Raw genomic sequence first — 72,089 nt, forward strand, 5'->3', positions numbered from 1 at the left:
AAAAGGGGCGGAGCAAAGAAGGGAGCCGTTTTCTCTCTGTTTCAGTTTTTATCTGCAGAGCGTTTGAAACATGAAACCAACAATGTCATGAATCTCTCATCAGATGATGAACTTAAGGGGAAGCGGTTGCCATAACTCCCCACCACTCATGCCCTTATGGCGGATTATGTAATGCGCTCTTGCTATTCAAGAGATGAATCTGACTCTAACCTGCACATTATCCCTATCATAACAAATGATGTAATTCATCACAATTATGGAGGAAATGGAAGAGAATAGGCTCAACCCTGCCTCCGCCTCCACGCTCTTCTGACCGCCTCGCTAGCATCAGAGCTCAGCTTCGGTTTCCAGCTCCAGATGCATTCACACACACACACACACACACACACACACACACACACACACACACACACACACACACACACACACACACACACACACACACACACACTCTCCTCATCATCACCCATCTAGACTCGGATTCAAGTAAACAAACACAAACGACACACTCGGCTCTTTACAGCCAGCGGACTCATTTCTCCACCCATCTGCCAAACATGATGAATCTGTTTTGAAACCAAGAAGCGCGGCTAAATGTCCGACGGACCGGACTTCTTGTTAAGACCGGACAAATCGGCTTCTTCATGTCCAATGGTGTATGGGGACGGATGACGGACGAAGGACGAAGGACCGGGTGATTGAGAAAGTCCATGAAGCAATCTGCCACTGAGTAAAGATGGAGGGAGAGCGGAGGGGAAGAAGACAGTAACCTAGGAAAACATCAATATATATATATATATATATATATATATATATATATATATATCTCTGAAGGGACATTACAAACCGGGAGTTTGGGTTTACAGCAGGACATGCTGTCTTTTGAAAGCTGTAGAATCTCGTTAATTATTATTATTTATTTTAACCCCCCCCCTTATGACATGATACGTCTCCAGTCTGTGTCTCAGTCGCTGTAGCAGTCGTTCAGTATGATGTTGTGTTTGCTGTTGCAGGAAACCTTGACGACTAAGTTTGAGATGTCCAAGATGGAGTAAGAGCAGAAGAGGACGGACGGACGGACGGAGAGGAGGTGTCTGGAGAACAGACGGGTGTATGATGCAGATTAATGTTGGTGTACGAGGCGGATTACAAGAGAAGGATGCTGTGTTTACCGGACGCATGTGCAGAGGGACATACGATAGTGATGGATGAGAAGGAGCGTCTGCGTGTGATTTAACCCCCGACTTTATGAGCTTTGTAAGCCTTGATTGTTTCCACACTGGGAGTAAAATCGGTCACAGCAGTGCAGAGATTCTTTTTATTTTCATTGTATTTATATTTCGATGTGTTACTTCACTCATGAGGTTCTCTGCTGCAGAGTGGCTCGTTTGCCTTTTCACATTGTCTCTTATGTCGAGTGTCTGAGTTCTGTCTGTCAGCGCCGATGAGGAAGAGAAGAAGAAAACGACGTAAACTAAATCTCTGAATTGCTTTCGGTCCCTTTGGTTTTGGATTCCAGTGTATTTGTATTTGAACCATTAAAACTGTTCACATTTGGATCATTTTATGACAGTTATCATCTTTTCTTGTTTTACTTTTTCTTCACTGCAGTATCTCAACAACTGGAGCATCGTTACATTATGTAGACATTCATGTTCCCCACAGGATGAACCCTGCTGACTCGTAGGCCACTGGCAAGTTGACAAATTGGAGCTTTTACTAAAATACAAATAACTACTCGATGGATTTCCGTGAAATTCGTTCTCAGCTATTCATGGTGTCCAGAGGATGAACCCTAGTGACTTTGATCATATCCTGCCTTTGTCGGTTCGTGGTTTTAAATGAAATGTCTGAACGACTATTGGATGGTAGCCATGGAAACCCGTACACACTCATGTGCTCCTCAGGATTAGCTTCAGCTAACGTCCTCATCGGGTCAACATTTAACGATGCAGCTATTAGAGAGGGCCGTGTCAAATCTAGTTTAATATGAATAAACTTTGAACAATGAGTGAAAGCGCTCCGTGCAGTTGCAGATCGAGCACGTCATCCACAGCTGGCCATGTTGCTGCTGGAGATGCTAACGTCACCAACAGTCAATGAGGACCAAGCAGCTGGAGATGCTAACGTCACCTACAGTCAATGAGGACCAAGCAGCTGGAGATGCTAACGTCACCAACAGTCAATGAGGACCAAGCAACCGGCTTGACGGAAGGGCTCGACACTACTTTTGTTAAAATACTTGTAAAACTCGTGTCCTTTCCCTCGGCCTCAGCTGTGGTTTGTGTGAGAAGCTAATGTTAGCATGCTAACACTCTGAAGATATGTTCTCGTTCATCTGTTAAGCCCGACGGACCCAAATTCGGGTTCGCTGTAGCATTTACCGTCGAAAAAAGTCCATTTATGCATGTGTACAATTTATGAATATGAATGTTATATACCAAAAAAAATAAAAAATCTGGGTAAAACAAACAAACAATCTAAGACATTTTTACAAACTCCAAACACCATTCTACACAACTATTATACGCAACTAAAAGATTGATCACAATATCACGTATCTCTAGCCATAACTCGCCCTTCTCCGAGTTAGCATAACAAAGCTAACGGTTAGCATAGGCAACCGAGATAGCACAAAGCACGAGCATTCGACACAGATTCCAGAACTACTGTCAGATCGTCTCTCTGGTAAACCCTCACAAGGCTGTGAGCAAACAAACACCAGAAACACAATGCGTAATATCCTACAAACACACCAAAAGCTCCTTACCTTTTCGTTGTTCTGCTGTAAATCTCCGCTTAATTCCATCAACAATATTTCTACGTGTTTCCGGTGCGTCTCTGAAATATCCCCGTGTAGAAACAAGGGTCTAAACTATTAAAATACACCTTATATTTAGACGAAATACACACTCTAGACTATGGGTATGCAATTTTCGAGGAGAGGCCTACAAATAGGCTTAGGGCTTAGGAGCGCTGCTGTGTCTACATACAGAGCTGCTGATATCCGTCCTCAAAACTATTCACTCCATCCTATTTATTTTGCTTTGATCACACAAACATGTCCGCTTACAGTGTCTGCTACATGGGCAACGTTTGCTATGACTGCAGCCATTATGGCTGTGTGTGTGTGTGTGTGTGTGTGTGTGTGTGTGTGTGTGTGTGTGTGTGTGTGTGTGTGTTTGTTGACAGTGACTTGTCTGAATGGACTGAACGCTCCATACATCATCCAGCTCAGGCGCAGAGAGGAGTCCACTCTCCCTGTCTGCTGTCGGCTCCATCAGGCTCCATCAGGCTCCGTCAGCTCACAGTCTGCTCGCTGTTATCAGGAACGTCACGCTTTTCTTTTCAGGTTTATGAAATAGATCGGTTTTATTTCACACGATCCTGATCTGAATATATTTAACGATTCCTTATTTATGTTTTCTTATGAACTAGATTTACATGAGAAATGTTCGACAGCTGCTAATGGTTCCTTTTAAATCCAATGTGCAGGAGCACAGGGTCTCCGTCTGTGTGCCGGATGTTGTGCTATGAAAACCAAAGTTATGCGAGTGTTCAAAACTCATTACACCAACATATCTGCCACAGTGTGAGACCTCCGAGTATTTGTAAGAAAGAAAAGTGATGGAAATGGTTTTAGGAAGTAAACATCTGTTCCTTCTGAAATGTGGAGGCAGGCGTCGCTTTAACCAATTAACCTTATTTGAAAGCCTTTTTATTAATCTGAAGAGACGTTGGTATCGACGGTCGATGTCTCATTTTGGAGAGAAACTCTTCAGTTTGATGTCTCATATTACACAGCAGCATCTGCTTGTGGTCCACAGACACTGTGATTATGTTGTGTGCTGTTTGTTAATAAATCAAAAGTCGATAACAACAATTTGACAAAGTCAAATATTAGTGTCTGGTGTTTTTAAAAAGAGAAAACCGTAACATCATATTTGTAGCCTTGCAGTGATCTATTTTCTCCTGACTTAAACATATGGTGCAGATGATCAGTCTGAATTCTGGCAGCAGGCCCATGAAGTCCTTTTATTAAAACGTGTGTATGTCATATTTCACCAACAGAGTCACTAATGTGACCTAATGACAGCAGCGAGCCTAAACGCCTGAGTCAGTACTTTACTAATCACGTCACATATTTAGATCTGCTATTTTAATCTGATCATACAGACAGAACGCCGGTCTGTCAGCCCGGTGCACACACTGTAGGTGTGCTTTTAGCAGCTGGTGTCTTTATGTTGTAATCCTGACATGTAATCCATCTGTTGTGCCTCTCTTTGACCTCGACCCTAACCCAAAGAACGACACATCTGAAGACGAGTGGAACCGCTAAGACATCAGCAGCAGCGACACGTTCTCCATCTGCTAGTCAAAGCTGCTCCAGTGACAGAGGAGGAGTCTGGATCTCATCGCTGCTCATTAACGCTCCCACACGTTGTCAAAACTGACACCATTATTATCTCCCCACTTTGTCCATTACATCGTTTTTAAACCACAAAGCATCAGTTTTCCTGAGGTAGTTTTAGTGCGTGTGTGTGTGTGTGTGTGTGTGCAGCTACTGTACTCTGGCATTACGGCTGTAATAACATAATCCCAGAGATTTGGCCTGACAGCAAGACAGTATGCTGCCGATTTCAACTGACAGTAGGGAATTATTGTCTCCACGCACTTCACAGACGGCTAGACGTGTGCTAGACATGTGTTAGATGTGTGTTAGATGTGTGCTAGGCGTGTGTTAGGCGTGTGTTAGGCGTGTGCTAGACGTGTGTTAGACGTGTGCTAGACGTGTGCTAGATGTGTGTTAGGCGTGTGTTAGGCGTGTGTTAGACGTGTGTTAGACGTGTGCTAGACGTGTGTTAGGCGTGTGCTAGACGTGTGCTAGACGTGTGTTAGACGTGTTAGGCGTGTGTTAGGCGTGTGCTAGATGTGTGCTAGACGTGTGTTAGACGTGTGTTAGACGTGTTAGGCGTGTGTTAGGCGTGTGCTAGACGTGTGTTAGACGTGTGTTATACGTGTGCTAGACGTGTGTTAGGCGTGTGCTAGACGTGTGCTAGACGTGTGTTAGACGTGTGTTAGGCGTGTGTTAGGCGTGTGCTAGATGTGTGCTAGACGTGTGTTAGACGTATGTTAGACGTGTTAGGCGTGTGTTAGGCGTGTGCTAGACGTGTGTTAGACGTGTGTTAGGTGTGTGCTAGACGTGTGCTAGACGTGTGTTAGACGTGTGTTAGGCGTGTGTTAGGCGTGTGCTAGATGTGTGCTAGACGTATGTTAGACGTGTTAGGCGTGTGTTAGGCGTGTGCTAGACGTGTGTTAGACGTGTGTTAGGCGTGTGCTAGACGTGTGTTAGGCGTGTGCTAGACGTGTGCTAGACGTGTGTTAGACGTGTGTTAGGCGTGTGTTAGACGTGTGCTAGATGTGTGTTAGGCGTGTGTTAGACGTGTTAGACGTGTGCTAGACGTGTGTTAGGCGTGTGCTAGACGTGTGCTAGACGTGTGTTAGACGTGTTAGACGTGTGTTAGACGTGTGCTAGACGTGTGTTAGACGTGTGCTAGACGTGTGTTAGACGTGTGTTAGACATGTGTTAGGCGTGTGTTAGACGTGTGCTAGACGTGTGTTAGACGTGTTAGACGTGTGCTAGACGTGTGCTAGGCGTGTGTTAGACGTGTGTTAGACGTGTGTTAGACGTGTGCTAGACGTGTGTTACCATTGCTGCTGTGAGTCTCAACGTGTGGCCCTCGGCCCTTAATGTTGTGTAATTCCAGTTATGTCTCCCAGAGACGTTTCAACATTCTGTAGTGTGTGGAAAGCAATTCTCTTCAGTGGCCTGCAGCACGATTCTTCCTTCTGTTAACTTTTCTTCATCACTACTATGTAGCCTTAGGAAACACACACACACACACACAAACACACACACACACACACACACACACACACACACACACACACACACACACACACACACAACAATATGGTTTGATGTCCCTGTTGTTTCATAAATGTAATGTATGATGCTATTAGATTGGTGCCAGACCACCCAGTTAATACAGAGAGCAAACTGGTGTTTTGGCTGCAGTGAAAATGTTGTTTTTGAAAAAGGCCGATGGTAATGATTACATCTAACGCTCTGGAGTTATTCCTTGGAAATGTTTGGGTCACACGAGTCGGAAGCAACGCAGCCGCCATTGAAATGTTGTCCACGGTGGAGGAGAGTCGAGGGTCTCCACCTCGGGTCTCGTGGTGGAGATGTTTGACCCTCCCTCGTTGCACATGTGTCTCACCCTGAAAAAGGATTCTAATTGACTTGTTTTTTGTGACAAGCAACAAATGGAAAATTTGAGTGCAGATTCTGCCACAAACACCTTTCAAATCCTAAACATCGTTCTCCATCTTGCTGACCATCTAGCGACCTTTGGGATGTCCTGGTTGGTCAATGGATGGCCTCCTCTTACATATCACGTCATGCTGCAACATGATGATTCAGATCTACTTTAATACAAAGAACTGTCGTATTATTACGTAACCGGATGAGCTTATCGATACACAGATTAATGAACGTCCTCCTCCGACCCTCCGCCCGTCTGCACACAGCACTCCACTGATCCAGATAAGAGTAGAAAAGCCCACAATGACTTGCAGTTTAGTTGTTAGATTTTAGTCTTTATTGTACTATTTTTTTTTCTTGACAATTTGCTAGCGGACATGTGAAAACTTTTGACCAACAAAACAGCATCATTATTATTATCTTTTCTTTTTAATTACAGCATATCGCCAGACTGCGGTAACAGTGAGAAGATGTGTTTTTAAAAAATAAAACAAGAAAGAATAAAGAGAATGCAAACCAAACAGGAAGAAAAACAAACATTTTGACTTTAATATTTGATGGTGTGTGTTTTTTTTTTTTTTGTTCTTTTCTTTTTTTAAATTCATGTACACAATTTAACAGTCTAAAAACATTGAACACAGAGCTGGAGACATTGCAGTGTTGGTTGGGGAGTGGCAGTCCTCAGGGCAGTTTATATACTGAAGCAACACGGTCCTGCTGCTCTGTCAGATATCTACTGGGGGAGGGGGGGGGGGGGGGTTTGACTGGGGACTACAAACCAAAATGGCCGTCAATACAAAACTAACAGTCTTCTTTTTTTCTTTTTTTTTTCTTTAAATCCACCAATCAGGAGTCGGTAGAGACAGAGAGCAGAGTTAAGTAGCTTGAAGAGTTGGAAAATAGGGCAGCAGGGGGGTGGGGGGGGTGGGGGTCTCGATTTTCTTTTTTTTTTTTTTTTTACATTTCAGCTTTTTTTCTTTTCTCTCGTAGACAATATAAAATCTCACAGACAAGCAAAGAAAAGAATAAAAACACTGGATGTACATGTGTGTGTATGTGTGTGTTTGCATGTATCGGACGGAGGGGATGTATGAATGGATGGATGGAGGGATAAAAAGAAGGGCTTGAATTATTGCTTTCTGAGTAATTATTATTTTCACTTGTCATCTACATGAATTGCATCTTTCTCACTCTCTCACTCTCTCACTCTCTCTCTCTCTCTCTCTTTCTCACCATGGCGTTCTGTTAACACGTGATTACTCTGTTTATTTGGGAGGAAGGAGGAGGGATGAAGGGAGAGAGGAGGAGGAGGAAGGAAGGAAGGAGGAGGGGTGAGGGTGAGGGTGAGGGTTGGGGGGGGGGGGGCTCAGAGCTCCTTGCTCAGCGAATCCCGGGCAGTTCTAATCCTCTTTGTGTGGCCTCACACGTTTCCCGCCTTTTTGTCTGGTAAATGATAACAGAAGAGATTGAAAAATGTATTAAAAAATAGGTCTTGAAAAAAGGATAATAATAATAATAAACAGTCATAAAAAGGGTTATATGTTGTATGTGCGTTTAGTGGTTTAGTACAGATGTTGGTCTAGTGTTGGGTTAGTTTAAGTTCTTTTTTGTTAAGGACGTACACAAAGCAAACAACAACAACAAACAGTTTCATGTGAAAAGTGTTAAAACATAATGGAGGATCAAGACGTCCGGTCTGCTCGTTTCTCTTTTCCCTCACAGACTCTTGACCAGGAGGAGAAGATTTTAAATAACCTGACCACCGTCTGTCTACAGTCACGTCGTTCTGTTTGCTTCCCCCCAGAGAGCGGCGGCTAGTTAATCTGGCTTGTTGAAGAGGCTCCGTGACACTTTGATTTTGCCCACTAATCCGTTGATGGACTCAACTCTATTGATGTCTGCTAAACCAGCTTTTCGCTTCCACGGCAAACAGAGAGCTAACTACCTAAGCTACCGCTAGTTAGAGCTAGCGGCCAGCTGCCGATCAGCTGGAAGGAGAAGGGAGGCCGGAGCACAAAGGTCGAGAGTCTGCAACGAACCTGTTGGTGGTTTATCACACACTCGATGTGGACAGATAGCTAGCTTATCTTGCTAAACATTTCCTGAGACAATTATCATTTTGGTGTCACTGTAGCCTGGGCTCATTCAGCGTTAGCATGGAAGACGAAAAGAAAGAACGACAACTTTCACAGTCTACTGCTTCTGCAAGGACTTCCAGCGTTGGCTGGAGGACTTTGGTTACGTAGAAAGGAAAATAAAATAATGAAATCAATGTCGTAATTTCTTATTGTTCAATCGTTTCCATCCAGAATGGATGGTGCATCCAATAAGCTCGTTTCTGACGTATGGGAGAATAGCTGCATATGTAAAGAAAGTAGTTTGAGATGACAAACCTTTAACTTAATTGATTTATAAAACTCTATTATAAAGAACATTAATAATACAAATGTGCCGGAAAAATCAAACAAAAATTGCTGCTTTTCATCAGCCGAAGTCCGTCGTTCAAGAAGATCTAACTCTAGTAGAATGGAGAAATAGCGCTAACTTGTGATCCCACAGTTTAGACTAACTCAAAGACTAACTCGTTAACTAACCGCTCTGAGTAGCCCCATGACCCTTGGACATTGTAAATGGGAAGCTTGTTCCCAAAGCTAGAACCCCACATGACGGTCACTTATAGTTCAGGTCTATAAAACTACATTTACAAAAGATACATCTGAAACCAACCCGATCTCACGGGAAGACATGTAAGTAGCTCGTCATTTACTGATCTTTCCTTCCGTCATTAGAATGAATTTTAGGCTCTTAGCATGTCACTTAATGCTACGTTGTGACAGTGAAATGGTTGCGGTTATATTTAGGCAACAAAACAATATCAGGAAGGAAAACATGTCACTAATGTAGCTTGAAACTGATCTTGCGCTACATGCTGCTGTAATCCTGTAGATGTCCCCACTGCGGGACTGATAACAGGTTATCTTATGTTATCTTATGAGCGGCCTCTTGACAGTGTCGTTACATGGATGCGTTGGTATTGCATGACTACATGGTGGTCAAACGGCACGCTAAAAGCAAGCAACATACGCCAAGAGTAAGCTCCCAATATCACAAATTACCCAATATCACAGATCAATTATAGTCCAGAGCCAAATGCTCGGAGTTAAATGGAGTTAAATTTTAGCAAAAGAGTTTGAGCTTCAAAGAGGCTTCTAGTGAAAGGCAGTGCAGCAGCAGGAGATGCGCTGCGCTGCACAAACATCTGCTGGGCTGCATGAGATCAAAGCGAGGCGGGTCGCCGGACACGGAGCCTCACACTGGAGAGGCAGGCTGGGACCGATAAATAATGGAGGAGGGAGCAGAGCACCTCCTGGTTCACAGGCAGCTCACCTCCTCACCTCCTCAGTGTCCAGCAGCTTTCCAGCTCGGGCTCCCAGGTGGGAACGTGTAAAACGGTACAAAGAGGAGCGAAGCGTTGCTGGAAAACCGCTTAGAAACAAAATGGCCAAAAGCTGGACATGTCAGGAGATGTAAAATTGCATCTCCGTCCTTGTATTTCCTCACATCAATGCTAAATCCAATTCATGTCTTCAGGTCACGACTGCACCGAAACACAAGAATCAAAGCCGTTACTGCTCTGGGGTGAGTGTGTGGTGGGCGCTGTAGTCAGCCTGCATGGTGACAGGGTGAAGTTCATGAACAGTCAGCCTCTAACCATAGCTGCCCTGTGAATCTGCACTCACCATCTGAGTCCTTGTAATAAGTTGAACAGTTGAGATTGTTGGTGAACTTGACATGATAATGAAATCAGCTGTCACTGACGTAAAAGGGATGCTTCTCTCTCCTCCTCTCGTCTATCGAACACAGGCTGCATATCTAACACTGGACAAACAACAACTACAATTTCATTAAAACAAATTCAGGAAGAACTGCTGACATGCCTATGTGGTTCTACTTATGTGTGGATAAAATATATATATCTATCTATATATTTATATATATATAGATCATATTCATCATGTCGGGAAATGCGCCTCTTCAATTTGAATCCTGTGTATGTTAAGTATGGAGCTGCAGTCGGGACGTGGTTAGCCTAGCTTAGCACAAAGAATCAGCTAGCCCGGATCTATCCAAAGTTAAAAAAATAATAACACCTAAAGCTCACTAAGACACGTTTCCTCCTAGAAGTTCCTGTTCGTTGAAGGAACTAAAAGGTTGCTTCAGCTCATTGTTGTTTGAGTTTCCACAGCGGACTTAAGACCTGCGACTATTAGGCAAACAACATCCCGCCGCAGAGGTCAACACACGCTGCAGCCTGGAGTCCAGTGTGTCTGCTGCATACTATTTACTGATGCATGTTGAATGTCCGTCTCCCCACAGAATCGCTGTGTGAGCGTTTGATAGTTATCGAGTTGTGCTTTAGAGCGTACTTCCCTCTCATTTGCGGCATCTCTTTCTCTTCTTCTCTGTTTCAATGCTTTCAAACAAAGAGGAATGCCCTCCCCTCCTAAAATGGTCCTTCATCCGTTCTAGAGCTCTTCCTCGTTTCTATGAATGACGCAGTAGACGAGTTGAAGCAGAGACGCTGTGTGTGTGACAGAAAGTACTACCCCCCCCAACCAGGGCCTTTTTGAGGATAATATAGACCCTCGACCTGTTAGAGTTCCTCAAACAGCTCCTAGTCACTGGGGAAGGTTTTAGCATTTGTAAAGGGGCTTTAGTGAACTCACGAGATGCTGGTAGGTGTATCTCTCTTCTACTTTGGACAGAGCCAAAAGGTAGATGGTTCCCCTGCCTCCAGTCTCTGTGCTAAGCTAGGTGTACCACAGCCTGACTCCAGCTCTTCTGTTGAACCACAGACATCCTAACGCGTGTTTGAATGTGTATAGCCTGTGCTAACGTGTGTGATTGTATTACGTATTAACGTGAACAGTGTGTTTCCACATACGTGGGTTAACCTGTGCAGAAATGTGTGTTGGTGTTACGACGTGTTTGTAGGATCAGATGTCGGCGTCGTAACACCCGTTTAGACCGTTGTCGACGCACAGCTCCCTCTCTAATTGGTCAGCTGCGGCCGATACCACGTTCTGAACAATGGCCACCGCTGCCTCTCGAAGATCCCTCTTCCTCATCTCCTCCTCCTCCTCCTCATCTTCCTCCTCCCCCTCCCTCTCTCCCTGGTCACATGACTCTGCACCGTCGTGAAAACCTCCGTTTTGTGGAGACTCCGCCTCCCTTCCTTCCCCCTCCTCCTCCCTGCTAACGGCTAGTGCTAGCTCAGGTTCTTGACGGCTGGTTTTAGTTTGTTTACTGCTACCGTTTATTATAGCTGGCGCTTGTTGTTGTTGTTGTCTGTTGTTAGTATCTCCTTCTTTGCTGCTGGTGCTGTTTTGTGTCTCATCAGAGTCCCGGTCGGCGTGCTCTAACTCACCGCTGTTCACGGCTGTGGCATTGATGATCTTGGCGTTGCTCTCCTCTTTCGCTCCTCCTGCCTCTTTGCTCTTCTTCACGGGGCTGCCCCCCGTCGTCTTCTTCTCCTCCTCCTCCTCCTCCTGGTGATTATGTTCGGCGTTCTCTTCCCCCGTGCCGTTGGAGCAGCCGTTCTCCCCGTTGGTCACGGGAGCTTCAACCGGCGTCTTCTCCACCTCCTTTGCCGCCTCCCCTCCGGTCTCCGCCGCCGCCGCTGCCACCACCGCCACTGCCGCCGCCGCCGCCGCCGCCGGCGTCTTCTCCTCCTCCGCTGCATCTTTGTCATTGGTCTCCTTGGCCGCTGTGTCAACTTCGCCATCAGCAGCTCCTTCCTCCACTGCCTCTTCTCCCTCTCCTCCCTCCGCGGCCTCCTCCTCCTCCTCCTCCTTGGCTCCCTCGCCCATGTCCACACTAGTGGACTTGCCCTTTCGCAGGATGAAGTTCTTCAGAGACACTGCTCGGCCAAAATGTGTGCGCTTGGCCTTGGCTGACTTGCCGTCTTTGCCTTCCTCTGCTGCTCCGTCCTCACCTGCAGGGAAGAACAGAGTTCAGGGTCATTGATTACCTCTGAAACATCTGCTGGCTGATCGATCACAAAGGATTCAAATTAATTCATTGATAGGTGAGTTAATAATTAATATACCGGTAACTAAATCTAAGGCTTTTTGGCCACTAGGAGGCCTACTTTTACTCTACTTTTAGCTCCTTTTTGGTCTCAATGTAGCAACTCTGCTGGCTCTTTAGCTGCTAAAGGCTCAACTGTCCTCATTAGCCAAATTGGATTTAAAAAAACTAAAATCGATGATTTGCAATTTAATAACGCCGGTGCACAGCAAGCACCTCGTTTGCCCAGGGTTCTGTATTTCTGTACCATTTTCTGTCTGCAGCCAGAGAGCAGAGAGGCAGCTAAATTTAGTCTTTGCTGTTGACTGAAGCCACAGTGTGACCAGAATTTCACATCAGATGTTGAATATTTTATTTGGGACAATGTTCAATTACATTACCTCCCCCAGAGTTAGCAAGGCACTCGGTCCTGTCTGTGCTCCCAGGACAGACACGGACACGACATGTGTGTGAACACGGTGTCAGACTTTGCATGTTTGAATGGTGTCCGTGGTAAACTCTGTGTCTGGCCTTCTCTACAAGGGTCACGAGATAAATCTGGAGGTGGGTCATGAGATAATTAATGGTGTAAAGTTTCGCTACACTCTGATCTGTGGATTTATTTGAGAAAAATTGGATAATTTAACCTTTTTGGGAACAGAAATCGGAGATGTTTCCCCAAAACAGATGCTGTGTTTTGGTACAAAGTTATCTAACCTGTGGCGGCAGCTGTAGTTGCATCCTCCTCCCCACTGGGGGCGCACTCTGTGTTGGCGCGTTTGGACTTAGGGATGACGCGCTTCTTGAAGGAGGTCCAGATCTCGTTGGCGTGTTGCGTCACCGTCACACCTCCCGCCGTTGCTGCCTTCTCCTCCTCCCCTCCTTCAGCCTTTTCCTGCCCTTCCTCCGTCTTAACCTCCTCTGCTCCTCCCTCTGCCTTAGCCTCCTCTCCTCCCTCATCTCCTCCTGCCGCTGCCGCCTCCTCTGGCTTTGCGTTGTCAGCAGAGTCTTTGTCAGAACCCTTGGCCTTACCGCTGATGCCGACCATGGACGGGTCCCTCTTCAGGCCCTGGAAGGTCCAGGAGCGTTTCAGCTTCCACCTCTTCTGCCCCGACTCCTTGGAGTCCAGCGTGGAGGAGTCTCCGCCTCCTTCTCCTCCTTCAGCTCCGTCCTCCTTAAGGTCTTCTACTCCTCCTCCTCCTCCTCCTCCGCTCTTCTTGTGAGCCTTCTGAGCCATGAGCTTCTTGAAGGAGTGCCAGCGTTTCATGTGCTTGGTGGCTGCCGAGGAGGACGATGCTTTCTGTTCTCCCTCTGCGCCTCCCTCTGCGCCTCCCTCTGCACTTCCCTCTGCGCCTCCCTCTGCTCCTCCTGCTGCTGCACCCTCCTCTACGGTGGAGTCTGCGGTGGTGTTAAGTGCTTCGGGATCTTCCATCCGGTCCAAGGACTTGGATCGGACCTTTACTTGTTTCTGGGGTTCTGCGGCGGCGCCGTCCTTCTTCTCGGTGCTGCGATGGGAGAAGATCCTCGCCACCGGCTTCCTAATTAAATCTCGAACTGTGGATTTAGCCTCGGCCGGTTTGCCCTTCTCTGCTTTCTTCTCCTCCTCCTTCTCTCCATTTTCTGGAGCCTTCTCTATCGCTGCATCTCCCTCTGCACCTCCCTCTGCTCCGCCCTCAGCTGCCGCACCCTCCTCACCTCCTTTCTCTCCCTCTTTCTCCCCTCCTTCAGTGGCATTCTCTTCTCCTCCTGCAGTGGCTGTGCTCTGCTCTTTCTTCTTCCTCCCTCCCATCACCTTCCCCAGGCCGCTCTTGTTGAGGAAGGAGTCCAAGAACGAGGTCTTGGGCTCAGTAGAGGAGGCGTTTTCCGAACTCTGAGGAGGAGCTGCCTCCCCAGTCGCTGCTGCTTCTCCCTCCTCGGCTCCTGTCACCGCCGCTGTGTCGTTGTTCACTGTCTCTTTGTTATCAACAACCTCGCTGTTGACAGCGGTGCCATCTTTATCGACGACTTCGCTGTTGACAGTCTCTGACTTTGCGTTGGCGTCTTTAGCCTGGTGCTCGGCCTCCGCCGGCTTGCTCTCCGGGGTTTTCCCGTCTTCCTGGACCACCGGCGCCGCGCTGGCCTCCGTCGCCGCCATTTCGGAAAGGGAAAACAAACAACAACAAAATAAAAAGCGTGTTCTTTCCTTCCTTCCCTGGCCTTCTGCCCTCCTCTTCCTCTCTCTTTCTGTTTTTGTGTTCCTCCCGCTGTGGTGGCGCTCTCAGGTCATGGAGAGCAGGGTGGAGAACAGTGATGAGGAGGAAAGACACTCAGCATCCTACTAGTCCTCCAAACTCCTGCAGAGACAAGAGGGATGAGAAGAGGGGCAGAGAGAGGAAGAAGCGCAGATGGTTAATAGCCTGAATCAACACCATAGACTCTCAATTAGTCGAGTCTAGACTGTGCATTGAATGGGGAATGAAGTGTAACAGAATAGAGAATCTCAGAGGGAAATGCAATGCAATTATGATGTTTCCTAATCAGTCACACGTCCAAAATTCACACCCTGTGTGATCTGCTGTGGGACACACACACACACACACACACACACACACACACACACACACACACACACACTCCTACTTTGACTTTTTGAAATGACACGGCTCAAGAGGTTTCTGGAGAAACCACACAGCAGCAATAAAAAAGGCCTCGCTTCCTAAAAGCCCCATCATTATTCTGTTCAGAGTTTGACGCTTAACTTTCATCAGCTGGCGTTTCAAAAACCAGAGATGGACGGTCCTGAGCTGGTATGTGTCCAGATATTTAACATCCAGCTCAGACACAGATATTTAAGGAACGTGGCGAGTCATGGGTTGAATGTTCATTCACGGCCATTAAGTTGACTTACTGATAGAATTAAAAACAGAAGAGTTTTTGTCACTAGTACGGGTAAAACTCTAAAAATATTGGATGCTATGTCCTTTAGACTCTCCATTAGACAGCCACATCTCTCAAGGGTTCATCCCATCATCAGGCTTGATTGACAAAGATCCTCTAAAGCACCAGGAGACATTGTAGTTCCAAAGGTTTGATTTTCATGGGATTTGTTGACAATGAGAAGAACATACCAGACTTCTCCTTTAAAACACTGCTGCTCGGTTGTAACACCGTTGGAGAATTTAATGAATGAATCAGCAGATCATTGAATTAGTGAGTCACACGCTGATGCTTTTCAGTTGTGTGAAAACTGTGGAGAGTCCAGACGTTTAGTGAACACAGTCGCACACACCCTCCGAGGAGAAGGTGAGTGAGTCAGACTGCAGGAGGCAGAGAGATGCAGAAAGAGAGGCACTCGGGTGGAGAAACAATCACACAGGGGAGATGGAGGAGAACACAGACAGACAGAGAGAGAGAGAGAGAGAGAGAGAGAGAGAGAGAGAGAGAGAGGTGTAAACACATACATCACATGCTCCAGATAATCTCACTATGTTGTTGCCACAACTGACTGACTGACTGACCAGGATGGCTCACCGGTCGACCGAATGCCACATTGGCTCGCTTGCTACACTGGCCGCCTTGTTAGATTCACTGGCTGGCTGGTTAGTTTACTAGAGTTACCACCTCCACCAACCGGTCAACTTGTAGTGAACGCCCACGTCTGTCCAAATCGTTTCATGTCTTACTCAAACCAGCCTTCGTGAAACAACACCGCCAACCACCACACCGACGCGTTGTTCAAGCACAGAGCTGCTGATGGGTGAAACTGGACGACGGCCTCCTGAGCTCTCTGGCAGATTGTCCTGCTGTTCAGAGGGTCAGCTGGCTGGCCTGAGGCGGCGACAGACTCGCCGCTATAAGCAGCGGTCCTGCAAGTAAACATGACCCGACGAGTTCGCCAACCGCCATGTTGGATGAATGGTGAGCGGCTCCCTCCTCCTGGCTTAAGGTCTCTTGTTTACTACTCTGAGCTGTTAGCCTGTAAGCTCTGACGTACACAACTCATTACTATACCTGCTAGTAGCCTTAGAATAGAAATGCACACCTCAACCTCTGCACACAGGAATAGCTACACACTCTTATTACCAGGCAGTATTAGAATCAAAGTGGTCTTCAGGTGCAGAGAAATGTGCACATATTAGTCTCAGTGACACCGACGCAAAGGCTAATGACAACACCAAAAGCAGCATTTATTTCAGCTACCTGCCGTTTTTATTCTTTTTATTTTGCTGGAAGTGAACGATGAGTTCATTGAACTGGAGCAGCGAGTCATTTATCACTGCTGGAGCTGCTAAATGCATCTCAGGTCTTCAGGTTTGGGGTTTTGAAATCACAACGGACGATTGAAAAAGCTTTCGTTCATTCAGCGACGCGTTTGCTCAGACTGTTCGTACGTGCAAGTCACATTAGCGGCTGAATGTGCACAAGAAATTATGAAGCATTAGGTCTGATATTCTGCTAATCAATAATTCAGCCTTTGATTCCTGGATTTGTTGAAATACTTCACATGCAATTGTAGAATCTCCACTGCCGGAGTTCTGGCTTTATTGACCTTCAGCATTCCTTTTTTCTTTCATTCAAACCTCTGCAGGACCTTAACATATCTTAACATATCAGGAATTATACATTTTTTGTTTTGTCCAATTGTGTCCCTGCATGTTTCTTTCTCCAAGTATTAAGACTCTGTTATTGAAGATGCTCTGTGGATCGTGTTAGTCTTGATAAACTTGACAGATTTCAAAGTTGATATCAAAGAAGTGAGCTAGTCGGACATTGTGCGACATTCTGCTGCTCATTGGCACTAAAAGTCTATCTTTAGATATCTAGAATATGAATTAGACCAGTCGTGATGAGACTATCAGCCTCGAATGGCTTTGTAAAGAGGTACATCTCTTGAAAACTGATGGAACTGTTCTTCCAGAGCAAACTGAGCCCGTGGTTGGATCCAGTGAACTACCTTCTGGACTTGACTTAGGCCTCATAGACGTCGGTAGCGTGACGCGTCTGAGGTGCTTTCTGTCGGCTCTTCAGGGGGATAAAGTGAGCAAGATCTTCAAACTTCAGTTGTCTCCATTAGTCTGAAGGCAAGTTCTTAAATCCATCCAAGCCAACTCTTTGGAAAGTCTTACCAACACATCCTCAAAGACTGCCCCTCGTTTACTTACCCAACAAAACCTAGGGCCATTTCCACATGAACTGAAGGCTGCTGAGGTTATTCCATTATTAAAGAAGATCAAAACAACAACAAACCAGAGCCAGCTTCATGTATCGTATCTAGAAAAACAGAGAAGACTTGCTGCTAGGCAACTACATTCTCACCAGATAAGGAACATCTTAAACCCTCTTCACTAAGCACACCTCCGAGGTGGGGACTGGGCGGGAGGCCTCCACAACTTCTGTGACTTTCAGACACACCATCCATGATTAGCCAGGTGTGTGGAGGCGAGATGTTAGGCTGGGTTTAAAGTTCTCTCTCAAGCTACCGTTTTCCTTCTTTCAGAATTTCTACAGCAAATACTTGTGTGAAAGGGTGTGTGGCTTCTCTGTCACCGTATGAACCCTTTTGCCTGTCAGTGTAGTCAGATGACACGTTGTGTGAACTAGTTATCATCAAACACACCCCAGCATTTAAATCAAAGGTTCTACACAGAGAGGAAGACTGGACAAGCCAAAGCTTGTGTCACAAAGTGTCATTTAAGGATTAATTGAACAGCAACACACAGGAATAACAATCTGAACTTATCGTATTAATACATGTGAGTTTCTCCTGGATTCTAAGCAGCTTTGAGACACGTTCAGCCACACGAGACGCAGCTCCACCGCGGTCCTCTCTTGTTTTGGTTTCTCTTCATTTTGGGTTGATTATATTTGTTCTTGGTGGGTGATTACGCCGCTGCAGCAGCAGAGGAGCATTAGCGTGTTGGATGGTGGATGTGAGGCTGAAGCCCTGAGGTGTTGGAACGGCATCAGACAGAGGAGGACGACAAAATGGAGGGATGGGATGAGATGGGGGGGGGGGGGAGAAGAGGAGGGGGTGCAGGATGGGAGGAGGAAGAGGAGGAGTGGTGCAGACATGGGCTCATTGTGAATCGTCTGTTTCAATTCGTCTGTCTCTCTGTCTTTCATTCTTCACCTCCGTCTGTCTCTCACTGTCTCCATCTTTTTCTTGCTTTTGCTCGTCTTTAGTGTCTGTCTCTGTCTCTGTCTCAGTTCTGTCTTTTCTTCCATCGCTGCTGAGTCTCTCTTTCTTTTCTTTACTCTTTGTCTTTCTGTCTCTGGCTTTCCTCTCATTCCATCTCTTGTCTTCTTACTCTCTCTTCCTTTTCGTTATCATCCTCTCGCCATCTTTTTTTTCTCCCTCATTTGTTGTCTTAATCACCAATACGTCCTCTATCCATGTTTCTGCACCTCGCTCTATTTGCGTCTCTCGGTTTCTTCCCTGCTGTCAGTCTTTATCTCTCATGTTGTACTTTCAGTCTGTCTGTTATGACCTTTCTGTCTGACTATCTTCTGTCCAAAATTCATCATCTTTAACTGATCATAGCGGAGAGCAAAGGCCGTGCAAATGTTCCCATAACCCTATCATACGTACAGAAGTCACATTTAAAAAAGACGATCAAGGACACACTGTGTCATTCAAGTTCAACAGGTTGAAACCAGGTTCTAAGCTGTGCCGCCACCTTTTGGCAAGCAAAGTGAAAGCTGCTGCAGTTTAACCAGGCACTGAGCTGTGTGTGTTTATATTTCACTAGTCATACGTTCTGCTACAGTAAAGAGAATCTGCATCTGTTGCATGTCTGAAATAAGGTCTGTGCTCAGAACAAGCTTTCAGCCTTCAGCTTAGTGTGGTGATGTGACGTCACGCAACCGCGGCGTTCTACCTTTATAGCTTACATCGGCTTTTTGCTTCGAAAATCATTAATAAATTGTAATATTCCTGAACAAAACACGTAGGTATTATAAAGTGATTGTTTAAAGATCCTGCTGCTGTTCTTGAATGCACTCTTTGTGGAATAAGTAATTGCTGCTAGTGACATTGGGATCTTAAAATTGTTTACGCAGATTAAACGGTGGATTTGTGTTTTCAACCGGCGCAGCTTGTCAAGGTTAAGCGAGATTCAAGCGGATGCCCCGGAGAACACCGTGAACCCTATTCCAACCCGCTGCCGACTTAAATGAAGCTTCTTTCACTGATGTTTAGAAATAGTAACACAAAAGCCAACATGTGGTGTGTTCACACACGCGATTACAACGGGACAAGAAGCTTTCTGTGGAGGACTGATGCTCAAGGAGGCAGCACAGCGACCGTCCAATCAGGACTGCATATACCAACGATGATGTCAGTGCTCCTATGACAAGACACTGTCTGCCCCTCAACACTGTCTGCTGTTTACAGCCAGAAGTTGATTTGTATTTCTATTGTATTTCTATGTATTTCTAGTGAATTTTAGCTTACAGGCGGCGCGCGGCGTAAACGCAAAACCTCAATACCAGAATCTACGAGTATCAAACTGTCTGCAGGCCACCCGGTCAGCACAAATCCAGCCGTGGTTTGCAGAAACGTGCGACGCTGAGCTGCTGCAGGTGACGTCAGAACGAGACTCAGAACATCAAAGTGTCCACTGCTGAATGCGTTCTGTGGTCAGCGCAGGTTTGCATGCGACGAGCTTGCCTCTGATGGGAAAACCTGCAGCTTGACAAGCGTATCCGTACGATAGAGAGGAACAGGATGAACCTCTACGGTGTCAACAGCTCACTGCATTAAACCAGGAACCGTGTAAACAGATGCACTCTGTTTATATTAGAACGGTTCAAAGTTCTGGAGGCAAAAAGCTGCTGCTGCTGCAGATGACTTTGTTATTACGTGAGGTCCTTCAATGCCTCATGGGTGCATTTCCAGCTGCATTGGGTTTTCACTCCCCGATGGCAATCCAATCCTCCAGTTAATGCGGCTATAATGGGGGTCAATGGGGAGGTGGCTGAGTGGCCAATCACAGTTTCCCTCTTCACACTTTGATAATGGCCCTCATCTTCACACCTTCCTCTCATCAGCACGCTCTACGCTGTGCAGTCACACACAAACACACAGCTTTGGCTCTTCACTTTAACCTTTTAGGGGTATGCAAAGTTCGAGGAGGTTCCATTATCACCGCGTTAATGTGATGAGACACACAAACAGCTGCAGGCAGACTATATCATGCACTCAGTAGTTTAAGTTGCACCCTCGAATTACTTCCATGGATATTTTGAATTAAGTTCTAAATCAAAGAGAAGAAAGCCATGGTATATGTAAAGACCACTGAAGGTGACGTTTCAGGTGATGTATGGAGTTGTACTTGTGAAATATGGAGCTGGGAGCATCAAGTGTCTGCAGCATTTTGTAGTAAAACACCATCAGTCAATTTGAACGAAGTCAGGCCTGCAGGAAAAGCGCTCCGCTCCGGTCCCAGCGTTCACACTTCACGGAGCTGTCGGAGTTTCACTGATAAAGAGCCGGTGGACATTCAGCCTCTCGCTCCACAGTAGCTGCTGTGGGAATTGAACCTGCGACCTGTCAGACAGAAGCCCCACGCGGAACGCAAAACTGTGTCCGGACGGAGACGAGAGCGGGTCGCATTCGTTTGTGCGGTTTATAAAGTGACCAGCATTAAATCAGGTCTGTCACAGAGATCCTGTGACCAGATGAAAGACCGCAACAGAGAGGCGGTCTGAGGGAAGACGTGGGACTACGTTTCCCACAACTACGGCATATAATTAGCATGACTCTAATTGGAGGAAAATGTACAAATGAATGTGCTTCATCTGTACAGACAAAATGCATTTAAACCCAATTAAAAGTGTATTACCAATATTTGTTAAAGATCTGACACAATCTGACAGACGACTGCATCATTTTGGAATCCATGCGAGTTATTTATTTGCCTAAATGTAACCATATCTTAAAGGCATCAGTGTGCTTCAAACGGGCCGTAGGAGTAAGAAAGCCAGAGAGAGAAGTTGAAGCCTCAGCTGCTTTCTCTTCCACACACCTGACCGGTCTGCCTAAAGGGGCTGCCGGTTCCCCCCACAAAGACAGGGGGGTACGGGGGTTCAATGAGCTGACGAGCCTTTTATTTAAAACCTTAACAGCAAGCGAGGCAATGTTCTCAGATCGCCTGACACGGGCCAAGAGTGCGAAGGTGTAGAATGAATCTCAGCCTCTCTTTCTTCGCGCTGCATCTTCGAGGAGAGACCGTTGGAAAGTGTGCTCCATTATCCCCATTTGTATCGTACTTTAAAGACAAGATTCCTGCAGAGGGGAGGAGGATACGACTGCAGTCTGACTGGTCCGTCTCGGTCACACTGGAGGAACATAACACGTCCTACATGTAGAGCACAAGAGGCCCAAGACTGAGGAGCAGCAGAGATATCACAAGCTGATTGCTGAGTAAAGATCCAGCTTACTGTTGCACCCAGAACACGCATTACTTCTATTTAGGATGAATTAAATCTATTGATGCTGAAAACATCCCCGCAGGAATTTAAACCAAAGCCTCCTTTACTTTCACAGCTACACAACAAAATCCCAGAAACAAATCACTGTAAAAAAAAAAAAAAATCGAATCAATTGTTCGTTGGCTCGAGGCCAAACCGTCAACTGCCAAATTTCACGGAGAGCTGCTCAAAAGGTTTTAGAGAAATCCTGCTCTCAGACAGACAAACTGATCTTGCAGCAGCTCCTGCTGATTCGGAGGATTGAATGGTACATGCAGGGTAATACTCCTACAGCAGCTGCCTGCGTAATGATATCGCTAACAATGCTTTCTGCACTGTTGCCTCGAAGCGGCAACGGCATCTCATCTCTGCTGTTGCTGCTTTAACCGCAAACTGTTCTGTAACAACCGTGTTCTTCCCCAACGAGTTGACCCAGAAATGGTCATGGTTATTAGGAAACATGAGGAATTATCAACAGATCTCATCGAATCATTGCTTTGGGAGTTCATTTGGCCTCCAGCACAGCATTTTGCATTGTGAGGTGTTCCTCGGCGCACATAGTCCGACTGTGAGCCAGTCAAATCAGAAACAAAGGCTCCTGACTGGATGTTCTGCACAAAGCTGAGAGATTTGATCCAGACCCTGACAGTTTTCAAACAATGATGATGTACCACGAAACACCTGCAGTTTGGCTACGGAGGTAGGGTGGAGTGCAATAGCTTGTCGAGCTACGCGACGGCATTAACCACCAAAAATGGCGAAAGCAACCTAAACAAAAACCTAAACCTGTGCTTTTAGTGAGGGTGTAGAACACACTAGAAAGTAGCCCTGGATATATATATACCAGAGAGAAAGTCACTGGATGCTCACATCTACGTCATGGTCATGTACTCACCATGACGTAGACTCAGAGGTCTGAGTTTGAGTTTTAAAATGGCCGCTACAAACACAAGGTCCAGCGGTAGTCGACGCGCATTGCAGCCGTAGAAGCCAGCGGTGATTCGGTGACGGTGTGAACTGAAAACGTCTAACATATACTCATCTGTGTTTATTATATACGGCAACCACTTATGTGAGTTACTGCGAGCAACTACAGAAGCATTCAGCTGAAAGTCACCAGTCAACACAGTCACTCTTTAACCTGAAACACCTGTTGCTCTGAATCGGTTTGAGAGTCTGTCGGGTTTCTGTTGGAATATAGATTGTGAAAAACGAACATGCAACAACCAACAACATTGTGATTGTGGTAACAGTTTTATAAACTTCCTAATTCATCTGGCCGACTGGAGCAACGTTGCCAACATGTGTGAGTATATTGTTGATGGTGTTGGCTGTGAAAGGGTCCATAAAATGAAGCCTGGGACCCAAACGGATGGTGGCCGATACACAATAGAACAGAGAAGAAAGCTTTTGTTTATGGTCCTTTGTTAAAGAGGACTCCTTCAGTGAAACAGATCAATCATCCCTGTGTTCCATGATCGTGTGTCCGCTAGTGAGCCTTTCGGCAAGAGCAATATGCACATTTGCAGCTTTTCTGTTTCACATCATTGCAGACTGAGTAGTGTTGGGTTTTGGACTATATATATATATATATATATATATATATATATATATATATATATATATATATATATATATATATATATATATCAGGGAATCGTTGAACCACATCCATGATGAGATCCCAGAGCCCAAGCTGACATCTTGAGATATCTGGCTTTGTCCGACCAATAGTCCAAAACCCCAAAATATTCTGTTTACAAAGACATAAAGCAAAGAAAAAGAGCACATTTTCACATCAGGCAATCTGGAAGCAGAACAAGTTTGACATTTTTGCTTCATAAGCAAATAATCTGTTATCAAAAATGTTGTTCGTTGAATCGAGTAAAGTCTTCTTGGCGGTCCCTTCTGTCCTGCTGCTGTTACAGACCTCGAAATCATTTCACAAGCTGCTTCTTCTTTGGCCCAAACAAAGATGGCTGCCAGAAATGGAAGCTGCTTCCATTGGTCTGGTTGCTCGTCTTTTTCATGTGCCGATTTAATCAGATCTGAGGCATCCAAAATGGACTACAAAATGTTGACACGGAGCGTGAATGAGCGAGCCTGAGCGTGGTGTGATCTGCCCCGCCGAGCTTTAGCCAGATAAACGGTTGTTGTTGTTGTTGTTGCTGCTGTGGATTAAAGCCTGGTGTGTTCCTGCAGCAGATTGCCCTCGGAGAGAAGGGACAGGCCTTTTAGTGTAAAGGTATTAAGCCCAGGTCTAATCCAGAGCTAGGAGAGCAGCCAATTTAAACTGGATTCAGCCCACGGGACGACACATCACTCATCTGTCCCTCTCTAGTCTCTGGGGTCTACTTTACAGTCTGTTGTTCTCTGAGTCTGTCCCTCCAGTATGTCTTTGATATGCTCTCATGTCCACCACCACCCTTTATCTTCACACATGATATTCAGTGACCCGGTGATGTTTTCAGTTTTTTCTTATTGTCCATACTTCTTCCATTACAAAGGCATCAATGAGCCACACTGTTGCACCGGTTAACCATGAACTCACACGCTGCTGTAGTTTGTTTTGACTTAATCCCGCATACACCTTCCTGCTGCCACCAATACCGAAGCACCAAATGTGGATTGATCCGCTGCTGGAAATAGTCCCTCAAAGCAAATGTACTATTTCTTCCTGAAAACTACAGTGATGAGCAGTTTTAGGAGATTACTGATGAAACTATGCATTTGTGTTTTAAATGTGTGTTTCTAATAGACTGATCGATTCATCAATAACCCGAGAGAACAACCAGGAGGTTGATCTGGACTCTAAACATGCAGCTCTAAACATCTACATTGTTCTCTGTGGTCTTCTGTAATACGTTGCTCTGTTCTGTTATTCCTGCAGATGTCCTGGCCCTGTGAACATTTAACTGTGTGTGTGTGTGTGTGTGTGTGTGTGTGTGTGTGTGAGATCTGTTTTTAATCCACAGTAATACATTTCTTTTTCTCAATATCTGCCTTGAAGCCATTCGTCTTCTTTGCAGCTCTCCAGCAGTTTGAGCTGAACTGAAGGTTTCTTTTGTTCGGCTGTACGCCCTCATTACCATGCAGACCTATATTTTCAAAATACAATTCACTGATCATCCCTGCTGTCGTAGTTTTTATGGGTTTTTATGGGCAGAGTGCTCGTGCATTATTACTCTGGGAAAGACAAATTCAACTTTAGGGAGGATTGTTAAAGAATTTGTGTTGTGATTTAAAGAGAGCACATATAAAGATGAATAAAATGCCAGCTCGTTAGATACTGGATCGTAGGCCAAAAGGGAAACAGGCTAATACATTATTTGCTCAAGCTTCTAACGGCCCAATCTCTATGTTGTCCTGCCCTTTAGGTTGCAGGTGCATTCACATATTCTATATAATTTAACAGTTTTGACCTATAGATGGAAAAGACACGGCTCGATGGAAATGTCGGTCCATCGCTTTGGTCCAGACTGAAACATTTCAACATCAATACATAGATTGCCATGAAACTTGCTGCAGACATTGAAGGTCTCTGGAGGAGAACGTCCAATGACTTTAGTGACGCTCTGATGTTTCCTCTTTCTAACAGTTCAAGGTTTTCATATATTTCGTGAAACATCTCAAGCTCTATACCTGGACTGGCACAACATGTTATATTGATAGTCAGAGGGCCAAAAATTTAAAATGTTCCAGTGCTTTGATTTATGACCAAACACCATCAGCCTCAGCTGTTGCTAAGTAGAATATTTGATTGAGTTAACATACTAAAGTAAGATGGTGAACATTATAGCTGCTGTACATCAGCGTGTTCGCATTGTGATGCATATTAGCATGCTGAGATCAGCATTTAGCATGTGTACAGCGCCACAGAGCCTTATGTCATATTGCATTTATATTATCTTTCATCAAACGTCACCAGAGTGCAGAAAAAGTGTCAGAAACTCAGATTCGAGTCCTGTGTTTTGTGTTATTTAAAGCGCAGATTGTGTCTTTAACACGCTGGCAGGGCTGCAGGATGATGTAACAAACACCTGCCGACGTGTCCTTGAGCAAAACCTTAAACCTGCAGACTGTAGTCCTCCTTCTTTTCTCTGTAACTGACCCTCACCTCTGACCTCTGACAGTCAAGGGTCAAGAGAAAATAGGATTTCCCTGCAGGCGGCAATGAAGTTTCAAATTACACGGCACTTGATTTAAGCCTGTTAAATCCATCAGAGGGATCAGAAGAGGCTGCACGCAAAGCGCTCACACAGGTTTACATGTGAAGGAGGAAACACAGAGAGCAGCTCAGAGCAGGAAACACAACCACCACACACCTCCAGGAAACACAACCACACACCTTCAGAGCAGGAAACACAACCACCACACACCTCCAGAGCAGGAAACACAACCACCACACACCTTCAGAGCAGGAAACACAACCACCACACACCTTCAGAGCAGGAAACACAACCACCACACACCTCCAGAGCAGGAAACACAACCACCACACACCTCCAGGAAACACAACCACCACACACCTCCAGGAAACACAACCACCACACACCTCCAGAGCAGGAAACACAACCACCACACACCTTCAGAGCAGGAAACACAACCACCACACACCTTCAGAGCAGGAAACACAACCACCACACACCTCCAGGAAACACAACCACCACACACCTCCAGAGCAGGAAACACAACCACCACACACCTTCAGAGCAGGAAACACAACCACCACACACCTCCAGAGCAGGAAACACAACCACCACACACCTTCAGAGCAGGAAACACAACCACCACACACCTCCAGAGCAGGAAACACAACCACCACACACCTCCAGAGCAGGAAACACAACCACCACACACCTCCAGAGCAGGAAACACAACCACCACACACCTCCAGAGCAGGAAACACAACCACCACACACCTCCAGAGCAGGAAACACAACCACCACACACCTTCAGAGCAGGAAACACAACCACCACACACCTTCAGAGCAGGAAACACAACCACCACACACCTCCAGAGCAGGAAACACAACCACCACACACCTCCAGAGCAGGAAACACAACCACCACACACCTCCAGAGCAGGAAACACAACCACCACACACCTCCAGAGCAGGAAACACAACCACCACACACCTTCAGAGCAGGAAACACAACCACCACACACCTCCAGAGCAGGAAACACAACCACCACACACCTCCAGAGCAGGAAACACAACCACCACACACCTCCAGAGCAGGAAACACAACCACCACACACCTCCAGAGCAGGAAACACAACCACCACACACCTCCAGAGCAGGAAACACAACCACCACACACCTCCAGAGCAGGAAACACCAGTATGATGATCAGGTTCTAACCATCAGTCAGCTGCAGTCCTATCTGCTAGAATCCAGATTCTGTGTGCTTTCTGCTGCTTTAGTCAACAGGTGTGATGTCATCCTCCAAATGTATCTGTGAACTGCTGAACTAACGAACACACATTCTCAGAGTTTTCACATGCTCAAACCACCGCTGAATATTTGATTCATTACATATGTACTTCCTCCTAATTTCAGTGTATTTCCAATAGAAAATAATGTCATAAAAGAGCGTATATAGTCTGATAGAGCCTTTCTAGTCAAAGCGCCGTCCACTACATGTCGACATTCACTCATTCACTCATTCACTCATTCACTCACTGAACAAGCTGCCATGCCACTTGCCCGTCAGGATCTAAACTCATTCCCTCACACTCACACACCAATGACGCAGAACTTCGGGAGCAATTTAGGCTCGAATGCCCAAGGACACTTCGGCACGCGGAGCGGAGGAGCCGGGGAATCGAACGGCCGATCTTCTGATTAGAGTACGAGTGTACAGATTGATTCAGTTGGTAGCTAATCATGAAAAGGGGGAAAAAACTCAAATGAATGAATGAAGTATTGAGTATCTGAGTAGAAATGAATGAAAACAACACACTACATTGTATCGTCTTTCAACTTTTTAACGACTTCTGTAAATGTTATCTCCCTAAATGATGGTTAATACTGAACTCATTTTAAGAACTGTCCTCTGAACTGAGGGACTGAAATCTGAATATTTAAAGATTTCCAGATGTTCTTTCAGGTGTTTTTTATAATGAGAATCTGCAGAATGAACACAGGTCATGAGGAACAGGAGCAGGACTTTATCTCAGTGTCCAACACAACAGAGAATTTAATAGTTTTAGCACTACTATTCAATATTATTGTGACGTGAATTTTCAGATGCATCTTTTCAACAGTTTGTCCCAATTACAAAGAAACCTGACCTTAATGTAACGCTCATAACAGAATCACATCCGCGGTCTAATTTAATGGTGTAATTCATCCTCTAGGTTTGTAGTAGTGATACTTCAGTCAGGGGAAGAATGGCTCATGGATTTGGTTTAATAACTTTAATCACTTTTCTGCACAAAAGGTAGAATATAATGAATCCATTGAGATCCGTCTGCCAAAACTCAAACATGTCTCGTTACTGAATGTCCAACTTTGTCATTTGCAACTGTTCGTCCAAATTCCAGCTCAGTCCTGATTGAATAAAGCTGCGGAAAAGTCTCCAAAACAAAAAAACACAGCTTTTGGAATGGGCTGAATGGAACTGTGGGCGACTGGAAGCAGAAATGCATCATGGACCCAAAGCTGACTGGACCTCCACCATCTTCTGTTTCCAAAAATCAATCCCATGTTTTTAAGGAAACAGAATTGGAGTCAGGATTATGCAGACGATTGATGTGTTTTTGTTGTACCTCACAGAAGTTCTCGGGTCAGGCAGGACAGTAGTCCACATCCCGAGTCCTACGTGTTTCTCTACCTAACTTAGGCAACAAAAGCTCCTTGGTTTAGTTGAATCTGAACCATATTACAGCTAAGCTTCACTTGACATTTTTACAGTTCGTAAACAATGCAGGTTGGCAACGGTAGTACCGCAAAGTGCATTAAGCGCCAAAGACGAACGCAACCTAAGAGTCCTATTAGTGACTGAGTGGAACACATTAGCAAGCGGCCCAATATTTAGTGGCCGGAAATACACCAGCGAGGAATTACGAGCCTCACGGGCCGCAAGATGCTTCAACTTTACTTTCTGTGTTCATGTACAGAACGTCAAGTACCGTGAGATTTAAAATGGCCGCTACAAGCATAAGCATTTCTGATCAGTCCAGTGGCAGTCGACATTTTGAATAACAAATGAGATGTGTCCGTGAGCCTTTTGAAGATAATCCAGACATCACTACGTTTCCTTCAAAGCGTACTTGCTGTTGCAGATTAGTTGTGAGTCAACATCATTTCTGGAAGACGTGGTTGAACTTTTATCCAGCGTAAGTCTTTGACACCTTTAGTTTATACATAGGCGTAACACACACAGCACATCACATGCTAACTCAGGATCACAGACAACTTCAGATTTGAATCATCAGATGCTCCCATGTTCAGGCCCTAAACTCTCACCCAGATCAGGCTTTCTCTTGGTCCTACCAATCACCCACCAGTTCATCCACCTCCATCGCACCACAGGCATTCCTCACAACAAGCCCCCGGTTTAAAGGCGCATTCTGTGTTTTCTTTTTTCAGCCTCGCTGTCCATAGCGGCATCATTATAAGAGCCTATTATGGCGTTACAGAGGCCAACTCACAGACTCAATGCCTTGTTTCTGTTCTTCATGGGAGCCTTCTATAGAGCCGCGACTCGCTCCTTTAACAGAGAGGCCCCTTCATCGCGCTGTCCTCCTCCTCCTCCTCCTCCACTCATCCTCCTCGCTCTCTTCTCCCTCAGACACAGACAAGCCTTTATCTGCCCATCATGTGCTCGCTCTCTCTTTCTCTTTTTTCTCCAGACTGACCCTGTTTTCCACAGCGAACAGGCACGCCGGTTAGGATTTGGGGGGGAAACAGACACACACACACACACACACACACACACACACACACATGCAGAGCGAGGGGGAAGAGACTGATTTGGAAAGCCAGCTAAATATTTTATCCATGGCCACGCTATCTGTCTGTGTAGCTTAATACCGATTTGATGTTATCTCCTAAGTCTTCCAGCAGAGGGTTTTTTTTCTCACATATTTTATTTCTGATCAAATAATCTCTTCAGTGCAACATCTAAACCGTGCACCATGTCATCCCGTTGTCTTTTCCAGCTCTCTCTGGGAGACGCGTATAGAAGCCGGACAACACCTCGATAGAGACAAATACACTGTACTACAACATCTACAATATCAAATGTTCTGTTGGGTCATTATTCAGTCTTCAAATCACTTATTTTGTCAGATATTCAATTTACGATCGTGTGAAACACACAAAAGCTGCAAATCAGAACCAGGGGGTGTTTGCTTAAACAATCAAATGACTATAAAAAACAATTAGACAAAACTAATTTAGTTAATCAACTAATGATGTCAGCACCAATCAAGTGTGTCTCCAGAGAGACAGATAACACGAAAGATTAGATAAGCTGCATAGCGTACGCTGATAAAACTCACGAAATAATTTGGATTTAAAAGGATTTCTGGCAACCGAAGACACGGTTGGGTTCCCCGTCCTCTGTATCAACAGTGCAAAGCACAGTAGGGCTTCATTCGTCCACATTCTAAGCTCGTCCAAATGTCCTTCAGCAGGCCTGGGACTGAGCTTTGTTCACACTTATAGAGACTGTACTTTTATTATCAAGGTTTCCTGAAATCACAATCACGTGAGTCTCAATTACAGGAGCATGTGAACAAAAATGAGGAACCAAGTTTTTGTCTGTAATCCACAAGTAAACGGAGTAGAAGAAGAAATAGAGGTTGCAAAACAAGTTGCGTTCAGGTCTTTGTTTTTCTTCTTCAATTCTTCTTTCATGTCAGCTACTGTTGGTCATGTTGAGATGAAGAAAGTATGAATATAGATCGGGAAAGACGCTGACAGCAGAAACGGCTGATGAGTCATGTGAGTTAATCACAAGGTCGGAACTCATTCTGTCTTTAGACAAAAAAAACCCATCTCAAGCGAGCGTAAAAACTTGCTTGAGGTGTTTTTTTGCCGAAGGGAGCGTTTAAAAACGTATCTCCATAATTGGTCCATGCAGAAGCTTGAACTTGCAACCCTTCAGTTCCCAAGCTCACGTACCGAGCTACATAAGATCCATACCACCGAGCTACATAAGATCCATACCGGCATCGGTTTCTACACAGCCGCTGGGTTCCCTTCATCCCTCTACAGTACAACAAACAACTTGCAGGGACCTGAAGTCTGCTGGAGCCGCACAATCCATCACAGTGAACGCCGCCGTGGTGGAGTTATGACACCGTAATGCGGTGATGGATGGCAGACTTTCACTCTGCGTCTGCCTGCAACGGCACACTTGACAACGGATGACGTCACTCCAGCTGTTTTTTGCATATTGAAAAGGAAAGAAGTCAGTCTGACTACAGATGCTTTGCAAACTGATCACACAGGTCACCGGGCTGAATATGCAGAGGCAGCGTCTCCTGCAGGGTTTCCTGTATGAAAGATGCCCTCAGCCGACATCTCTACATTCCGATCACCCTTCACGGGGATGAAGTGAATCGCTTCTACACGCTGGTTTTATGTGGAGTTTAGAAATCCTCATGATGTGCATGTGATGTGAGGAGAGCGGAGGGAAATGTGCCGTACATTACTGAGCGACGTCCTTTGCAATGTTCCTCCGCGTTGCCACGGCGGCCGACGCCATGTTCCACGTCTAAAACAACCATTTTAGTCCATCTGCTCGAAAAGGACTGTTGGCGGCTAGCTGGCGTGCAGATAGCCGATGCTGAACGCACCTCCTACCTCCTCCTCTCCTCCTCCTCATCACCTGCCTTGTCAGCTCCATGTTTAGTTCACAGGACTCGCATGTCTCTCCCATCTTTCCTCCTCTTTTTTTCTCCATTGTTCATCCGCCTGCTGTCATCCGCCTAACTCCTTTCATTCATCTTCTTTTATCTGCCTTTTAAATGTGTCCTCATTCACCTCCTCTCCATAGTTGTTTCTCGTCTCCTACTGCTTTCATTTCCTGTCCTCTCAACCTCTTGTCTTAAATCTCTCGTCCTAAAGTTGTCCCTTGTCCTCTGTCTTTTCTATAATACTTAATTTACTCTGCTCATTATCTTTTCTTCTCCTCTTACTCTAACACCAGTTTTCCTTTTCTTTCTCGTTAACGTCACTACTGCCTCCCTTCATTTCCTTTCCTTCTGTCTCGTTTCCTCCTCTTAACCCCTCGATTTTATTCTCCTAAATTCTTGTCGGATCTCTTCTATCCTTTAATTTGTCCTGCCATCCTCCCATTTTCGGTATCTGTCCCACCTTTCCTTTGTGCGTTTCCTGTCCTTTTCTGTTCCCTTTGAATCCATCCTTTGCTCCTCCTCATTCCTCTCATGTCCCTCTTTATATTCTCCTCCTTCCCACTCTTCTTCTTGTCCGTTTTCCTTAATTTGTCTCGTTTGTATTGTATGTCCACGGGGCTGTTCAAACAATATGGGACCCCATTTATTCTGCCCTTGTTAAATATGTATGAGCATTGAAGCCTTCACTGTGTCACACACTCATTTGATGATGATGACAGCAGCACAGGGGGATGATCATAAAGCAGTGTTAGTCAACAAATCAATGTCTTTGACTTGTTATCTGAGCAATATGAAGACATATTCCAATTTGTCAAAGAGTCACTCACAGACCAAGTATCCCGCACCCGAGTGATGTCACTGATGCTCGGGGTCAACGGGACCACCGAGAGGTCACACTTCCTGTTCCACGTCTGATGGACCGACTCATATAAAACCCAGAATCCAAATAGATGTCCTTCACTGTCCCAGGGTCAGAGGTGATGTGAGCTTTGATGCTGCTTCATACCTCTAATCAGAGGGAACACTTACATCACACACATACTTAGTTTGTCTACTTTTCAGAAGTACATTTTCAGATCTTTGGAATGTGTGCCGTTAGGTCGTCCTCACCTATGGTCACATGTAATACATGTTACAACACATTGTGCAACACGCTGTACAAACACAATGGATGAGAATATCGCAAATGTGTCTTCATAGGTTAAGTTTTAATTGTTGACAAACACTAGATCACCAAACACTTAAATGATAGCGCTTACAGTTGCATTTATTAATGGAGTGGATTATTCTCCCTCCTCCATTGTTATCCTTTATCTCTTTACTTCCATACTTTTAAATCACCTCCTCCCATTTATTTCCCTTTAAAATCCCCCTCTTTCCATCCCCCCCTTCCCCTTTTGTTACGCTGAAGGCGGCCGCTGCTTGAGAGCGCGGAGACACACATTTGTGAAGTAGGAGAGAAGAGCGCTCGAGCTCTTCTTCTATTTTTTTTTTATATCCGTCAAAGCTCCAATAGCGTGTGCGCGCCGCAGACAAGGAACATAATTCTAATGAGAAAGAGGGAGGGAGGCGCGTTGCCGAGGCTGAGGGGGAGGAGGAGGAGAAGGAGGAAGCCAGTCAGCCATCCAGTCGCGCGCGCATGCTCGAAACAGCAGGTGCCCGAGCTCCCGTTAAAAGGAAAAAAAAAACCTAATTTGCATTGCTGATGAGCTGCTGTGAGCCTCCTCCCCCTCCATTTTGGGGGGCAAAAAGCTTCTAATATGGCGACATGTTTTCATTCGAGAAACGGATTAAATAATTATTTCTTATTATGTAGAATATTCAACAGATTTTGCAGCAATAATACATACAAATCCCTGCTGGAATATTTTAGAAATATCACTGTGGAAATAAACAAAACAAATGAAAAGGATTGAGTGCTACACACACGTTGATTCACTGTTATATAAAACATAACTGAGGCTTTCATTTTGGGTTAACGAGCCGATTTAAACGCGTGTGCACCACCACATCCACACAGGGAACAATAGAGAGCCACTGTGACGCCAGAACTGCACATGGGCATCCGTTAAATGATCAATGAATCAGCCAATCCAGAGGGGTACGAATAATCGATGGTGATAAAATAAAAAGAGAGCAGCGCGTGAAGGGGTTCGCGGAAGGCTTCGACATCAACAACAACAGAGAGAGCAGAGCGCGAGAGAAAGAGGCGCACACTGGAGCCCTCATTGAGCAAAACAAGTGAAGCGCCAAATTCCCAACAAGCAGCTCCCTTGTCTATTGTGGGGGGGGGGGGGGGGGGGGGGGGGCTGGCATACTCCTCCCTTCAAACCTCTAACCAGCTTATAGAACATATACTGCAGCAGTCAGTAATAACGGCGATAACAATAATCATGAATTGTGAGTTTGACTCCCAGAAGAATCTCGCTCCTCCGCTTCTCTCCGCGCTGACCTCGTTCGCGTCTCACACATGGACGCCAGCCTGTGATTATGATGTGATTTCAGTCTGTCTGTCGCCATGTGCGTGCGCTCATACACGCGCGTCGTCGAAAATGGCTGAGACCCCCATCCCCCCCCACCTACCCCCCACACCATCCCCAGCCGACTTCTCAGTCCCCCTCTTGTCTTTCTGCGCGCGCATTTATTATGATTTTACTTTATTTCATTATTTATCAATTTATTGCCCTGTTGATGCTAAAATGATAACTTCATGCACCTTTGGAGTTCTATATATATATATATATATATATATATATATATATATATATATATGGACACACACACACACACACACACACACACACACACACACACACACACACACACAGATGACAGACACACATGTCAGATGCACCGGAGTATATTTAACAGTTGACCGTATGTGTCTGCCCTGGAGAGCAACAATACAGCATAGAAATATCAGAGCAACATCTCAGAGCAGCTGCCGGAATATTATGAGATTACATGTATGAGATATAAAGAAATATCATGAAGCCTCTGTTGAGCCCCACATGAGCACATGATCTGCCTTTGTTGCTTCAGAAGAAGGACCAGCGCACAGAAAGCAAGCAGACACTCAGACCGGAGCCAGGCTGTGTGGTGGATCCGGGCCATGTGATTGACTAAAGCATTACACTGACATATTATTCTATTTTTGCCCCTTCCACGTTGCCTCCAGAAAGGAGCAGGATCAGTGTTTTTTTTTTGGGGGGGGGGGCACAAACCACCGCGCGCAGCGTCGCCAAACAACAGCCCCGTTCATTGTCCCTCTCCGCTGCCGCTGTCTCCTCGCGCACACCGGAGACCCTCCAACCACGACAAAAACAAGCCCCTCTTGCACCCACAGTCAGTTAAACCTCACCACTCCCACTACTACTACCACCAGGTCATTTGGCCGTTAACGGCTAATTACCCGCCAGCTAATCGCCATTAAACGTATTCCCGCGACCTGTAGCCTCAAAAGTGCGACCGGCAGGGGCGAATAAAACGGTTAATTTAAGGAGGTGAGAAAAACAAATAAATGAAAAAGAGATGAATGCAAACAACGGGGAGATGATGAGAGCAGAGAATAGATAAATAAGTGAGCCAAACAAACCTCCTTTCGTGCGCGTAAATCCGTTTCCAAGCGCGTGGAGAGAAAGGTAATAAGCTTGATGTGTTGGACGGGAAAAGACGCTGCCGGGGCTAAATCCTACCAGCCATCCTCTCTCTCTCTCTCTCTCTCTCTCTCTCTCTCTCTCTCTCTCTCTCTCTCTCTCTCTCTCTCTCTCTCTCTCTCTCCCCCCAGTCTGTGCAGAGGTCTCTCTCTCACTGGCTGTCTCTCGCTCCCTCGCGCGTCTCTCTCTCCCTCTCTGTCTTGCTAAGTCTCTCTCTCTCTCGGCCAATTGTGAGGGATGGAATTGGCGCGAGGGGTCTCGTAGCGGGACGTTGGCAGATCCCCCCCTACACACACACTCACACACACACTGTATGTACTCACACCCACGGACGCGCAGGACGCTTTTTTACCTCGCTCCCTCCCCTATGGTTGCCCCTGGCAACTATGAAGACCACCACCAGACCCGCCCCTCGCCAGACCCCCCCGCCCTAAATTTCATCCCCCAGTTAAGAGGGTTTAGAGAAAATTATCTTCTCGGGGGTTCATTTGCGCGCTAAAGCCGCAGAGAACTGAACGCGACGCGCGCGAGCTTTTCAGATATATAAATAAAAAAAACGATTGAGAGAGAAATGAGCTGGAGACTAACAGAAAGAGAAAGAGAAAGAGAAAGAGAGAGAGAGAGAGAGAGAGAGAGAGAGAGAGAGAGAGAGAGAGAGAGAGAGAGAGAGAGAGAGAGTCAGCACTAGTCTGGGCGCCAACAGCTTACAACTCTCCCTATGGTGGCTGCTCCATTCACGGTTAAGGCATTGTTTTGTACCAGCATGTGTGTGTGTGTGTGTGTGTGTGTGTGTGTGTGTGTGTGTGTGTGTGTGTGTGTGTGCGTGCGTGCGTGCGTGCGTGCGTGCGTGCGTGCGTGTGTGTGTGTGTGAAGGCAGGAGAACAATGGGGGCAAAGCATCCAGAGCAAGAAGAGGGAGGGGGGGAGGTGAGGAGCCCCCCCCCTCTTTCAAACATCAACCATTCAGCGTGAGCCGAGAAGATGGAGAGGCAGAGGGACTACGTCGTCCTCCACACTAAGCCGGCTAAATTTGAAAAAGGCACATGTTCACTGGATGTTCACTGGATGTTCACTGGATGTTCACTGCAGCGCCGTCACATCTGGGCTCCAGCGTCCACTGGAAGCGTCTCACCAGCCGAGCGTCTCCCTGCAGTGCAGATCTGTTGGTTCTCTCCTTAACCTTAACTCAGCCGGGACCAACTAACCAATCCTTAACCAAACTGTAGTTGGATTTTTAAAAAAATATTGCAGCACACGGTTTTAAAGCAAACAAACTGAATTTGCAGCTTCTTATGATCAGTGTTCAACCGATACTTTGAAGCTGCACTTGAATAGATGTAATGAGTGGTTGTAGCATGCCACCATACACTCCTCCTCCTTGAGAAAGGTGACAACAAACAGGAACAAGTCATGAGCAAAGCGATGATATGAGGCTTCTCATGACACGCTAATGAGACAACTTCATAAAATCATAACCCTGACTCGAGTTTGCTGTCGGGTTTCTATGCTGAAAAACAAACAAAAAGCGACCTAAACTGAGCTGATCATGGAGTCAGAGCCTAAGAAAAGTTGAACAGTTACTGCAGTCGTTTGGTCCATGTTCACAGAGAAGAAAAAGCATCTGGTAGAGGAGACAGCCGGCAAGTCAATGCTGAAGTGTCTTTAAAGCTGCATTCTCTCTAGTGTCCAGCAGGGGGCGACTCCTCTGGTTGTATAGAAGTCTAGTCTAAAATGACTCTACTTCTCTCTTGATTTATTCCCTCAGTAAACATTGTAAACATGAGTTTATGGTCTCAATCTCTAGTTTACAGTCTTCTTCAATACAGCATGATGTTCATTTAGGACATTATGCTCCATTTAGAGTCAAACAGACCATAAAGAGGGGGATGCTTTAGGGGCGGGGCTACTGTGATTGACAGGTATCAGAGCCATGTACGGCGTCTCTACGTCACTCCTCCAAAGAGACGCAAAATGATCTCAAAGAGACATAAACTCACATAAAGATACGTGAACACTACAACCTTCTTATTTCTTGTAGTCATAAGGAGACGCGTGGCGGCGTGTTCCTCCTGTTTGAGGCGCTTTGAATTGAAATCAGAATTGAGACACGAGAGAGAGAGACAGAGACGTGTCACTCAGTGTGTCGCCGAGTCTGAAGTCTCATTCTGAGGATGAGTTGACGTGACAGCTAGCAGCCTCCTTTTCCCCTCCTCCTGTTTCCTCTGCCATCCTCTCACACCTCCTCTGTCCTTCTGAGTGGAGGAGAGGAGGGACCATAAGTGAGACAGAGAGGAGAGGAGAGGAGGCTCAGGAGATCCACGCCATTTCTACATAGGAGCAAAGGTTGTTGTTTCTTAACTAGATGGTTTAGTGAGGACATCGTCTCTGTCTCCATGTTGTTATCAGGCTACATCCCACAACGTAGAGAAGTAACTGCAGGGTTGTTGGCCTGAATCCCTGTATCAACTGGCAATAAATATTCCTTGTACTCATGTAAGCACTGTTGATGTGTCTTTGAGCAAAGCACCAAACCACCAGTGACCCACAGTGACAGTTCCTGCTCAGAGGACACTTTCTGTCAGGAAGAAAAATGGTAAAATTGAATTAAAGCCTTTCAGCTTCTACCTTTTGTAAAGACGACATAAAATCGTCTGCAGACCAATAAGATAAATCTCAGCTGCGTGAACGTAATTCAGGTGAACTTTAGTGCATTTCACCAATAAACCATCGTATTAAGAAGTACAGAGAGGAAAAACCTCCAGCTGTAATTCAGCGGCAGGAGTGCTGAGTCAGACTCGTTTTTGCTCCACATCACCGCTCCAGATCCCTCCATACGCTCCCCTAATGAGGCTTTAACTGGGAGCTCAGTCCACACCCACACACACACACACACACACACACACACACAATGAGGAAGTGAGCGAAATGCTCGTCACAAGAAGCCGGCAATCAATCTCTGGTGGATAATGAAAACATATCTAGATCATTTTTAGTTATCTACAAAGCGTCTGTAGGAACTGGGAGGTTTGCTGGTTTTTAAACTTGTGGAAGTTGTTGGGACAGAAACACAGCCAGGCATTATGAGAAAATGACTTGAGGGGAAGTAAAGTCCCCGAGGTTTTTATGTACCGTATTTATAATGAAGTGGGTTTGTTGAGGTCCAGGTCTGGGCCTGAAAGCAGTCCTCTAATGGGACCATGTGTTATGGAACAACCTAGAAAGCTGGGGCACACATTTAAAAGGATTGGTTACTCTTGTGTATTTATATTATCGGCATTTGATTATGACTTCTGGTTCACCAGAATGTCATATTGTTTGTTAAATGTGTTCTTGAAGGATCAACTTGAGGATTGAGTGACACTGGCCTTTAATTATTCAAGAGTATGTGGACTTATCGCTTTTTATACTGCATATATTTGAATACTCCTCTTATTATTATTCTCTATTCTAGGAACTCCATGATGTCAGTGTGTCTCCGTGAGGAAGAGCTGCGGTGTACGTCCTCAGTGCAGAGCGGTGAACAGACATGTCCACATCAACCACTACAGTGCTACACATGGGAAACCAACTTCAACGACTGCAACTTCTTCCAGATTAGAACGGATGAATAACGCGAGGCTTCAGCACTCTTGCTTTGAGGCTAGGTGGTGATCTTGTTTCTGGCAGGTGTACTATTGGTGCGTTGCCTCAGCATCAGACCAACAGGTGCTGAGAGAGGCAGCCGCCTGCTTACGCTCAGCAAGGAAACACTGTGTGCAGAAACACCAAGAGGAACTCTGAACATACCTACAGAGTTTAGACTTTACTGAACTTTCAGGTGGATTTGAGAAGCCTCACCTGTGACTCACTCACCTGGTCTCCTGGTGAAACATTTAGAGAACTGTGAACTTACTGTGTTTTACAGTGTGAGAGAAAAAGAATGTGTTTTTTGAACATTTAAAAAACTAACCATGTTCTCGTAGAAGCCTAAATTACTGGTGGTGGGTTAAGTGGTAAACAGACTTTTCTAGTCTTCTGACCACTCAAAGCCATTTGAACACAACACGTCATCGTTCACCCATTCATACACCGATGACAGGGGCTACCGCGCGAGGTGCCGCCATCAGGACTCTGACTAACATTCACACCAGCAGGCACAGCTTGCGCGAGCAACTTGGGGTTAAGCGTCTTGCCGCGAACACGGACGACCGACCGACCGACGAACCGACGATCCTCCGATTACTGTCATCAGCGTGTGAAGGGGTCTGAATGGGTGAGCGATGGCATGTAGTGTTAAAGCACTTTAAGTGGTTAGAAGACGAGGAAAGTGCCGTACAAGTACAGTCCATTTACCGTGTAATTGGTTGTTGTAAAGTGGTGCACCTCACTGACAGGACTGCATAGTGGCTCATCTTCTTATCACTGCGTAGAGCGTTTCTATTGTGCAGCACTCGCCATGGTTCTATGAAGTCATCCCAGCTGTGCTTGGCCCAGTACAGACGATCCCACCTGCACACACACACACACACACACACACACACACACACACACACACACACACACACACACACTCAGGGCAAAGTTGACAAACATGCCAACATGGTTTCATCTTCCCTCTTAAATCTCATCCCCTCATTCTGCACTCCTTCTCTCTACACCTCCGCATGTATCGACACCATCCCCCCTTCATACACTCTCTGTCATCCCATCTCACATCTCCTACCTCCTCATCTCACCCTCACTCCACGGCCGCCTCCCTTCTTTTACTGCTCCATCACCCCATTTCTTAAAAAAAACATCCTTTGTTTTTCTGCTCAAGTGAGAAAATATTCATCTGTGCAAAGATGAATCCGTCCATCCGTCTATGTGTCTATCTTTCTGTCAAATAAAGACCCATACGCACAAGCAGAGGACAAACACACACACACACACACACACACACACACACACACACACACACAGTCCAATGTCGTCTGGATGTCACCAGACAGAGAGATGTCTAGAGAGAGTCCTCTGCCTCTGGTGTCAGCAGAGTGTGTGTGTGTGTGTGTGTGTGTGTGTGTGTGTGTGTGTGTGTGTGTGTGTGTGTGTGTGTGTGCGTGTGCGTGTGTGTGTGTAAACAGCAACACAGACAGAGGAAAAAACAAGCAGAGGACAGTGAGCGACGGGCAAAAAACCAACAGACAGAAGGCAAGACAGAGCAAGCAATGAGACAGAGAAAGTGCCAGACAGCGGCATTAAACGAGGAGTAAGAGAGAGAGAGAGAGAGAGAGAGAGAGAGAGAGAGAGAGAGAGAGAGAGAGAGAGAGAGAGAGAGAGTTTGCCCGAGGACAGAGCGACCAGCGTTGGCATGCCTGGCTAAAGCAGGGGCTGCTGGGTAATAAATAACTGTCACTGGCATGTCAGAGGAAAAGGGCTGGATACACCAGAAACACAGACAGACAGAGAGATGCACAGACTGATGCTACAGATAGAAGAGAACGGTGAGAGGCTAAATGCTAAATGGTAGTTCTACTTATCGACACCTTCATCTGTCAGCTTCTAGTAAAATAAATATCTTTGAAAACACGAGTATGTGGTTTCATTCTTTTATAAAAGCTGGTGGATGTAGTTTTTTATCAAACACACTTTATGTTTCGTGCTGATGAGTTTCATGCAGACCCAAACGTTAAAGTGCTTCAACATCGTCTGTGAGATCCTGTAGCCTCAGTGTTAGCCAGTTCAGAGACAGACAAACCACGACACGGCCTGGTGTCCCGTGGATCACCCTTAAAACCTGATAAGCCCGACGGACCCACATTCGGGTCCGCTGTAGCATTTACCGTCGAAAAAAGTCCATTTATGCATGTGTACAATTTATGAATGTGTACATGTTATATACCAAAAAAAAAATAAAAAAATCTGGGTAAAACGAACAATCTAAGACATTTTTACAAACTCCAAACACCATTCTACACAACTATTATACCCAACTAAAAGATTTATTTAATGGTTGATTATTTAATCGACCAACCACAGGCTGAGCTAGGAGACCTGGAGTGGAAGCCAGATGAGAAAATCCCATGGATGACAGACATAAACAGGCTCAGAGAGGATCCAGGCTCTCTAAATGATGCCAAACTGCTGCATATGATAGATTGAACACTATTAGTCATAAAAGAAGTGAAATATATCATTATATACTATATAAAATTACAATGGAACAGCTGGAACCAAATGACATTTTGGTTGACCTTGGCTGAAATCTCTGCACTCAGACCTCTCTAGCTCTTGAATGCTTCACTTTATCAAAGAATACATTGTGCAGAGAGACTCTCAACCCATTGGGCTATGATCTGGAGAGGTTTAAAGCTTTCAACTACAACATTAAAAAAAAATATATCTTATCAAAATTGGATTATTTGATAGGCGGAGATAAAAGAATTTCAATTTGTGCTGTGTTCCATCTTAATGTTCTCTTAACCAGTGAAATATATACTGATATTTACAAATCTGAACAAATCTCACAAGTGTCAGCTTTCTAAATACCAAAACTATTAAAATACACCTTATATTTAGACGAAAATCACTCTCTTTACTATGGGTATGTAATAATCGAGGAGAGGCCTACAAATAGGCTTAGGGCTGAACAGTTTAGACGACGGTGTTTCTAGGGCTTGTGTCTTGTCGACGGTGATTGATGTTGTGTTGGTGAAATGGTGGTGGGTTAGGGTGCATTGTGCTTGGAGGGCTTGCTCAACATGGTAAATGGTGTTAGGGATATCTAATGGTGCTGTGGATAGTAACAGACTTAAAGCTACTTGGCAGCTACAGCCACACTGAGCACCGGCAGCCTGTGAAAATATGCCTCTTTTATCATAACTTGACCTGATTTCTCTGAGACGTCGTATGAAAAATGTCTTTTGCTACTTTGGTGAAATGTAAGAGTCGTTCTACTGAATACATACCAGTGAAATGTCCCAAAGACGCTGTTTCTTCTTCTTACTGATGTGTTTGCGTCGATTGAAGACCCAGTTTAGCGATATGTTCTCTCTGACGTAGAGGAGGACATGCTAAGACATTAAGATGGGGGGGGGGGGGGGGGGGGGGGGGGGAATGAGGGCGATGGAGAGAGGATGACGCTATGTGAACGGATGCATGTACCTACACACACATACAGAGGCAGAGGGATTTGTGGGGGATTTGACAGTGAAGTCATCTCTGTTATCTTAGCGTTGCACTGAGCAGGCAGCTGTGAATGACCAGGACACACACACACACACACACACACACACACACACACACACACACACACACACACACAGGCTTCTTCCCTCCCACTCATGCTATCACCACGCATTAGGGCAAACACCTCGTGAGCTTTGTCTGAATGTGTGTGAGTATTGAGCATGAGTGTTATTACTCTTTATGTATTTTCTCAGTATAATCTATACATTATACACTTCATTTGTAAAAAAATTAAATTATAATCAGAAAAAAACAGTTTATATTGTCTTCCAAAGTGTTTCCTGATCAACATGAACACATTGTTTATTGGAGCCTTTCTAAATGCTTATGACCATTAACAACAATTATTAATATGAGCATTATTCTGATCTGTAACCTCAACCCCTCCTCAAGCCCAGCTCATCAAACACCCAGCATTCATAGCAACATCTACAAGAAACGATTCGCCGTAATTCGTAGATATTCCACAAAATGATTTTGTATGTTAATCCGCAAAATCACCAACGAGGCATTCACGATCCGTTCATTAGACTCATGAGTCGTTAGTCAAGTGAGTCATTTGAGTCACTTGAGTCGCTTCTATAGCTGGGGTTTGGTTGCTTTTAGGCACAAAAAGCACTTTGTTGGAGAGAGATCGTGGTTTGGGTTAAAAACCGTCTTGCTAGGTTTCAGAGACAGATCCTGGTCTCTTATCTTGTCTCAGGGTCTCAGACACTTTGTCCAGCCACCCTGACAAACACAGCTTTAATAGGACAGCAGAGTCAGGGATTATAACTTTTTAAGTTCTACTGTAGCCTACAATATATAAGACAAAGTACTGAATAGCCTCATATCGTAAATCCCTTCTACCTCTCCTCTCTTATTCTTCTCATTTCTCTCCACAGAGCTGCTTTGTTTCTTTGTTCCTCCATTTTTTGGGGGGTTTAAACAATGACGCAATCAAAAAACACAACGCAACCCTGTAGTGAGGAGGCGGTGGGTTTAATTAGTTTCTAGGTAACAAGGAAAAGATACAAATTTCTATTTATTTACTGCAGAAATGCATTGAATTAGCTGGTCTTCTGTTTCGATCGCGTGTCTAACAGCTCTGTGTTTGCATTTGAAAAATGTGCTGCAGAAATGAAGTGTTTTGCAGGCGGTGGAGAAAATGTGGTCACTGAATGCATTTTGTGTTTTGTCCACATAGATTCTGTTTCACTGACTGTGTGACTTCAGTTTTGACTAATGTGTTTTGTTGATGTAATAATAAACTGTCAATATGTAGATTTAACATGCAGTTTGTATTCATAGTATATTTATTTGACTCATTTTTCAACTGGTTCAACATTTTTATGAGTTTTCCTTGAATCTGTATTTGCGTGTGCATTCATAAAATATCGCCTTTGTGTGCCTCTTCAAGCTAAGCTACGGGTGAGTAAGCATGTGTGTGTGTGTGTGTGTGTGTGTGTGTGTGTGTCGAGGGCACGCTTATGTGCATGTCAAGGGTTAGGGGAAGTGTGTGTATCTCAGCGATTCCAGTCAAATGAATTTCTTGCTCATCCATCCCTGCTTGCCTTTTTTTCGGTGAGCCCTGTCGGCAGCGTACAGCCACCGCCGGCCAATCAGGACGCAGTTTAGGACGCCGCTGTCGGCAGCAAGTGGCTCTGTGATTGGTGGAGGCGAGCGGGCTATAAGCGGAGGAGTTTAGCCGGGATTAACTTCGATATCTAATCAATGTTGACTGGTGGAATAACAGAGGGAGGCCGAGTCGGGAGGAGGAGGGGAGCACAGAAAATGGCAAAAGGAGAAGCAAACGAGGAGAAAAGAGAGTTAAGAAAAGGATGTAAGGAAGAGAAAAGGAGGCGAAAACGTGTGTAAGTGGTAGAAAAAAAGGTTTGTGTGGCAGAGAGAGAATAAGTGAGGCTTGAAGGAGCGTAAAATGGCATGAAAACTATGTGCAGTAGAGGGGGAGAGATGGAGCAGAAGGTGTGAAAGGAGGGGAGGTGGGGGAAAGGAGGGCAGAAAGAAGGAGAGCAGGAAACAGAGGGAGAGATGGAGAGGAGGGGGAGAGACGGGAGGAAAGGAAGAAGTAGCGGAAGAAGACAAATGGGAGGAAGCAATGAGGAAGAGGAGAGGCACGAAGAAGTGGAAAGAAAAGAGAGAGGATGTGGAGTTGGAGGCAAGGAGGGAGAGAGAGATTAAATAGACAAGAGGACGGAAATGGAGGTGGAGAAGAAAGAGGAGGAAGCATTAGAGGAAGGTAAATGGAGCCGAGAGAAAGATAAGATGAAGAGGAAGGAAGTGAAGCATGAAGTAAAGGTAGATGAGGAGTAAAAACAAGAAGATGAGGTACAAGCGGGCAAGAGAGAGGAGGGAATGAGAGAGGAGGAGGAGGAGGAAGAGGAGGAGCAAGGTGGCAGGCAGAAGGAAGAAATGGTGGATGGTTACAGATTGTAAAGCCCCCTGAGACATATCTGTGATTTGTGATATCAGGCTGTATCATTAAAGGTGACTTGTCAAGAAAAATGAAAAGAAGGAGCAGGAGGAAAAGGAGAGGAGGGGAACAAGAAGATAAATTAAAAGAATAAAGAGTAGGAGGAATTAGAGAAGGAAGAGAGAGACGAGGGGAAAGAGAGGCAGGAGATGGAGGAGGAGAAGGAGGAGGAAGCATAAGAGGAAGGGAAGAGGAGTAAGAGAAGTTGGGGATGCAGGAGAGTTGCAGGGGAGGGGAGAAAAGAGAAGAGGAAGATGAAGAGAAGGGAGAGGGGAACAGAAGAGGAGGAAGAAGAGGAAGTAAAGAAATGGGTGAAGAAAAAACCAAAGGAAGAGAGAAAGTAGACAGAAAAGGAAGAAAGAGGAAGGAGATGGAGGAGATGGAGGAGACATAAGTGCAGGTAAGGACAAGGAACAGTATAGGAGGAAAGGAGGAGGAAGAAGGGGGAGGAATAAAAGGAGAAGTGAGAGGAGAAGCACAAGGATGAGACGAAGGAGAGCGGGAAGAGGGGGGGGGTTAGAGGAGGAGCAGGACTCCTTTCAGTGCTCTGATGCATGACAGCATCATCCAGCCCTAAACATCCCACAACCCCCATTCACATGAATTCATGCTGTGTGTGTGTGTGTGTGTGTGTGTGTGTGTGTGTGTCTGTGTGTGTGTGTGTGTGTGTGTGTGTGTGTGTGTGTGTGTGTGTGTGTGAAAAAAACAAAAGTATGACTAATCACACACTCACACACACACACACACACACACACACACACACACACACACACACACACACACACACACACACACACACACACACACACAGGGGTGCGCTAACAGCATGGAAGTGAAATGAACAGTTGGAAGCTGAAACGGCTGGAGGAGAGACACAAACAGAGACTTTGGTTTCTTCTGAGATCAACCTAATCTAACCCTAACTGAGTGGTTTCCTGTGAAGATGGAGGTTTACGTGTAGATGTGTGTTATTGAAAAGCAGCAGATGCTGAATCGTTCTTTAACCTGCTTCATGTTGTCTTCACTCAAGGACCAGTCAACTACTGGCAATTTGTATGAAAATGCAGAAAAAGTCATTTCTAAAACGGTACCGCAGTGATTTAGTATTGCACTTCAAACATGAAGTCTGGAGGCCTGAGAGAGGCAGAAGGATCCTAAATGTTCCTCACAATCATCGGGACAGAGGACAGAGGACAGAGGACACAACGACTGCAGCAGTTACTGTACAGTTTGCACTGTGCAAACTTTGACTCGATCAATCAAACGGGACCTAGAGCGCATTTCATCGTCTTTCCAATTTCAAGGAATGACAATTATTTAAATTGGAAAAAGTATAAATCATAGTTTTATCACAGTTGTCAGAATCTTTTGAGTTTTTCCACTATTTTTCTCCTTAAAAGTTGCTCTGGGAATCTGCCAGGACTGTTTCACAGTCGTCTTCATGAGGTGTGATTTTAACAGACTGAACTGAACTTTATTTCATTAAAACTCATTGGACTGAAATGAGGAGAGAGGGATGAAGATAAAGACAGACGTAGTGAGAAAGGGAGAGAGAGAGAGAGAGAGAGAGATGGATGAGGAGGACACAGAGACAATAAAGCATTGTGCTGACATCCTGTCCAACGACAATAAGCAAGAGAGTTTTGAACTTCATGCAGTGTAATAGTCTCTCTCTCTTTCACTCTGTTTGGGTGACTGCTCTCTTCAAGCCACATTAATCTGTGTAATTACATTTCCTGTTCCTCCTCTCATCTTTTCCTTCCTCTTCTCCTCTCTCCTTCCTCGTTCTCACACTTACTCCTAACGTCTCAGCCAGTCTACAGCCACAGAGTCAAATGCTGACGTCAGCATGTTGACTTGATGCTGCTCAGCAGGTATCATATTTGCCACTTTCACCACCCTAGCTCACTGTGTTAGCATGCTAACTAGCGCCAAACACAACATGCTGCCAAGGATGATGGGAATGTCATGAATTTCTCAGCTATTTTGTCCAAACAAAAGTATTGGACACATTAAAATGGTGACCTGATGACCAAAGATACAACAATTCATCTCCCTGAGGGGAGATGAATTTCTGAACCAAAGGTTATGACAATCCCTCCAGTGGTTGTCAAGACATTTCAGTCTCAAGCTAACAGTCCCTACGGCGCACAGGGCTGCTTACCATCTTAATCCCAGCTAACACATACAAAGCAGCAGAACCCTTTTGAACTGGATCATTTGTAAGCATGGAGACGTTTTAAAGCAGGATGTTGGTGCACAGATGTCCATCGCTCTGCTCACTCATGTCCGACCTCCTCTCCCTCTCCACATCCTCCGACTCCCTGATCCATGCTGAGCCACCGCTGAGAAAGCCAAGCGTTCGTGGATGTTGTGATGTTTCCTTTTCATCCTTGGACAAATATGAAAGTAGTTTTTTTTTTCTTTCCCAGCGGGAAGGATTCACAAGACATCGATAACAGGATCGACACACTTAGTCCCACTTACCTCTAATGGCTGCAGTTCAGGCACTTGTTTTGCCGTCCACATTTGTGTACAGGGACTATATATGTCAGCCACGTCATTAGTGCTGTGTGCAAAGGTGTGTTTACGTCAGTCATCTCTCCAAACACAGCAGGAAAAGAGGCCTGTGTTTCCATTCATCGGGAGCAAATGCAAATGTCCAACTGTCCCGTCCTGTCCCGTCCTCATGCAGGGGTTTGTTTTTGGAATGTGACCCAAAGAAGAGAAGGACAGCAGCACAGATATGAAACACACACACACACACACACACACACACACACACTTGTGTCTGAGTGCTACCAGACTGACTGTCATGTCAACGCCTGCAGCTCTGCCATGATTCAGCAACACAGAGAGACAGAGAGGTGAAGACAAATACGAGATGTGGAGACAAGTAGTAGAGAGACAGAGTAAAGACAAAAAACCCACTGACACCCACTAGCTTTGTTCATTAGTGGGCGAAGTTACAATCTGCATTGCTAAATAAATATATAAATAAATTGCTATTTTGTTGGAAAACCAAACATATGTTCGGCTTCAGTGTGCTTCTTCTATCACCTCACTCATCAAACCATCAAACCATCAAACCATCACGGTCCTATTTCTCAGCGATGTGAACGTAGCCAACACCATGCTAACGGTGCACAACAATGACCAGGATCCGGAGCGGCGGTGGAACCAACACGCAGCGACACGAGCACTATTCACTCTCTCCGCTCCCGGTCTCTCTCCTCCTCCATAATCCCATTATGTGTTGCAGTGACCCGTCAGTGTCAATCAGTGTTGTTGTCGCGCCGACCTCCCGCCACGGGCTTGCCCCTGGGCCCTCGGCCAATGGGGATCCTCCGCGCTGATTAGCCGGCGGTGATCTCGTTAAGGTGGGGGTCCCGCCCGCGCCAGGGGAGGCGCAGAGGCAGGGTGGTGGGGTGGTGGGTGATGGGGTGGTGGGCAAGTGGAGGAGACCTCCTGACGGCCATGTTGGGCGGACCTGGTTCAGGGTTGTGGCTAAAAAGGATCTTTGTGTAAAACTTGCACTAAAGTTTGTATGTTCATGTGTTTACCTTCGTAATGCTGCATCTCTACACTTCAGTGTGTTTAGATCGACATGTTTAGATGCTGGTTTCAATGCAATGTGTAGTTGTCTTTAGATTAAGGTTCCAGTTATAGAAATCAGAATCAGAATCAGCTTTATTGGCCATGTGTGCGTTTGACTCCGGTTACACATTGCTCTCGTCGCACAAAGAATATACAATAAACAAGAGAAATGAACCAAGGAGGAAGTCGTGACATGTTGAAGCAGACTGGAGGAAGTCTGCTCTCTGAGTGCCTCCTGGTCGGTTTATCGATATTGATATCGTGTTATAACACTGAGCGGCTGGACAGGCCCTCTTACAACATGTGACTGAGAACTAGAGAGTCAGTGTTGCCTCTGTTGTTGTGCTGTCTGACTCGTGACTTCTTTTGTTGCTTGTCCCTGTGCATGAGCGACCAAACCTTTTTTCACTTCGGGGGATTATTGAATTAACTAATCTAATCTACAATCCAATCTAATCTAATAACCCAACCAGGATGGTACCTTTGTGTACTTTTTCTCCAGTTCATCCATCACTGACCATTGGCTGGACTCTCTGTTTACCTCGTCCCTCTCTTGTATTCTAAGTGTTCAGTACAATAGAGTGTGACAGGATGACGTATTCTTGTAGGCCAACCCGGAAAGCAGCGCCGACAAACAGCCAATCAGATTTTTTAATTGGATTTCGGATTATTGCTGAAAATAAAATAAAATTTTTATTATTTTAGAGTTTTAAACCCCAGTTTATCCTGAGCAAATTACCCATAAAGCACCTTTAAGTGTAACCTCTGCTCCTACGCCCTCCACTCTGCTTCACCTTTGACCTCCGTCAGGAGTAAGGCCAACTGACATGACCCGGTGTTCCCGCTCCACCTCTCTTACCAGCTGTCACAGCTTTCGCAGATTACAAACGAGCTGCAAACGGATGTCTGCTCCTCAGAAGAACACGATGTCATCAAATCACAGATTACAGATTACCTCTGAATCAGCCAGTTGTTGGACCTCCCTCTATGAGGAAGACATGATGTAGCAGGTATTGCTGGGTGCAACCCTGTGTCCTACAGATGACTTCCCCCAAAACTAAAATGCATTCTCAGTTACGTTTGACTGGACACGTATTACTAAACAGGGTTGCTGGGTGATGATTCAATATCAGTTCAGGATATACATTTTTGTTCTTGAGATTTGGGAGGTGTGCTCTTCTGCAACATCCTACTCATTAATGGAGACTGAGATATGGGATTTTGAAGATTGCGTCTCTGTAATTGTTGTGCATATGACAATTACCGTAACTCTTGAAGTAGCTTAACACAACTGTAATTCAAGCCTCACACGTAACTTTGACCAACAACAACACCCAAGTTTAATACATTTTGGATGTTTTGATCGACAGTAGATTTTGACAGAAGTGAAGGAAGCTTCTTTCGGTGCTGTGGTTTATCCAGACACAGTGTCCTCTCATGTCCTCCTCCTCTGATCCCTCCTCACCTTCCCTCCTCACCTCCTCAGGGCACTAAAGAGCTTGTGTGTATGTGTCCAACGCTATGGCGCCTTTGTCTGTTGACCTGCCGTAAACTCTACGGTGGCTCTAACACGCTTGCTCAGGTGGGGGCCAGAAGGCTGAGGCTGACTTTAGCCCTGGAGGATGGAAGCCTGAAAACCAGCGGGATGACGGACCAGATACATTTCCATTGTTCCCATCACAGCTGTTGACAACAATAGTACAGCCAGCGCTCCATTCAAGCTTTACATGCTAAACTGCAGTTCCACCCTGGACCGTATCTTCCGATGTTTTTGTGTCTTGACAAAGACATTGGTCCGGTATTGAGATCATTGTGTCATGTGACTTGTTGTTGCCAGAAGACAACGGTAGAAACGTGAGTGAGAGCATGAGGACGGAACACGTGGCTTAGTGTTTTAGTGCATGTCAGAAGGAGACTTCTCGTTGAGTCGACAACAAAGAGAGCGGATCAAGTGAGCGGTAAAGACAGATGTTTCTTCAGACACTTGAGATATCAATCTGAGCCCGCCGGCGGCAGAAACAAGCGCTCCCAGTGGACCTACGTTGACGGTGAGGAGTTGCGTTGTTAACGCAATTAGGTTAAAGCCAGTTTAGCGGCTGCTGGCTGCAGCGTTCTCCCTCAACACTGGAATCGCTTCAACATGTTTGGTCCTTCTTAGGTCACTCAGACACAAAAACATGGGAAGGAAAGAATCTCTGTCACATCACTGGACGCAGAAACATCGGCAAGAACGGCAGGCGACTTTCACACTCAGACAGACGGAGAAAAGGTTTAAAATCGGATCATTTTCCCTCCAAGCAGGCCGAATCACCCTGGATGACTTCCGTTGGCATAAGACTTGTTTATGTTGCTGCGGTTGCGTTTCTGGATGGAGTAAACAAACATAAGTCCGTTAGATCGCCCGCTCGTCAGCTGTACACATCAGACTAAAGGCCACTGGGAGCTAATCTGATGACAGTAAACACGGCCCGATACACTGCCACTGGTCAAACAGCAGGGACGGTTTAAAAGCCAAGCCGGGATGGTACGCTGAGCCTGTTTAACACCGTAACTAAAACCAAACGCTGCCTGCGTGGGTTAAAACATGAAAACACGTTCCTGTGGTTCTTTAAGACAAGTCATAACTCCTACGTCGTAGGATAAGACAGTGTTATAAGAAGTGGACGCAGTCACCCATTGGTTTGTGAACTGACGTTTTGAAGCCTTAAGTTCTGCAATTTCGCCGTCTTGGATTACAGCCATCGCCATGTTTTTTTTTTTTGCAAACGATAAACAGAAGTTACCATATTTAGAATGCGGAGGAGTGACGTAGAGATGCCGTATACGTCTCTGGTAGCATCAGAGACCTGTCAATCACAGTAAGCCCCGCCCCTAAAGCATCCCCTGCTTTATGGTCTGACCCTAAATGGACCATGATGTACTAAATGAACATCAAGCTGTATTGAAGAAGACTTGAAGAGAGTGACACTGGCCATGTAGGGAGGAGGTCGAGGGGGACAACACCGTACTTTCATCAAGCGCTAGTCGTGTCCCGCGTTGAAGCAGAAGCTGTTGCCTTGTTAGTCTTGTAATCTTGGTACTTATGGGTCACCTCCGTTGTTAGTTTAACCTAAAAGGTGACTTATTTGTCATGTGACTTCTGTACTTGAGTGAAGCCACTACTGTCGTCCTTTTAACCCAAAGGACAACGCATGAAAAATAACGTTTTAAACTTTTGTAAGAAGACACCATTGGTCGGGAACATTGTCTTTGTTTTAATCTCTTGTTTTACTGACAGACATTTGAAGCAGAATTCAACAAACTAAGATGCAGCACACAGAGTGTATTTAGACGGCGGCAGGGAGAGCGTCTCGCCCTCCTTCCTCCTCACAAACACAACGTTACATGTTGCTCTCTCTTTAACTCGTTTAAGACAGTATCAGCACCGTCGTCTCGCTCTAAACTCAGTTATCCCGACTACGGCCGGCTAATTCAAGTCAGGCTAACCGCGCTCACACAATAAAGGATCCTGTCAGATAAAAACCACAACCGTGACTTACAAGCATGGCCATGTGCCACTGAACTGTTCATTGAATCGTACACATGTAGGCCAATATTAATGTGCAAGAACACAGTTGGGTCTTGGTCTAGGGCTTAGAAGATTATGATGTAAGTATATGGAGGCCATTCATATTCATGCTATATAAGTTCTTATGTTGTTTCATCAACTTGTAACCCTTTTTTACCACTCTAGAATTGATCCAAATGATCAAAAATCCCTCCAAAATACCATATTAAAACACAAAGAACACCACAGAAGAAGTCACGCTGTGAGTTGGTTCTTAAACTTTTGACTCTTTTAGACTTCTGTAAGAGAATTACGTTTTTCGGCGATTGGACGGCTAACACTTCTGTTCTGGAAACTGCTCATAAACCCTCTTTATTGCCAATTTACAAAGGAACCACACACCTCCTCTGAATGCCCGAGGTCTGTAGTTTGTGGTTGTGTAGTTTTACGAGGCTGTGATTATCCTAGAGGTCACAACAGGTCATTTCATATCACATCAAGTGTTAAAAACGATGTGAAGTGGCTTATATGGATTGTCATTGTATCCCACAAGTCCTCAGCTTTCCAGTTAAACCCCAATTTATGCAAATACTACATTTGCTTGCTGGTGTGATGGTGCCAGAGTCAAAAGCAGTGCGGCCAATGATAATGTTCAGGCCGAATGGAGCGACAAGAGGGCTTTTAATAGTGAGCTGCCTCTCCTGTCACTGCTCAGAAAGACTCAGATTCATTCTACACTGAGATCTGTCCCAGTGAGACAGACCTACTGCTGAGTGTACAGTACACACACACACATGCACACACACACGCACACACACACACACACACACACGCGCACACACACACACACACACACACACACACACACACACACAGCTTTCATCTCACAGTGTGAGCTCTATATTCTGATCAACTGGGACAGCGAGGTCTTAACTAGACTGGCCTAAAAACACTGTTTTCTCTCTCTCTCTCTTCACAGTTCTCTTTTTCTGTTCATCTCACAGAGTGGAGCTTTGTGATCTGACAGCTCCAAGTGTGTTACACACTGCATCTGTGCATGTGCATGATGTGAACGCTGTGGGGTTTATACTGCCAAAGTTAGGGCATTTTGACGATATAAATATACAGTATATATGAAGTGAGTATGTAGGTGAAATGAGAATGTTCTGGTGACGTCGTCTTGAGCGGTCTGCATGTCTGAAGGTCAGGATTTGGTCTTAGGGTTTTGAGTCGCAGTCACCATGCTGAAACTGCACACCACACGTCACTACATGAAGCACCGACACTGGTCTCCACTGTTCTAAACACATCCATCAGGAGCAGCTTGGCAGCGTCGGTCGGTTGGCCCCATCTCTGCGCTGCAAAATAAACCTGTTTATTGCAGCGTCAGTAACCTGAATGTCAAAGCAGCGGATTGAACTGAATGTTCTGCAGCAAACCCGTGTTCAGGTTGGAACCATCGGAAACTCATTTACAAGAGTCCCGGTGAGAGTGACAGTGAGCGAGCACAGTACCTGGAACCACAATGGCTTCAGTGGAAAAGGACAACTGTGTCAGCTGTAGGATAAAAAAGACGTCTCACATTCAGTCCATTTAAACACAAGAGTCTATACACTATCATGTAACAACACTCCAACTAGACCAGGGACAGAACCTCACAGCCTAGGATCCAGTGCAGAAATGAAACAGTGAGAAACAAGTTGATGAATTTGGAAGTATACAGTCACTGGATGATCTGTAAATGCTTGGAGACGTTTGGTCAGCAGAACATGAGGTTCAGCTCCTCACCCTAAGTATTCATCAAAAGGTGGACCTCAGAGTGAGCGCCAAAGCTCATCACAGCTGTGTGACAATGACACCTACCACCTTTCTAAAGCTCCTGCTACTAAACACACACAAAACTGGAATCAAGACAAAAGCATTAAATAAAAACAAAAGGCACACACACTCTACCGGAGGGGGTCACTAGTGATCGTAGATCTGAGAGCATCTATGACTCCCAGCCGCCGGCAAAAACAGTCGGCACACATCGTCACAGTGTGTTTGTCTAACGGAGCTACCAGACCTGACAGATCGGTGAGTTTACCTTTGTGTTTTGGCACGATCGGATGAAGTGTATTATACAACTTTGAAAATGTTAAATGTATTCCGATACTGCCATGGATGATGTTCATCAAAGTGTGGTTTCTATTGCTTCCACTTCCACCGCAGCCTCCACCTAGAGTCAACCCGACCTAGAGCTGCTCACCTTCAGCCATGCTTAACAAGTGTGTTTATTGTGTTGTCTTTTAGTTTCACACTGGACACAAACAGCATCTCCTGTTTGTTTGACCCGTCCATCCATGGACTAGGATTAGAAATGTTGACGATGCAGTTTTGTCGTCTTCTTAATACTTCCCACTACTGCAATCGGCAACTCTCGTCTACGTTTGAGTCACAGCTCATCTCAAACAAGCCCAGAGTGTGTGTACTGTCTGTGTGTGTCCAGAATACACAGTCCCTTGTGTGACCGTGTTTTCATGCGACCAGCAATGTGTGTGTGTGTGTGTGTGTTTGAATGATGAAACTTCTAATGTGCATGTGTGTACATATTACCTTTGCTCCAGTGGTGTGCTCTGTGTAACGTGTGTGTGTGTGTGTGTGTGTGTGTGTGTGTGTGTGTGTGTGTGTGTGTGTGAGTAATTGCTTGGTGTCCGTGGTCCCTGGAGTGCACTCCAGTAGTCAATAGAGAACATAATGTTGGGAGTTTACCCATAATGCCCCAGGGGACTGGCGGTGGTCTTGTTTTAGTGAGCTCATTGCGGTTTGACCGGTGCTCTGAGTGGACACCAGGGAGTCATGGAGAGGATGATGGTCATGTATGTGTTGGGTGTATGATGAGCGGCCGAGCTCTGCTTCACATGTGATTGTTTCCATCCAAAGACAGAGAACTATAGGCTTGATTAGAATTCTGATTCGACAATAGACTATAGATAACTGTAGATAATACCCAGACGCTTAAAGCTACTACAAGGAACTATCATTTTGTGTTGGTGGTGATCCTTGTGGACGAAAGTGGAAGTGTTTCCCAGCACCAGAGTCCCTTCAGAAAACCTCATACACTGCAGCAGGCTCTGACAGCCTGCTCTGCTTGTCCTGCTTGTCCTTTGCCTGACTTTCCTCCGGTGGGCCCAGCAGGCCTTGGTCTCCAGCAGTGTGGGGTCTGGGTCTGTGGGCTGTGGGCTGGTCGCTGCCTGAGGCCCGATGGGAGTCTGAGCTGAAGGAGTAGCTGGTGAAGTATCGGATGTTCTTGCTGATGGTCTCGTTTACCTTTGTAGGTCATATAGAGGCATCGGTATTAAACTGAGACTGTTTCATAACCCGTTAAAAGTAACTTTTAACACGTTATGAAACATTTATAAATATAAATAATGAATTGTTTGCCCTGTAAAATCATATGTATTGAATGAGCTCATTAAAACAAGACCACCGCCAGTCCCCTGGGGCATTATGGGTAAACTCCCAACATTATGTTGTTGTATTAAAACAAACATACTTACTTAGTACTTTAACCCAAACCACCATCTTTCCCTAAACCTCACCTAACATGCAGACAGTGAAGTCAAACTAAATAACTCTGAGCTGAACCACAGCTGATTAACGACCACAGCATAGCTACAACACATTTTACAAACTCCAGAACACCTGAGTGCAGAGGATCCAGACACCATCACAAAGTGACATTCACTTGATCACCCAAAAGATCAGCACAGGTCAGCGGACGAGTCTCAATCCGCTGAAGTATCTGTCTGGCTCTCGTCTCCACGGGGAGGACCGAGGCGGCACAGATTTCCTTCAGACTGAGTGATTGGGCCCGAGGGAGCAGTGGGTCGGGTCAGTCCTAATCTACTGAGGCTCTAAAGCAGGCTTGACATCTCCCCCCCAGGGAGCTGAATGAAAACCACTCTCCCTGTAACGTTAACACCTTCCTGTCTTTTTATTGCACACCAATGCCACCCACTCACTGTCCATTAGACACTGCTCACTGTAAATCCAGATGTTGTCTCCATCAGGTGAGACAGACTGATAAATACAGCAGGGCAACTGCATGCGAGACGATAGAAATGTGTCCTCAACTGTAATACCGATGCGTCGTTATTTCTGGTCTTATCTTGGGCCAACGTCTAACTGACAGGACTGCTGTCATGGATCTACTGCCACAGGTGGAAGAAGTACTCATATATTCTACTTAAAGGTGCAGTGCGTTGGATTTAGGGGGATTAAATGGCCGAAGGGAAATATAATATTCATAACTATGTTTGCATTAATGCATAATCACTTGAAACTAAGAATCATTCTTAATATCTACATATAGCAGGTACTCTTCACGGAGTCTGCCGGGTTTCAGCGCCATCTTTCTACAGCTGTTGACATTCATTGATGGACTGTGTCCTCTACCACCTGTGGATGTGTCCTGAGTGAGGACATCCCACTGCCTCCTCATGCAGCTCTCTGCTCTAGCTCCCAGGGGAGGTCTGGTTGTCTCTCTGTGTCTGTGCCTCTCAGGAACACTTGATCTCCCTCGGCGGGAACACGTCCAGGGATACCAAATGTGTCAGGCTCAATTTTTGGAGAGATGTGCACGGACAAGAAGGTGAAAGATATCTGCATATTTGTATTTGATGTTGCAGCTGTAAAGATGGAGAACACGACTATAAAGCAGGGAGTCTCTGTCCGTTTGTCGGGGCTTTACGGGCGGCGGGTCATTGGCCGCGGTTCACTTTAGCTGCTAGATACAGGATAAACTGACGTCCCTTCAACGACCGGGAGCCAAGCGCCATTTCAGTCGTCCACGCGTGACCAACGGACACACGCAATTAGCGCCCACAACAATGTACGCAGCGACACCGGGAGCCAGGCAATGGGGCAGAACACGTGGATAATAACAACGTGGCAACCAAACTCCTCTTCACTTCCTTCTAGCACCGGGAGCAAAGCAATCAGCCCGCTCCGAATGGGCTCTGCACTAATATACAAAATGTAAAACTGACATTCACTATGATTATGTGACTTCAGGGTCAAATGAAGGTCAAAATGAAGGCTTTTAAGAGGTTTAAACAGCCACACAGCATCAGCTTGTTAAATAATCCAGTCAGTCCGCTCGGGTATTGATCGCTTTAGAGGATCATTTTAAATAATTAGGCACCAAAAATATCAACATCTTCCTGTTTTCATGCCCCGGATGCAGCACATCACATTTAATTTCCCAAAAAACATGAGCTTCCTGTCACACACACACACACACACACACACACACACACACACACACACACACACACACACACACACACACACACACACTTGCCACTCTCAGCTTCCTGTCTCAGCCGTGTGTGTGTGTGTGTGTGTAATGTGTGTTGACCTGGCAGTGGACCAGACTCCTTCACACAGCAGCCGGTTGGTCAGTCAGTCCTGCCACCGCGGGCTCCGGTCCAAAGCCATTAGCCGGGGGAACATCCCGACTTTATCCTGCACTACACTGTCGAGACAGAGCTCCTACACACACACACACACACACACACACACACATATACACACACACACACACACACACACACACACACACACACCTGTCCCATTCTAAAGATGGCTGCAAGTAATGCCACGTTAATTGGTGTGTTTTTTTGCCAGAGGACTATTATTAGCCAGTTGGCGGATGCATTTATCTGCATTAAAGCTCCCAGGAAAGTGATCAGCGTTGGTATTATGAGGGAGCTGAAGCGTGCTAATGTTAGCACCGCTCTTTCCACCCGCAGCGACGCATGCCTGGAGATCAGCGGGATGTCCTTTTACATTAGTTTACACTTCTTAATGGGATTTCTCCTCATGCTTTCTGAGAAGCTGAAACATTTCGGGGTTTTCTGTTTATATTTTAAGATACAGTTTAGTGGGTTGCTGAATAAAATTGAGGAAATAAACCTAATGTCTAACGGTTTCTCAATCCCAAAGGCTACAGAGCTAACAGTGTTCAAGTCAATTCAATTACATTTATTTTTGTATAACCCAAAATCACAAATTTGCCTCAGAGGGCTTTACAATCTGTACACATGCAATGCATCGGACAGAACCACGGCAGGAGGCAGGACCGTGGTCCAGGTGTGACCACTATCCACGGAAACCTGCGAGGCGAGACAGTGTTAACCTGGGAGGGAGAACGGAGGCTCGGTGCTACGCTTCCACACCAGAACCATGGGTTGGGACGTCGACATCAGCTGTAACCACCTTATGAGCGCAATGCAGAGCGGCGGTCATGAGCTGGCGTGTGGGGCATGCTCATGTGTACTAACATGCACTGAAAGGCATGTAAATAAAGCACAGAGAACAGGCGGCAACATCCGGGTCTGAAAAGGGAAGGTACTGCAAAAGTGTCTTCAACCTGCATTCTCTCTAGTGTCCACCAGGGGGCGACTCCTCTGGTTGTATAGAAGTCTAGTCTAAAATGACTCTACTTCTCTCTTGATTTATTCCCTCAGTAAACATTGTAAACATGAGTTTATGGTCTCAATCTCTAGTTTACAGTCTTCTTCAATACAGCATGATGTTCATTTAGTACATTATGATCCATTTAGAGTCAAACAGACCATGATGCATTGTTGCTTAATTTAAAATATATTAGTATTAGTATATATAAGTATTGATCTGCAGAAAAAAAGCTATTGTAACATTGTGAGTACTGTAATAGAAGGAATGGAAACACAGTAATATTGTTTTCTGGCATTGCTTTTCCAAAAGTTCATCACCTGCTTAATGAGATGAAACTCTGTGTGTGTGTGTGTGTGTGTGTGTGTGTGTGTGTGTGTGTGTGTGTGTGTGTGTGTGTGTGTGTGTGTGTGTTATTACTTGAGACACTGAAATGCAGAGAATGTGTTTGGGACGATAAAACGCATAAAGAGGGTTTTTAAGGACGCTGAAAGCTCAAGAATATGGCCGACAATTTGGTTCATTAGTTGTAGAGATCAGGGAGTGTGTCCAGCCTGGAGCCACACACACACACACACACACACACACAGTAAACACACAGTCAACACGTGAACACACACAGCCTTACACACTCATTTTTCTGTCTGTACGTTAACCTCTTCCAGCCGAGCGCCCCCGCCGCTGGGGGCGGAGCATGCATCCAAAAATGAATCCACTCATAACGTTCACTCATCAGTAAGGAATACAATGATGGCGCATAGCTGCTCAAACTGCAGCTCCTGCGCTACAAAGTCATCTCAGCTGTTTGTACGAACTCCAAACACAACATATGAGAAAGCTACGTATAATACCAAGTAACACAATCAATATAGCGCCCCCTAGGCAGTCCCACTCGCCACATTTATGCCAATAACGTTTTGAAAAATGAATTCAATGCTAACACCCGTTAGCTCCGGAGATCGCTAGCATGTTTTTCACATTCCGCTACGACACAGCCTCGCAGCGTTACTTACAAAACAAAGCCATCATCATAATCCGCATAATCGATCACATCATAAACCAGCTCCTTACTTTGAGATGTTCTGCAGCAACAACAAAAAAATAATCCGTTCATGTTTACTGTCCATCAGTTCATCGGACGCCCCTCTGTGTGGATTCAAAGCTGGCGCTGCCGTCGTGTACCTGCTAGCAGAAGGGGCGGGGTTATACGTCTCAGCTAATCGGATTTGAGAAATTTGACACTTGGGAAGTTTTTATTTTATGATTGGCTAACGGATTCTGTAATTCAAAGTCATGTTAGCTTGTTTCAACAGAGCAGGCTGTGACGCGTCTATGGAACGTTCATTGGGTCAAATCAGCCCTTCTCACGGTCTGAAAGGCTTTGGAGAGTAAAAAAAACTGGAATTCAGACGATAAAATCCCATGGATGACAAACATAAACAGTCTCAGAGAGGATCCAGGCTCTCAAAATGATGCCAAACTGCTGCATATGGATAGATTGAACACTATTAGTGATAAAAGAAGTGAAATATATAATGATATAGTATATAAAATTACAATGAAACAGCTGGAACAAAATTACATTTTGGTTGACCTCGTTTGACCTCTCCGTACTAGATCAAGATGTACTAGATAAAGCTTCACTTTATCAAAGTAAAACTTTGTTTAGAGACCCTCAACATATAGTTCTATGATCTGGGAGAGCTGGAAAGCTTGGACCTACATCATTTCTAATAAAGAAATATCCTCAAATTGCTTTTTTTTCCATTCGAAAATTAGAATTTTCAATTTGTGCTGTGTGCCATCTTAATCTACTCTTAACCAGTAACATATATACTGATATTTACACATATCAACACATCTCACAAGTGTTAGGGTTATTTTACTACCAAAAGTATTAAAATAGCCCTTACAGTTGCAACGCTACACTCATTATCGTATGGGCATACTATTTTCAAGCTGAGGGCCTAAAAATCGGTCTTAACCAGTAAATAGACTAACTCCGTTACATCTTAATTAAATCAATAGCATGGTTGTATCTGACATCAATGTTCTTATAATGTCACTAAAACCTCTGTGCATGTTTTAAATCTAATTAACCACCACGGCATGGTTGCTTGCTGCTGCTGGATTTAAATGAAATCAATGCAATGATTTAGTTTGTCACTGATTTTCTTCTTTACATCCGTTCAGGCAAAGCTGCAAAGCATAGCGTGTTTTTAACAATTCTGTTCAGTCTAGATCTTGAATTAGAAACGGTGAGGATTTCAAAAAAACGTTGCCCTAATCTGACGAGATGCCACTTTGAGTAACCAGCAGAGAATAGAGACGGGACGTGTCTATGCTGCGGGGCTGAAGGGGGAGGTTTGTGTGAAATGGATGCAGAATGGATGCAGCTGAAGTTCCCATTATACAACAACACAGTCTGTGTCCTATTCATAAATAGAGTACTGAAATATCTTAAATTCCAGAACACAGAAGCTCAAGAGCTGGAATGTGACTGGAATCTGTCTTTTCTCTATCGGTTCTTTCCGTTTCCTCATCAATGTTGAGTTCAGTATAAATATTACAATTGTGGGTTTCAGAGACCAGATCAATACAGTTCTGTAGAATTACAACTAAATGAAAACTGCCTGCACAAAGACAGAAATATATATCTATCAGGATGGACAGAAGTGTGATAGAGGTCATGTGTACAGAATGAACAACATTACAGAGTTACAACACATTCAATGCATACGACAGAAATGATTCATATAATGAGAGTAGTAAGCAGAATAATGATGGAAACATTACGACTGCTAGAAATAAGAAGTAATATCGGCGGCTACTTCTAATAATGATAGTAGGAGTAGGTGTCAGCGGGGCCATGGCAGGAGGCAAGACCAGGGTCCAGATATAACCACGATCCATGGAAACCTGCGAGGAAAGAAAGCACAAAGACTGAAGAAGAAGCAAAGTCAGTAATGAGCATTAATGAGACGTGAATTCATACAGAAGAGAGAGAGAAGAGGAGAGAGGAGCTCAGTGTATCCTAGGAAGTCCCCCAGCAGTCTAGGCCTATAGCTGCTTACCTAGGGGCTGGTCCAAGGCAAGCCTGAGCCAGCCCTAACTATAAACCTGAGCCAGCCCTAACTATAAACCTGAACCAGCCCTAACTATAAACCTGAACCAGCCCTAACTATGAACCTGAACCAGCCCTAACTATAAACCTGAACCAGCCCTAACTATAAACCTGATCCAGCCCTAACTATCAACCTGAGCCAGCCCTAACTATAAACCTGAACCAGCCCTAACTATAAACCTGAACCAGCCCTAACTATAAACCTGATCCAGCCCTAACTATAAACCTGAGCCAGCCCTAACTATAAACCTGAACCAGCCCTGATTTGTGTGTCTATTAAAAAAGAAGTCACTGTACACCATGACAAGAACTCACCCCCAACACATCAAATTGTTTTTGCCGTTTAATTATTTGTTAGGGACTTTAGTCTCCCTTGAAGATAAGATGAGATTCATACTAGAATTGTGAAATCAAATAACACCACAGCTTGTGAATCTGGAACTGTCAGAAATGAGTTTAAAGCTTACAGTCTTCCTCTCCATTTTAGATCTGAAGTTTGTGTCTCGCTCTCCGACAGCTCTCACTCTCTCACGACCCCATTAGAACATCTACTTGCAGATTCCTCGGCTAACACGGAATTATTTGCCCTCTAACTGAATTTGAGGCATTTTGTCGGCTGTGGGGAAACAATCTTTTCCATTCATGCGCGGGACGTTCTCCTCCTCCCCTGACCATCGTCCTGCTTTATGCGAACGGACTAAAAAACACGCCTTGTCCGTCCAAACACGGACCATCTTATTGGACATTACATACATTTAAAATTGGAATCCAGAAGCAGAACGTACAGCGAGACTAAAGAGGATTGAGAACAGACGTGTGGTTTCATGTGTGGAAAAATTGTGTACAAAAACAACGTAACAAGTTTCATTATTAGCTCTTTAAAGTCATATTACAAGCACACTTATCTACAGTTGTGTGATATTTTAACAAAGAAAATTAATTTTCTTTGGTGAGGTGGAAACCATTCATGTTTGTTTAGTGTCCATGCCCCAAATTAAGAATTTAAAAATAACAATGAAATAATTGTTCTCAGTCTTCTTATGATTCTTGAGAAGGAAGTTTGACATTTTCTTCCTTTTTTTCTTACGTTTTAATGAGCAGATATCATCATCTTAATCCTCAGCTGCAGGCCTGCCGACACTACGAACAGATGGAGCGCTTTCATTAACTGGATCACCAGCAGAGGACACACACACACACACACACACACACACACACACACACACACGGACGGACGAGAAAGACTGCAGAGTCACACAAATTAAAGAAACCTTCACAAGAAACCACGCTGCTGCTCACACACTAAAAGAAACATGTACTCTCTGAAGCACACTAACGCAAAATGTCTGAACATGCAGAGGAAAAACAGACAAATTAACACAATGATACAGTAACACACACACACACACACACACACACACACACACACACACACACGCTGTAGTACAGAGAGATCACAGGCGGAGAAACATGACGTGACAGCTGCACGACAAAAACAGAGGCACATGTACACAACCATGTTCATTGACAATGACTGCTACACACTGTAGACTCACGTGTACAGTACACACATCACACACAAACACACACACACACACACATGCTATTACTTAGCACTGTTTTAACATTAAGTACTGAGAGCTGCATCAAATGTAAGATTCATTACCTGTTTTGTGTTTTCTGTGACATAGTTCCGGAGTTAAATACTTATCCTGCTTTTTTTAGACTCTATTTTATTTAGACAGTTCTTGTACGGCGTAATAATTATTCCAGGGCGAGTCCACACCTAAAGATCCACTTCCCCCAAAACTCAAACAGTCCAGAAACTGTATACCAAAGTCATGAGGTGGAGATGTCGTTTGATTATTGGTCAAACAGTTGGCTCCTTGTAGGACTCAACTCGTGAGATGTTCTTTCCTACGCTGTGACAAGGAGCAAGGAGCATGGGTCTGTTAAAGCCCGGGTGGGCTAGCTAATGGTTGTGTCATTTATGGTCTGATAAAACGGTAAATTTGGTAGTTAAAATGTGTCTGTAGATCATACATATACATGGCCTCTCACACACACACACACACACACACACACACACACACACACACACACACAAACACAAAGAGAGACACACACACAGACTGCTTGGTAATCCCTGCTTAGTGTATTAGCAGTGTCACCGATCGCAGTGACTCGGCGTTCTTCAGACACGTGAGTATGGCACGAGATCCAGCACCCAAATCTGCTCTGAGACACTACGCAAAACCTGCACGCACACGCACACACACACACACACACACACACACACACACACACACACACACACACACAAACACACACGGTTGATCCACTCCTTACTTCACTTGTAGCTTCAGTCTAAAACTATTTTCTTGAATGTTGCACAATCATTTATCATACATTCAACCTGCAGACAGAAAGTTTGCTTTAATGCGTTCTTCACTTTAATGTTGCTGCTGGTAAAGGTGGTGCTCATTCTCACTACTTTATATACTGCTAGCTAGTTGAATCTATACTAATATATAATAATTTATTAATCATATTTTCATCTGTAAAATAGCTAAAGGTGTCAAAAAACTATAGTGCTATAAAAAGTAACAAAGTAATTTAACTCTAATATAAATATACTCAAGTAAAGTACCTTTAAAAACACAGTCAAACCAATGTATTGAAAACTAAATTTGGTCTGAAATAGAAGTAAAAATATGTTTTAAAAAAAGCAAACAGTAATTGCATGAATGTATTAAATCACATTTCTTCAAGGAAAATAAATAGAACATTGAATGTTATGCATGAGATAAAATACAAACCTCTCAGTCTTGATTTCCCAAAAGGCTCTCCCACTAAAATTAATTATATTTCTACTTCTTCAGACCAAACAAACGCATAACTGACAAAATGATCTAAAAAACCCAAATGTGTCATACAGTTAATTTTATTTGTTATATTCAAACGCATGTACAAAAGCATAAAACATTTGATTGGATGAAATATCAGGGTTTTTTTTTAAACAATGACAGCTAAAAGCGAAATGTTTTAGATTACAGTTGACTTATAATCATCATCATCATCATCATCATCATCATGCAGCTACTGACGGCAAGTTTGACAAAAATGTGATCCTCTTGAAATGAAACTTTTTGTCAAATGATCAGAAGACGAGCGGCTCGAACCCACAGTGTGTGAGGAGGCACTGCTGAATTCACAAACAGCTGATGTTCTTACAGCTGTGACACAGCGCTGGTTAACTGAAACCCTCTGGTCACTTAAAACACCAAACGATAAAACCAGGGAGCACCTTCTGTCGGCCGGGGCTCGACATTATTGACACGGTTAGTGGACTGAGAGAACAAAAAGAAGAAATCAGTCAGAATCCCACAGAAACAAAGAAGAACCATCACACACTTCTGAGTCTTTGAGATGTGAAACTATAGTTGGAAATAACTCATCATAATTTTATTTTGGTCACAGTGAAATTATTGGTCTTTGGAATAGACGCACAGAATATTCAAATGCTCACCAACGACACAACTTTGGCTCCAGTAAATAGACAGTCTCTTGACTTTAATGGATGTTTTTCTGCAAGCTGGTTTTTGAGAAAGTAACTGAAAAGAAAAGCTGCCTGCAAAGAGGAAAACACATTCATACAAACGTTGGACTGTTTGGAAAAAGGCCAAAAAAAAGACATTAATAAATGTTAATTTCAGTATATTTCCTTTTGTTATTTTGCAAAACGTCTCAATTAATTTTAAATACAAGTGCTGTCACAGTGTAACAAGGAAGTTAGTGATTGATATCAAGTACAACATACTTCATAATATCGACATGAATGGCAGTCAAAGTGTTACACAGTCACTTAGCTTGAGCTACGATATCACAGACAGCAGTTTAGATTATAACCTGTGAAAGCAAAGCAACCCGTCTTCTAATATAACATCTCTTCACGTAGCAATGTGAGGCACAAAGGTGTTCTGGATATGACCGTTGACGTCATCCCTCTACAGCGCTGGTGCTGTTTCTACAACGTTCTTTATAAGTTCTTAAATAAACAGCCATACAAGTCAGACGCGTTCAGATGTTTCGGCGGTCGCGAGGGTCTCTGGGTGGTCTTCATGTAGGTGGGGGTCCGTTGACGTACCTCAGCGCCAGGTGGAAGCTTCGAGGCATCCCGCTGCAGCAGTGACACGGAGGCTCCAGGACGACCCAGAACAGACAGGCCAGGAGAGCCAGAGCTGCAGCCAGAAGGAGGCAGAGGAGGGCTGGGGAGAGCAGGCAGGAAGGAGGCCTGCTGCTGGAAGTCACTCTGTGGAGGAGGAAGAGGTTCAGGCGTTAGTCTGGTAGTTTAATCGTATTAAAAGTCATCTATCTCCTCAGAGAAAAACATCTAAATATTTCTTAATGAAACTAAGATTTCTCAAGTTACCGCTGATGTAGATATTAGAAGAAGTCAGATGAACCCTTTAAGCTTTACATTCTATAGAACTGTGTTTAATGTGAGCCACAACTTGGTTCCATCACCGACAGCACAGAGGAAGCTTTGAAACAGCATTGTCCTTTATTAATGGAAATAAAATGGTAATCTTTTATTTTACGAGTCTGTAATTCCATGAACATTCCCAGTTTGCTGGAAAGAATGATGTAATCTGATTACAGGGAAAATAGAGGCAAAGTTCTGAGACAGTTATTTGCATTTGTCGATTTTAAGGGGAATTCTTTTTAAAACAACTTAATAACTGGCTCAATACATAAAATAATGAACATTAACAAACATGAAGGAACTTTCTTCTTGGCGAGGTTAGGGGGGTATTTTGTGACCTTAGGCCTGGAACAATAAGGAGTTCATATTTCTATATTTCTGCAGGCTCCACTTTAATGGTCCAGTGTGAAACGACACCGGTAGGGTCTGTCGAAAAAAACAGAGCAGTGAGGGCGGAGCGGCACAAACACCACACACTGATGTGAACGCTGTTAATTGGCCGATCAAAGACGCGTTTGTTGGCTCTTGGTGAGCATAGAGGACACTGTTCTGCTGCTCTCTGTGGTTTAGAAATATCCCACAAATTACAGCCCGTCCACGTCGTTTATCGCTCCGATCGGCTACAACTTCTTTCTGACCTTTGTTCGGAGCGAAGACGCTCGGCTTCCTCACAACGGGGCTGCTCTTCTTCAGCCTGCACAACAGAGAGCTTCTGTTAACGGTGGGTTCAGGCAACGTCACTTACTTTCACATGAAAAATCCACGCACGCACACACACACACACACACACACACACACACACACACACACACACACACACACACACACACACACACACACACACACCTCGTCTTATTACTACTACTTATTCAAAGGGTGTTGTGTGTATTATTTCCCATCCCTAAAATGAATACCACATTCATTTCTGACACTTAAATGACTGTGAACTGATAAAGTCTGAACACTCTGTATTATGTGTTGTGATATTAAGTCTCTCTCAAGGAAAACTGGAAGCACAAACATCTCTGAATATAGCCGATTCATCATTCAAGATCAAGTCAAGGATGAGACGATAGACCCCATCGCCTCACCTTAAGGCTGGATCGGTGTTGGTGCTTCACCCAATCAGAGGAGGCGTTTAGGTCATGTGACGGTGAAGGGGCGGCGCCAGCAAAAGGCAGTTGTGTGCTGTGGGGACGAGGAGCCAGCTGGTCGGGTGCATCGCTGTGGTAACACTGTGACACAGATCAGTTGATCACAATTAGATAAAGTCTGGAGCTGCATGAAAGGTAGTGAAACCTAATTAGTGAGCGTTTTAACAGCTTTCATTCGTCTCCGAATCTAAATCTGTGAACATGCGGAGACGTCACTTCTCCAGCTGTTTGTGAACCCTTTGAAGCACAAGTTGTGATTATCACGTTAGTTGCCAAAGTCCTGCAGCAGTGTTCTGTCCTCTCATTGTAATCCGATACAGCCAGAGACACTTTAATGTGTTCTGGGTCGAGTCCAAGTCAGGTCAGGATAAGAGTCTTGATCAATGTTGTTAAAAAGCTGTTTAGAGTGATTTTAGTCCTCTCAGTATATTTTAATAAAACTGTTAACACTGAGAAAGTGTTTCTACTTCTTCCCACTCGACACTTGAAACGCTTCGCTCTTATCAACATAATAGATTCACAATAAGAAATAAATACACCGCCAGAAGCCCATCTCTGTGTGACTTTAACTGATAGTGCAGAATGGTCCATCTTAATACAATATGCACGAGTCAATATGTTGCTATCACCATCTGAAGTGGGAAACAAGCGATGCCCTGACGTCTTGACTCCTGCTACATACGTGGTTCATAGCTAAACCACTGAAAAGTAATGCACTGGAATGTGTATATAACCCACACAATCTATTTGTATGTAATCCACGTAATCTGACCAGGAAGTACAAACAGCACATACAGCGGAGGTCAGGGTGGACGGGTGGGTCGTAAGACATGGGACCCCCCCCCCCCGCCCGTTCATGACCCGTGTGAAACCAGGAGTGACATTGACTTATTGTCCCGCGTGTCTTCCGCTATTTTAACCCAAACCACCCTATCCTGAACCAAGTTGTTTCCTGTGAAGACGGTACATTGCATACTGTCTTTTCAAAATAAAACTTCCAAGCGGAAATTGACAGTGTTGCTAGACATTTACAAGACAACGTGAAGAACATGACCAATAACTCTTCCTAAGATGTCTACTAACTGTTGGCTGTGGTTGCATGACTGCACTGTAAGAGATGGGCCACAGACGTTTTTGATGCTGGTGTTAACACTGCAGACAGCAGTCGCTAAACCGTCTGTTTTGTAATTTCTCTGGGAAAACTCTTTAACCTTTCATGTACGTCCAGAGACGAGGTTTGAAACGTAAGTGAGAGCTGGAGAGAGGAGTGCTAATGCTGCCCGTGTTTGTTGTGTTGGAGTAAAGTAGCTTTGTGGTATCCGAAAGATTTTCAATGTCATGGCTGAATATTTAGCTGACTTAACTTTTAGTAAAAACCGAGCTCATGACACGTCGTCCAGCTCTGCTAGGTTCCTTTAAAAAGTGACATGACTTCACCCAAGAGCTGACGGAGCACACTGAGGAGGAGGAGGAGGAGGAGGAGGCAGAGTCAGAACGGCGCTTCAAATGAATCAGAGGCTGTTCTGCTCTCAGTCTGAGTTCGCAGACAAGCTGCTCCAAAAACATCGATTAAACTCCAGATTCTCTCCTTCGCTGCTCCCAAATCTGGGCTTGCAGGTTGATTTCTGCTCTAATTTGTTTTGCGCTCGCTCGATAGTTTTGGCAGTAATGAAGCTCCATTAGAAAGTGCCAATGCAATTACGCACAAACACACGTTCAATCAAACCTGCATATTGCAAATGAGCGTGCACGAAATCGCTCTAATTACAACATCTCACACACACACACACACACACACACACACACACACACACACACACACACTATCAGATTTGACCGTGAAAAAGCTCATCTACAAACTTCCCTCCCTTCTGTTTGCCTGCAGTCTGTTTATCTCCCCTTTCTGAACACGAACAGTTTATCTGTAACTGGTTGTAAGTCAGACAGAGGAAAAAACAGGGATTAGAGAAGGAGGAAGGAGAGAGGAAGGAGAAGAGGAAGTCTGCGTGCTTCTCTCCTGTTTTTATGGCGACAGTTAAAGTGCAGCCAGACTCGATGCATAAATCAAGAGCGGCCGTGAAGCGACGGACGACGGGAGGGAGAGCAGAATAAATAGGCACCGCTTCCACCGGTAATGAGAGAGGGTGAGAAAATGAAGTCTGATGGAGAGAGAAACATGAGGTGTGTGGGGGGGGGGGGGGGTCATAGAGGACAGTTATTCAGGAATCTGTCTTTGCAAACGATGGAAAAATAAAGGCTGATGATTATGAATATTGATGGTGCTCCTCATGAGAGAGGACATCACTGTCCTCTCTCATGAGGACAGTGATGTCCTCATGTGTGCTGGAACTTGTCTTTACAATGCTAGTAAAACTGAGAAAGATAGACACGGTGTGTGTGTGTGTGTGTGTGTGTGTGTGTGTGTGTGTGTGTGTGTGTGTGAGCTAACTGTACTTGTATTTAGGACCTTGTGGGCCCAGATTTAGATATGCTATAGATGTGTTTTTGTTGCTTTATTTTTAAGTAACTTTATTTATAACATAAAATGAGAACAGTGACAAACTCAATGCAGTACAAATAAGGAGTTCTGTCCAAGGGGCTTATTCATGTGTGTGTGTGTGTGTGTGTGTGTGTGTGTGTGTGTGTGTGTGTGTGTGTGTGTGATTAATTCACATTTCTATAGATTATTTCTAAATGTTTTTGCCATTAATACTATCCGAACCAAGACAGACAACTTTATTTCTCCTTTCAACCTTGACAAAGGCAGCGGACACCAGATCCACCCCTTCCGTTCTTACTTTTCACAATAAAAGTCCTGGACCTACTACGTAAATATTAACCAGATGGTGCTAAAATTCACTCATTAGCTTAGGCCATACAACAATTGTTTTTAAATCAGCATCACAGGTATTTCAGTGTCAAGTGAATTTAAAGTAAATAGTTTAGTTTCCAGACCAACTTATTTCTCTTACAGCTTGCTTGTCAAAAGATAGTTCCTCCTGCAATGTCAAGGACTCAAAACAGCTTGAGAAGATGAGTGTGTGTGTAGAGAGTGTGAGGAGGTGAGCATGTCTCAGGAGTCAGGTCAGGAGTCTTTACACACACCGATTATGTTCATGTGACGCCATGTGCTGAACGTCAATGAACTGCACAGGAAGACAAGCCGAGCAAAAACAAAAAATAAGACAATAACGCTAGTGTTACTCTAAATTCACCAGCCAGGACAGAGTATTCCTCTCACCTTGTGAGTGTGTGCATGAGTCATTATGGCAACATGTGGTTGTGAGGACACGTACTGTAGCAGCAGCTACCGGAGGACACAGTCTAAGCTTCAGTCACAGAACTGTTCAGGTCTGTAGTGGAGGTCAACACCAGGTCTTGTCCCACAAATCTCATAAAAAGACTCAAACCATCGATGTGTTAGTCCGTTCCTCAATACCGTCTGACTTCCTGTCTGTGACTGTCAGCTCCAAGCCCACAGGTGACTTCACCCACCTCCACCCGGCCGTCAGTCTGCACGGCCTTGGAACAGGAAGGGGTCCTCTCTGAAGGGGCGGGGCCTTGGACGCCCAGCCACGCCCTCACGCGCCCACCATCAAAGCAGACGGGCTCGCCGTCCCGCCCGTCAGGAGTCGAGGTCGCCCAAGGTTCTCCCTTTGGCCGAGTCCCGCCCCCCTGGGTTGCTACTGGTGAGGAGACACCGGGGTGGGCGTGGTCGAGCCATCCCTCCATTTGCTGGACAGAAAACAGATAATTTAAACTAAAGAGTTAATTATGAAAATGTATCGTTTTGCTCCAGTCATCTCCTCATGATGGTCCAGCCTGTTAACGCTCATTCTTTTATTTTAGGTTGATTTTAGTACATCTGATCGACTGTGACTCAGTGGTAGCGCTTCAATCAGACGATCGGCGGTTCGATCCCCGGCTCTGCTAGTCCATGTCGATGTGTCCTTGAGCAAGACACTTAACCCCAAAGTGCTGCCGTAAACTGTACGGGGTTTGAATGTGTGTGATAGTTAGAGTCCTGATGACAGGCGTCACCTTGGATGGTAGCCCCCGTCATTATTACAGTATTATGCAGTCAGGTGCTAGTACAACACAGAATCAAGGCTCGCTACACACCAAGAAACTTAGACCAACTTTAGATTTGTTGGTACTTAAACATTTGCTGGATTTTGCATATGCAATAAATACACATTTATAGGAAATCAGAACAGTTTTGCAATGTAACTGTACTGTAAACGTGACGCTCTCTCTTCATTAAGACTCTTCTACTTGCAGAAAAAAGTTGAAGCAAAAAGTTGTAAGTTGGTTCTCTACAGGCACTTCTTTTGAGTTACATCCAGAATTCATGCAGCATACTTTACGCATCCAATAAATAGATGTTAGGAAAATAAAAAATACAGTAGGACGACACAAGTGTGCAAACACTTTGACGTCTTTGTTGGGATGCTGCAACTGTATCAAATGCTAATTCAGTTGTACGTGCTCTCTGTTCTTGTGCTTTGGGGTTCATCGACAGTGCAACAGTGTGTGAGAAACACGGGGGGGGGGGGGGGGGGGCTGCAGGCTAGCAGAGGCGGATACTCAAATGACTTCAAAGTATTCTGCTCTCGTCTCCGTTTCCCCACAAAATCATGGATGCCGTCTTATTTTCTCTCTCTTTT

At 44.9% G+C, this 72,089-nt stretch overlaps 3 protein-coding genes across 5 annotated transcripts in view; 1 reads left to right on the forward strand and 2 right to left on the reverse strand.

Annotated features, from left to right (window-relative positions):
• zgc:162698 (Transmembrane protein 87A-like) overlaps positions 1-1,567 on the forward strand; it is a 9,194-nt gene extending 7,627 nt beyond the window's left edge. For both annotated transcript variants that reach the window (XM_068716525.1, XM_068716517.1), the window contains exon 20: positions 1,014-1,567. In XM_068716525.1, the coding sequence (XP_068572626.1) occupies positions 1,014-1,055 (42 nt within the window). In that variant the 3' untranslated portion in view covers positions 1,056-1,567. The remainder of the gene's footprint in view (positions 1-1,013) is intronic.
• Positions 1,568-6,642: 5,075 nt separating this feature from the next.
• Positions 6,643-35,703, reverse strand: si:ch211-137a8.4 (uncharacterized). The gene is made up of 4 exons (XM_068716535.1): positions 35,317-35,703; positions 13,115-14,730; positions 11,757-12,323; positions 6,643-7,771 (listed from the first exon to the last, which is right to left on the reverse strand). The coding sequence occupies exons 2-4, from the start codon at positions 14,529-14,531 to the stop codon at positions 7,749-7,751; spliced, it is 2,007 nt and encodes a 668-aa protein (XP_068572636.1). The 5' UTR covers positions 14,532-14,730; positions 35,317-35,703; the 3' UTR covers positions 6,643-7,748.
• A 29,005-nt stretch (positions 35,704-64,708) lies between these two features.
• Positions 64,709-72,089, reverse strand: part of si:ch211-137a8.2 (uncharacterized protein LOC777613 homolog) — a 22,668-nt gene continuing 15,287 nt past the window's right edge. For both annotated transcript variants that reach the window (XM_068716555.1, XM_068716548.1), the window contains exons 10-13: positions 70,918-71,157; positions 67,360-67,503; positions 66,907-66,962; positions 64,709-66,094 (exon numbers count right to left, since the gene is read on the reverse strand). In XM_068716555.1, the coding sequence (XP_068572656.1) occupies positions 65,902-66,094; positions 66,907-66,962; positions 67,360-67,503; positions 70,918-71,157 (633 nt within the window). In that variant the 3' untranslated portion in view covers positions 64,709-65,901. The remainder of the gene's footprint in view (positions 66,095-66,906; positions 66,963-67,359; positions 67,504-70,917; positions 71,158-72,089) is intronic.

This window comes from Cebidichthys violaceus, unplaced genomic scaffold, assembly GCF_023349555.1.
Source record: "Cebidichthys violaceus isolate CVI_PGR_0920_01 unplaced genomic scaffold, fCebVio1.0.p SCAF_1, whole genome shotgun sequence".
Taxonomy (NCBI): Eukaryota; Metazoa; Chordata; class Actinopteri; order Perciformes; family Stichaeidae; genus Cebidichthys; species Cebidichthys violaceus.

What these genes read in the sequence shown, in the direction of transcription:
- si:ch211-137a8.4 (XM_068716535.1), bottom strand. Translation starts at nt 14,531, where the DNA reads ATGGCGGCGACGGAGGCCAGCGCGGCGCCGGTGGTCCAGGAAGACGGG. An exon ending in AACTACAGCTGCCGCCACAG is followed by an intron (nt 12,324 to 13,114) that starts GTTAGATAACTT and finishes TCTTCCCTGCAG; the next exon opens with GTGAGGACGGAGCAGCAGAG. An exon ending in TGCCACAGCCGTGAACAGCG is followed by an intron (nt 7,772 to 11,756) that starts GTGAGTTAGAGC and finishes ATCATTTACCAG; the next exon opens with ACAAAAAGGCGGGAAACGTG.